The 70,750-nt window shown below is 37.3% G+C and overlaps 6 protein-coding genes and 2 long non-coding RNA genes across 11 annotated transcripts; 3 read left to right on the top strand and 5 right to left on the bottom strand.

The window, feature by feature from the left end:
• Positions 1 to 1,809: 1,809 nt before the first annotated feature.
• Positions 1,810 to 3,558, bottom strand: LOC100267717 (UDP-glycosyltransferase 85A2-like). Its single transcript, NM_001290241.1, has 2 exons — positions 3,045 to 3,558; positions 1,810 to 2,750 (listed from the first exon to the last, which is right to left on the bottom strand). Exons 1-2 carry the CDS (start codon positions 3,556 to 3,558, stop codon positions 1,810 to 1,812), a joined length of 1,455 nt encoding a protein of 484 aa, NP_001277170.1.
• A 10,127-nt stretch (positions 3,559 to 13,685) lies between these two features.
• LOC132253255 (uncharacterized) lies at positions 13,686 to 14,314 on the bottom strand. The gene is made up of 2 exons (XR_009465108.1): positions 14,202 to 14,314; positions 13,686 to 14,033 (listed from the first exon to the last, which is right to left on the bottom strand). It is a non-coding gene; the product is annotated as an uncharacterized LOC132253255 (long non-coding RNA).
• Positions 14,315 to 21,800: 7,486 nt separating this feature from the next.
• On the bottom strand, positions 21,801 to 22,912 carry LOC100264302 (protein TRANSPARENT TESTA 1-like). Its single transcript, XM_002284095.4, has 2 exons — positions 22,461 to 22,912; positions 21,801 to 22,349 (listed from the first exon to the last, which is right to left on the bottom strand). Exons 1-2 carry the CDS (start codon positions 22,854 to 22,856, stop codon positions 21,924 to 21,926), a joined length of 822 nt encoding a protein of 273 aa, XP_002284131.1. The 5' UTR covers positions 22,857 to 22,912; the 3' UTR covers positions 21,801 to 21,923.
• Positions 22,913 to 24,053: 1,141 nt separating this feature from the next.
• On the bottom strand, positions 24,054 to 33,577 carry LOC100253997 (uncharacterized). Of its 2 annotated transcripts, none has more exons than XM_003634366.4 (6): positions 32,865 to 33,577; positions 32,633 to 32,756; positions 32,325 to 32,469; positions 30,783 to 30,819; positions 30,431 to 30,698; positions 24,054 to 24,494 (listed from the first exon to the last, which is right to left on the bottom strand). In XM_003634366.4, exons 1-6 carry the CDS (start codon positions 33,045 to 33,047, stop codon positions 24,421 to 24,423), a joined length of 831 nt encoding a protein of 276 aa, XP_003634414.1. In that variant the 5' UTR covers positions 33,048 to 33,577; the 3' UTR covers positions 24,054 to 24,420. The 2 variants fall into 2 exon arrangements, with proteins under 2 accessions (XP_003634414.1, XP_010664338.1); XM_010666036.3 differs by having other exon boundaries at positions 30,431 to 30,695.
• A 6,761-nt stretch (positions 33,578 to 40,338) lies between these two features.
• On the top strand, positions 40,339 to 41,729 carry LOC104882487 (uncharacterized). Its single transcript, XR_788170.3, has 2 exons — positions 40,339 to 41,186; positions 41,292 to 41,729. It is a non-coding gene; the product is annotated as an uncharacterized LOC104882487 (long non-coding RNA).
• Positions 41,730 to 48,947: 7,218 nt separating this feature from the next.
• On the top strand, positions 48,948 to 60,016 carry LOC100262559 (probable pectin methyltransferase QUA2). Of its 2 annotated transcripts, XM_010666035.3 has the most exons (10): positions 48,948 to 50,182; positions 50,423 to 50,452; positions 50,776 to 51,496; positions 51,598 to 51,730; positions 52,487 to 52,727; positions 53,270 to 53,495; positions 53,660 to 53,835; positions 54,076 to 54,379; positions 55,291 to 55,429; positions 59,334 to 60,016. In XM_010666035.3, the coding sequence occupies exons 3-10, from the start codon at positions 50,784 to 50,786 to the stop codon at positions 59,490 to 59,492; spliced, it is 2,091 nt and encodes a 696-aa protein (XP_010664337.1). In that variant the 5' UTR covers positions 48,948 to 50,182; positions 50,423 to 50,452; positions 50,776 to 50,783; the 3' UTR covers positions 59,493 to 60,016. The 2 variants fall into 2 exon arrangements, with proteins under 2 accessions (XP_010664337.1, XP_002285784.1); XM_002285748.5 differs by lacking the exon at positions 50,423 to 50,452.
• A 633-nt stretch (positions 60,017 to 60,649) lies between these two features.
• Positions 60,650 to 66,846, top strand: LOC100257435 (protein WHAT'S THIS FACTOR 1 homolog, chloroplastic). The gene is made up of 2 exons (XM_003634427.4): positions 60,650 to 62,553; positions 63,686 to 66,846. The coding sequence occupies exon 1, from the start codon at positions 61,197 to 61,199 to the stop codon at positions 62,412 to 62,414; it is 1,218 nt and encodes a 405-aa protein (XP_003634475.1). The 5' UTR covers positions 60,650 to 61,196; the 3' UTR covers positions 62,415 to 62,553; positions 63,686 to 66,846.
• Positions 66,503 to 70,324, bottom strand: LOC100252301 (uncharacterized). Of its 2 annotated transcripts, XM_002285750.4 has the most exons (5): positions 69,939 to 70,324; positions 69,209 to 69,674; positions 67,792 to 69,121; positions 67,527 to 67,673; positions 66,503 to 67,374 (listed from the first exon to the last, which is right to left on the bottom strand). In XM_002285750.4, exons 2-5 carry the CDS (start codon positions 69,263 to 69,265, stop codon positions 66,851 to 66,853), a joined length of 2,058 nt encoding a protein of 685 aa, XP_002285786.1. In that variant the 5' UTR covers positions 69,266 to 69,674; positions 69,939 to 70,324; the 3' UTR covers positions 66,503 to 66,850. The 2 variants fall into 2 exon arrangements, with proteins under 2 accessions (XP_002285786.1, XP_059590833.1); XM_059734850.1 differs by having other exon boundaries at positions 69,209 to 69,943.
• Positions 70,325 to 70,750: the final 426 nt, after the last annotated feature.

Raw genomic sequence — 70,750 nt, 5'->3', positions numbered from 1 at the left:
TGCAAAATGAAAAAGTTACAGGTATATTTTTCACACACATACACAAAATGAAAAATGAGCTGAAGGAAATCTTTAGTAATTCATTAACTGTAGAAGATTCTCTATAAAACTCTTGATTATTACTCTAGCAGAACTTTTAGAGTTGACAAAATATTAGTAAGAGGAATTGACAAACAGAGATAACATACCTGATGCTGACTCTCCCAATTGCTGTTCTGTCTTGTCTTGTTTAAGCCTGCTTCCAATACTTTATATAATTTTATGAAGGTCACAAAAAAGTTTGCTTAGTGGTTACTGGTTACTATAGTGTAATAGTAACATCAATCTATGCACACACACTTTTTCCCTTACGGAGAATTTTATTTCTTTAAACAGTAGTATTGAAAAGTGAGGCCACCTCCTACACCACAATCACCAAAATTCCTAGAAGTCGACCACCACCAACTCGATGCGTCATCATTGGAACCATTTCTGATGCCTTTTGCCTTTTCTTTTTTGCCTGCATCCTGTGGACACATGGGAAACTAATCGGTTCATATTTTTTTAATCAATTTTAACTTAAGGGCCTTCACATCAAAAGGGTCGTGAAAGCATCCCTATCAGGATGTATTTCACAAGTCAAAACTCCGTGAATTCCTTGCAGGCCATTTCACACTACTAAAGTGTTGGCAGAAGCATAAACCTCGGGTTCATTTCTAAAACCATCCATATTGCTGGAGGCACGCGAGGAGCCCGAAGAGCCACCATTCAATAAAAAGGGAAAAAAAATATACATTGAGATTATGAAAATAAAACTTTAAACTACTCAATGAGAAATTTGATAATTTTATTAAACATATGGTATAATGATTGAAAATAGATTGTGTAGAATTTAAAGAATTCTAATGAAAAATAAAAAAAATTATAAAAATTCAAATAACATTTATAATAATTATGAAAAAATGGAACTCTTTGTTTATAAGTTATTATTATATTATAATCCTTCATTTTTTTTTCTTCAAAAAGAATAAATAGTAAGATCCATGATATATTTTAAAATCCTTTCACCTAAACTCATTGAAGTGATAGTAGTAGTTGTTAAATAAAGTCTAGTTAAATGACAAAAAATTCAATCTTTTCACCTTGGATCTCATCATCCCAAATTTTTCAGGGGCGCCCCCCTTGCCACGCTGGCGGTGCTGTCATTCTTTATGATTCCATTCTGGGTTTCTGACTTATTAATAATTCCAGTTTGTTGAGTATATAAAAGGAAATGAGGCCATTGGACCCGACTTGTATTAATATAGACAACAGGCATTAAGTTATCATCAATTCGTGAGCGAGAATCATGCATGAACGTTACATCCTAAGTTATGTAGGAGGAGCACCTCCTCAATGACACCGACGGCCACTGGGATAGTGGTTTCCATCAATCTACTCATTGAACTGTCCAACCCTAAATTCAATCCCGAACCTAGATTAGATCAGGGTTGGTTGGATTTGTTGGAAAATAGTCATTAAAACTTGTCCTTAAACCAGGACTACGCCATTCATGGACAAGAATATAAATATAGGAAACTAACTGATAAGGAAACCAAAATTAAAATACGAAAGAGAAAATTTATTGAAATATTCAAAGTCTTCGTACAGTTATTTATTTATTTATTATTATTATTTTAAAATCCACTTCCTGCCTCTTTAACTTCAGGATTGTCCAAATTGCAGTAACAAGACTTGCTCATAGGGTTCTAAGGAGAAAATAGAGCATTTGAAGAAATAAACAACACTTAAATAAGAACGAATTGTTTTGGAATTGGTCCTTAGTGCTAATTAACATGGTGATTTGGAGAGAAGCACTTGGTTAATCATTTTGTCCAGATTTGAGTAAGATGAACCAGCCGGAGTGGTAGTGGCTGCTTCTGCCATCCTTTTCCATTCCATTGCTTTCTTCTTCATCTCTTTACCTTTCTCTCCTTCCATCAAACCTCTCACAAGGCTCTCAACTTCATCTCTCGTAACATCATTGCCTATCTCCATGCCTACGCCCCACTCTGTGCAACAATATCTGCAGTTGGTCATCTGCTCTGCAAAGAAGGGCCAACAGATCATGGGTACCCCGCCGCACAAGCCTTCAATTGTGGAATTCCAGCCGCTGTGTGTTAAAAACCCTCCAATTGCAGGGTGTGTGAGAACTCGTTCTTGAGGGCACCAACTTGCTAACAAACTCCTTTCTTTTGTCTGTGCCACGAAATCTGCTGGAAGAATGGCAGCATCTCCGGCAACAAGATCTGGCCTGATTATCCACAAAAATTTCAGATTGGCATTAGCAAGACCCCAAGCAAATTCAACCAGTTGTTGGGGTGTCATGACTGTGACACTGCCAAAATTCACGTACACAACAGACTCAGGTTCTTTAGCGTCGAGCCACTCAAGACACCCTGGTTCTTCTTTCCATAAGTTCGATTCTATAGACTTTAAATCATTGTCTGGCATCTGATTCAGCAATAGCTGTAGGGGACCGATGGTGTAAATAGGAGGAAACATGGTTGAAAGTGCCTGCAGAACCTCATGCTCTAATTCATCAAACGTATTTAAGAGGATAGCAGAAGCATCATTGGCTCTCTCAACTTCTCCCATGGCAAAATTCACCACAATATCATCTGGGTTTGTTGTTCTAATAAAGCTTGGTAAATCCCTCAAACGCACGCCTTTCATAGCTGGTATCCAGTCTACGACAGTGTCCAAGTGCCCATTTGTTAGACAACTCTCATCTGCATGTCATAATATAAACAATAAAATCAGAACTATATGGAAAGCAGTTTTTTAGTTTTTAAACCAAGAATTTGAAACATGATGAGCATATATTGGATATGCCTTTTCTTTTTCTAGATCTAGAAACATTGCTTCTTGAGATCCTGGCTTAGACGAACAAAATTATGGAAAATGACACCATTAAAATTAATGTTGGGCTTTTATTTTTAAAGCGGTATTTGGTTCAAACGACACTGCTGGCAATAAATTTGCTTCGCACACAGATATATGAAACTGGGTTTTGATGGATCTACCTTTTAGTGGGAAAAAACCTCTATCAATGAGATGGCGATACTGCACGTAACCCATGAAGCCACAAGCACTGGTTGTCCAGAAAAATACTTCAGGAATGCCTAGTTCTTCAGCAGCCTTGAGAGTGAAGCTCATGATACCATCTGAAACTATGCAAGTTACTGGAGGGACTTTGGATGAAGAAGTGTCGTTAAGTTTGGCGAGGAGGTCTCGGAAGGGAGCTAGGCAGTCGTTGTGGGTGGAGGCGCAGAGGGACGGGACATCTTGGGTGGCATCGATATCTGATGGAGGGAGGCCGTCTGCAATGGTTTCGAATTGGAAGGAGGGTAGACCACGAAGGGAGTTGGGACCTCTGGATTTCAGCAGGCGTTGATGATTGAACTCTGTGTTAACGAAGGTGATGTGAAAACCTTTATGGTGGAGGAGCTTTGCTAATTTCATCATGGGGTTTATGTGGCCTTGAGCTGGGAACGGAACACATACCGCATGAGGGCGAGGCTTCTCGGCCATTGCCATGGAACTCTCACCCTCTTCTTCTCCCTCTCTCATGTGCGCTCATGGGAAGACCAAACCTCTACTGTTATAGGCCAGCAATAATGCACCTGACAGTATGCCATCAATCCTGCACAGCATTTATCACGTACTATTCTCAATAAATAGATGTCTGCTGACTAATTTTTTTTTAGTTTGTATATGATACGATGATTGTATGTTTACAATACTTTTTTCAAAACATAGATCTGGCAATCTCTGCTTTTGTATAAAATTGCATTCTTTATTCCTTAATGCGTGTCTAGTGAGCAAATTTAAAAACTATTGGCATTACTTAGTATTTTTAAGGATAAAAAATTTATCACATAAATTTAAACCTATGTTATTCCAAAGTTCAATATGGATCATTGAGGTACGTGGCATATAAAAATATACATGGATGATGCTCAGACTGTTGACTAAAAGATTATGCTGGCATCTCCTTACCTTTCCCTAAAGAGCCACTAAACACGTTCACAGGCATCAAATTCCCCTGTATTGACTCCACATGCCTTAAAATTTACTATATGCCAATGAGATTCTTTTGTAAATGAATAGTCATGTTTTGTCACTATGATCAGGAAAATATGAACATGTTTGAAAAAGTTCATTAGAAGTAATATGGAACATTTATGTTGTGGTATTATAATGTTTATCCACTAACTTAGGGTTTGGTAAATCAATTAGGCACTCACTCTCTATTGTAAAATGATAGAAAAAAAAAAGGTTTTTTGGTATCGCAATCATCAACATAGAATTTGATGCCCTGAGAGGCACCACAACCTCCTCTCTTTTAAAGGACTTCAATATTCCGGCCCACTATTTTTATGCGGAACAAACAGGGGAATTCCAAACAAGTCGCACCCAAAAAGTTAACTAAGTGCAGGTTCTCCTCAGCACCTTGCCAATCGCTGCATCTTGTCATCATGTCCAACATGTACACATCTCCACAATTCGAGTCAGGCGTATGGGGAAATTTATGTGCTACAATTAAAGCATTTGACAACTGAACCATACTCTTTGGGTGTGGTGAGTACGATGCTAGGCTAAACTTGGCCATGTCTTAAGTCTGTATTGCTCTGTTTTGGACATGATAAATAGTAGTTCAAGGGCTGGGGTCGGCTGCTACATGTCAATCTCAGTTGGGACTTTTGAAAATTTAAGAAATCTCAAATCCAAATCTGTTCATTCCCATCCAAATTTCTACAGCTGAAAAAATTAGGGTAGGATTCAGTATGTCTACCAGCATGGACTCATAGATACACTCTTTTATTGGGCAGGACTCCATACCGTGTTTAATCATTCTCGAGTATTGGATGATTCCGTTATTTTTCATACAGCACATCAAAATTGAAGCAAATTTCTAAACTATGATGGGGAAGTGAAAGCAAGCTCTTCAGAATTTTCAAGGTAAGTAACACAGTGCAGAGTAAGTAGTTGCAAGTTGCAACAACAGTGAATAAAATCAATGGATCAATTTTTTATAGGTCAATGATCATCGTTGAAATTCGACATTGTTAAAGATGGCCTACCGATCCTCCATTCTATGGATCGATCATTCTATGATACGTCATGAATTTCAATTATTTTTTAATTTTATTTTTCCACTTGCTGAAATCATGTAAATTGTGCTATTCAATTCCCTTGTTAGGATTAGTTTTTGATACAAATAGTCTTTTCCAATTGAAAAACTTAAGCATATAATAATAGGTCCCAAAGGTGGGTGATCGAAATCTTTTGATTGTGATCAATGTTAACGTTTCATGATGGCTATATTTGGTTCCCGAAAAATGCGAGAGAAAGAAAATTTGGAGGAAAAATAGAAAGAAAGAAAAAGATAAGGAAATGAATATAATTTTTTTCACTTGTTTGGTTATTCATAGAAAAATCAAGGGAAAAAAAATCATTTTCTTTTGTTTGGTTAACCAAACAAAAATCATATATTAAATGAGCAGAGGAAAAATAAAATCCAAAAACCAATACGCTGAAAACTCTAGTTTTTTTTTACTTTTTACCTTAAAAGGGTGGGGGTGACGCGTTAGCCCAACAACCCATTTAAGTTGAGGTGGGTCCCGCACACTGCCAATCATTACCGCAATCAACTTCCTTTGGTGGGGCCATTGCACGTCGTCTCCATATGGAATCCTGATCCAACGACTCTGATTTTGCCACTTCTACTTCCATAATGTCTATCCACGAATTGGATATTCGACTAGATGCGAATCGCGGCACCCTTCCCAGAGTGGGAGGCTCCGACTCCGGTTCACTTATATGCATCTCCTGTGCTCTCGTTGTGAAGCTGTTTCTTGGAGATGACTGTTTTGGCGGCTCCAGAACTCCTTTGATTGGATTTGCTCGACAACCGATCCAGAATATTGACTTAAGGTTATTCCAGAATCCACATTTTTTTTATGTTTTGTGGATTTTGATCTTACCATCTTTGCTTTCGCTACCGCCATCGCCATTTTCACTGACAATTTCATTGATCGTTGTCAGTTTCCTAATCGACGGCTTCGGTCCTTCTTCGATCTCACTCTTCCTATACAAGAAACCTTTGGCGACAACGGTTCTGCCATAAGAACCGTAGATTTCCTTGTAGGCTCGATCCGTTTAATGAACAGTCGTGTATTTGACGTTCGACTCGATGAAGACAATACCACGAGCCCGACAAAATTTTCCCCAACTTTTTCCTCCTCTTTTTCTCTTATTTTCCTCATTATTTTTTAAGGCTATGTTTGGTTCCCGGAAAGTGTTAAGGAAAGGAAAAAAAATACAAAGGAAAATTATTTTCTTTAGTTTGGATGACATGGAAAATATGATGGAAAAAAAATACGAAGGAAAATATTAAAGAAAATATTGTAATATTTTCTCTATTATTTTCCTTAAAAAATAATGAGGAAAATATAAGAGAAAAAGAACAGGGAAAATGAGAGGAAAATTTTGTCGGGCTCTTGTTCGAGGCTTCATCTCTAACTTCCTCATTAGTGGCTATGGCTTCTCACCGTCATCACCATTATCGCAAACAACAACCCAGAGAATCTCATGAACCACATCATCTTCAAGGGGTAAACCTCCTCCCCGAGCACCTTCTTCTCCGATTTAAACTCAAACAATGGGTTCGTAACCAAAGAAGCCAAAGAAGAGAAAAGAAATCCTAGGGTGCCTCTACGGTTGACTAGGGTCTTTAGGGAAAGAAAATGAAAAATCGATTGAATCAAGCGTCCCTTTTCTCTGTATTTAAGGCCAGATGTCGTGGGAACGAGCTACATTTGAGGAAAGAGGAATGAGAGAGAGCATAATCCATGTAAGAAAAACCCTCCAAAATGACGTCCCGGCCGTCGTGGGGGTCGACGAGCGTTAATCTGTGCCAACGGTGCAATCTAATCCTCTCTCTTTCTCTTGTCTTTCTATTTCTATCACTTTCTAGGAGAAGGTGAAAGAGTAGAGAGGCACAAGTAGAGAGAGGGGCTTTCCTTTCCAGCTTCTTCCACCATAGAAATCCACGGCCAAACATCATCATCATAATAATAAAAATAAATAAATGATGATGAATAATAATAGAAATAATAGTAATTTCCATTTAGGAATATGGATATTTTTTGGAATACGAATTTTTTATATGGCCATAGCATTGTAGAGGGAAACCACCAGTTGTGATTATCCTGTATTGAAATGACCTTTGCACTCCTGCCCTACCCCTTCACACAGTCCATCATCCATACTCCCGGGTACATCTTTCTCTCACTTGTACTCTTTCGCACGTCACCCCCTTCCTTCATTTTTGGGATATTGTATATTATTATCTAGCTTTTTAATGAAGGTGAGTGGTGTAGATTTTGCTTACCCATTTTGCCATTGGATTAGTGTAGTTTGTGATAAGGGCATAGTAGATGTATATTCCTTTAGCAAGGTGTATAGAGGTCTTATAGAAAGTGTATCAATACAGTGTTAATTTGCATTACAAGAGCATAAATGCAATGTTAATTTACTGGAAATTTAGTTGCTTGCTTGTGTTTTTTAGGATTATTGAATTTGGTTTATCAAAGCATTGATTTTCATATAAATTCATGTGAGTAAGGAGCAATGTTTTGAGTTAGGATGTAAGTTAGTTATACGTTTTTGCAATAGTTTTGTAAAACTGATTTTTAGAAAATAAGAGCACAAAATTTATTTTATTATTCAACAAATTGATAACCATTTAAGACAAATTATTGATTTTGTTTTCCTTCCATTTTTTCTTAACTTTTTTTCGTGGTTAACCAAATAAAAGAAAATGAATTCTTTTTTTTTTTTTCCCTTCAATTTTCCATGGATAACCAAACAAGTGAAAAAATTTATATTCCTTTCCTTAGCTTTTTCTTTCCTTTCATTTTTCCTCCCAATTTTCTTTCTTTCGCATTTTTCGGGAACCAAACATAGCCTAAGGAAAATTGTAGGAAAAATATTATGATATTTTCTTTAATATTTTCCTTTATATTTTTTTTCCATCATATTTTCCATGTCACCCAAAGTAAAGAAAATAATTTTTCACACGATTTTTTTTCCTTTCCTTAGCATTTTCCGGGAACCAAACATAGCCGAAATGCAACTTTCTTCCGTGATCTATCCCAAGTTGTTAGCATGTTATTAACTAAGCCAAACAAAGACTAGAATTGCAAAGAGAGGGTACTTTCAGCCTCAAAGGTGAAATACACCATGATAACTCACATGCCCAATAGGTGCATTATTCGGTGAGTTGAGAACAATGTATGATGCTCACTATGTTGAAGAAGATGATATGGGCCCAAGGACAAAACAAGATTTCAATTTGCAACACTGAACAGTATATTTTCTTGCAAAATAGGAAACCATTGCTTGTAAACTAACAAACTGCCTACATAATCGGGATCAGATTATGACACAACAACAATAATGGAAAAATGTACATGAGACACTTCTTGGAAGTTTTCTATTATATATATGTATGTATGTATGTATCAGTGATCACTCTATTGTAATAAGAACAACCTTGAGAAGTAGACTTAGCATTTTATTTTCTGCAATAGCAAAAAAAAAAAAAAAACGAATAAAATAATGGCAACGATCAAAGCCAAAAAGCCCTATGCTATATGCATTCTATTTCCAACACAGGGTCATTTAAATCCCATAATGCAATTAGCAAAGCTTCTTCATTCAAAAGACTATTATATTACCTTTGTCAACACTGAATTCGACCACTTCGGGTTTTTGGGGTCCATAGGTTCAAATGCCCTAACAAGATTGAAGGATTTCCTGTTCTAAACCACACCTGATGGATTATCTACCTCTGATCTTGATGCTACCAAGTATCTAATCGATCTGTGAGTCCACTCAGAAAAACTGCTTGAACTCCATTTCTAGGACTTGTATTTAAGATGAACCACTCACCTGAGGTTCCTCAAGTCACTTGCATTGTCGCTGATGAGGTCATGAGTTTTGGGATACAAGCAGTTTAAGAATTAGGCATTCTAAGAGTTATGTTTTGGTATGCCGCTGCTTGCAGTTCCATGGTCTTTCTCCTCTTTCTGGGGCTGGTTGAAAGAGACATTGTGTCATTTGAAGGTACTAGTTCTAATCAGTGTTTTGAAAGGCACTCTTAAGGCGCGTTCTAGGGCGAGACATCCAGAAAACGCCTTAAGGTGTTGGCACAACAACGTTGAACACAAACGGTGAACTCCTAAAGTGCTTCAGAGGCACGCCTTACGTACGCCTTTCACGCCTTGCTCACTAAAGTGTGAGCATTTGGTTTGCTGAGGTGGTTAATAAATAAAATAAAATAGAAACAACTTACCGTTGAAGACTGAAGAAGGAACAAAGAGAACGAGTTGGGAGAGAAACCTAACCTTAACCCTAGCTCTTCATGGTTCGTACCTTCGACAACCTGAAGATCAACTTCTTCTTTGGCAACCTGAAGATCGACTTCTTCCTGGGCAAAAACACTAAAGTGTCGCTCCTCTTTCTCACTCTGACGACTTCATCTCGATGGAAGTTCTCATTTGGCGGCAACACAATGTGAAGAACTGCATCTTCTTAATCTCAATTCTCAATAGGTAGGTCTTTTCTCTCTATTCCTCACCCTCTCTTAGTCTCACACAATCACACTTTTCTCATATTCTCTTCTCTTTCTCCGTTTTTCACTATTTTTAGTGTCCAACTTCTCATAGCTTCAATGACCCTATTTTTCTTCTCTAGTTTTTTACCTTTATTTTTTTTTCTTTTCCACACAACAATCTCAAATAAATCCCAACAGCAACCTTTATTGTACCCTGCAGCAGCCTTTATTGCATCCAACAACATTTATGTATGCACAGTGCGATAAAGCTAAATGGTGCATTGCACAATTTTTTAAACAATGCACAATACTAAAGTTTTAAAGAAGTACCTCACAATATCTTTTAAACAAGGCACCTAGCAGTGTTTTTCTAAACAGTGCACCCAACACTGTTTTTTCACTCTTTCATGCTTTATTTTTAATTGTTAATTATGTTTTATAATTATTTTTAAGGTCAATTATATAATGAAATTTAATTATTATTGTTATTATTATTTTTTAGAATGAGTTCCTTTGATTCGAAAGTTTCACGAAAAGATTTTGTGTGGAAATGTGTTATTGAAGTCTCTGATGAGAAGTACATACAATGTAAGTTTTGTAATCAAAGATGCGCAGAATGAGTGAATAGACTCAAACATCACTTAGTGGGAACTCATCATGGTATGAAACCATCTACCAAAGTCAATGAAAATGTTAGATTGGAATGCTAAGACGCATTGAGCAATTATAAGGAACAAAAAAAAAAAAAAACGAATTGCTCCAAGAAATTGGTGTGGGTCCAAATGAGAGTGTTTTCTCTAAAACAATGGGGACATTGCGGAGTGGAAGTGAGAGTGTAAATGAAAGTGGGGAACCTATGGATAAATTCGTTATTTCACAACCTAGATAAAGTACTTTGAATTCTAAGTGGAAGCTAAAAGAAAGGAATGAAGTGTGTATAAAAATTGGTTGGTTTATATACTTAAAAGGTCTCTCATTTAATACAGTGAATGATCTTTATTAGGTTCCTATGATTGATGCAATTGCAAATTTTGGGTTCGGGTTTAAGCCTCCATTTATGCATGAATTGAGGACATGAATTTTGAAAGAAGAGGTGAATGATATAAATATCATGATGGAAGAGCACAAAAAAGTTTGGAAGCAATATGGATGTTCAATTATGTCATACAGTTGGACAGATGGAAAAAATAGATGTCTTATAAATTTTTTGGTGAATAGTCCTATTGACACATGGTTTTTAAAATCAATTGATGCATTTGATACGATAAAAAATGGAGAATTAATGTTCAAACATCTTGATGAGGTGGTTGAAGAAATTGGAGATGAGAATGCACCTAATTATGTGAATGCCGATATGAGGCTTATGGAAAAGAGAAGAAGATTGTGGTAGACTCCTTATGCTGCTCATTACATAGATTTGATGTTGGAGGATGTTGGGAAGCTAAGTGTTCATGCTAATACACTTTTGTGAGCTAGATAAGTGGTGAAGTTCATATATGGGCATACTTGGGTTCTTAGCTTGATGAGAACATTTACAAAAAATCATGAACTTATTTGTCCAGCAATTACACGATTTGCTACTACATTTCTTACTCTTCAAAGTCTTTATAAGCAAAAACAAGCTTTTATAGCAATGTTCTCCTCTGAAAAATGGTGTTCTAGTACATGGGCCAAAAATGTAGAAGGTGTAAAAGCTTGAAGTGCAGTATTATTTGATCCAAATTTTTGGCCTCATGTTGCTTTTTGTATTAAGACCACTATTGCATTAGTAAGTGTCTTAAGAGAGGCTGATTCAGAGAAAAGACCAACCATGGGTTATATTTATGAGTTGATGGACTCAGCCAAAGAGAAAATTGCATTTAATTGTAGGGGCATGGAGAGGAAATATGACCCAATTTGGAGAAAAATAGATGCAAAATGGACTCCGCAACTTCATCGACTTTTACATGTAGCAGGTTATTATCTTAATCCACAATTACGCTATGAAGATGAGTTCTCTAATGTGGATGAGGTGAGGAAGGGATTATTTGAATGCATGGATAAAATGTTGGATTACCAAGAACGTTTAAAAACTGACATTAAGTTGGATTCATATGACCAAACAATGAGTGAATTTGGAAGCCGAATTGTAATTGATTCTCGAAGATTAAGGAGTCTTACAACTTGGTAGATGCGTTTTGGGAGTTCCACAGTGGAGTTGTAGAAGTTTGATGTTCGAGTCCTTAGCCTCACTTGTAGTGCTTCGGGATGTGAGAGAAATTGGAGCACTTTTGAATCAGTAATACTTCTATTTTTTTTAAAAAAAATTAGTATATGCATTTTTATTCTAATGTTAGATCACTTTAATTTAATTTTAATATATAAATTTGTTTCTATTATTATTTGTAGATTCATACCAGAAAGAAAAATAAACTTGAACATAAGAGGTTAAATGTTCTAGTGTATGGGAGGTACAACACTAGATTGAGAGAGCGAAGGAAACAAAATGTTGATCCGATTTTGGTAGATGAGATTGATTCGAATGATGAATGGATTGCAGAGAAAGAAAATCTCCTCCTTCCGCTTGATCTTTGTTGGCTTGAAGATAATGAACTATTTAATGTTGATGTCATTAAAATTGTGTCATCCCAAAACCAAGAGACTCAAGCGTCATGAGACAATAAGGTTTCTTCACACTCCAACAAAAGAAAACATGATGAATTTGCAAATACTCAAAATTTTAAGTTATAAATTTTGTTAAATTTATTAATGAACTTATAATATTTACACCTAATTTATACTTTATGTTAAGTAAAAGTGGAGGCAAAGGCGAAGGGAAGGAGTTGAATTTGACACCAATTCATGAAGATGAGGAGTTAGATGTGTTGGGAGGGTTTGATAGTAGGAACTTTCCAACTATTGATACATTGGACGAGGATGATTTAAGTTGAAACGTTCTAGTAATATATGTTGAACTCTATTTGATATTTTGCGATTTGGTTATGGTTGTTTGGAACAATTAGTATGATTACCTTTATTTTCTATTGTGAAAGTACGAAACTAGTAAGGTTTTTTTTATCATTTTAATGGATTGTTTTCATATTTTTAATTTGTGCTATTTTATTTTTATTTTTTATATATTATAAAATATTTATTACTTATAAAATAAGGGTCTCAAAAGGCTTATGCCTCAATGCTTCGAGGCTTACGTCTCGCCTCATTGGCACAAAAACGCCTCATTTTACACCTTCGCCTTTAAAAACTTTGGTTCTAATTTCTAATTTCTTCTATTGCTTAAAGAATTCTCTATTTTTCTTCTCTATTGTGACATTTCTATAGGCAAACATTTTGGCTCATAGAAAATTCACAGCTATTTTACCTTTTCTCTATATTTTATTATTTTTCATTTTCTCAGTCATCTGCACAAACTATATCTTATGATGCTTACTAGTTACTACAATATTCTGCCCGCCATTTATAGCATAACTATAGACATATTTATTCTAATTGACATCGATCTGTTTTAGTGAGATGTGAAAGCTCAAATGGGCGCCCATCAGAATTGCTGCAAAATTTAACATTGGAGTATATGATTTTAATACCAAAATTTCATTAAGATAGGTCGTCCCACTACAAGGAAAAAGATATATGGTGACATTTATAACGAGTCACCATATACATAGGGTGTCACTACAACATAGCGTCACCTTCTCCACTGACACCATAGAGGGTACCAATTGGTGACGTATTTGAAAGTGACACCAAAGTAGATAAATGGTGACCCATTCGAAAGTGACACCATATATTTCTAGTGATGATAGGGTGTCGCATTAAATGCATCATCTTTGAGTTATGATATCATATTAAATGCATCACCTTTGAGTAATGGTGTCACATCATTGTAAATTATTGTGGAAGATATGATTGCTTTCAGTTATAGATTTTTGTAATGCTTATGAATTAATAAGTAAGATTAACCTATTTATATTTTGTCCATAAATATAACAATCATATTATATTTAACTCATTTTTCTATAATGTTTCTGGAATAACTCATAATACATTGATCATCTAATAATATTTGTATATCAAATGTTCACAAAAAGATAGTACATCCAACATATCAAACCCATCAAAACTAAAAAAAAAAAAAAAGTGAATACATACCAAAACATGATTTAGAAATGTTAAAGATCCCAAGATTCATGTATACCTCCATTCCATAAGCATAAAACCGGCTAACTATAAAATGACATAAAAGTCTCATCTAAAAATCTAAATTTCTCAGTACTAATTAAAGTAACATTTATGTCCTACAACGTATGACATAAGAGTTGCATTTAAAAACCCAAAATCTTGTTGCCTTCTTCTTTCTTTTTATTCTCCATTCCACCATCCCAAAAGTGTATACCTGCATTTCATAGTTTAATGAGTTTTATAGATTTTTATTGAAGAAAATAAACATGGATCGATGTTATCATAAATGAACAAATCTAAGAACTATTTTTTTTTTTTTTTCAAATAGAAACATTATTCAAAGAACCTATGGAAAAATTCATGTAGTAGCTAAAGGACTCACCATGCATGGTGATCATGATGCATCAACATGATTCATGATTAGTTGTAGCACAAAAGTAGCCCATTCTCCTCTAATTTCATCGAATTCTACTTGAGAATATGTTTTTTTATCACCAAACTGGAATCAAATAAGAAAATAACATTAAAATGCATAACATTTGGAAGCCTAAAACTATGTACAATTCATTAAATTTGTAATACCTTTGAAGCAATAATTATAGGATAAAAAATTATCTCTTTTATGAATCTCATAACAAAGTAGCCACATTCGAACCCTCCTTCTTGTCTTGTACACTAATCGATCAATTATAAAATAACATTAGTACTCATATATATAAATGGTGCAAATGCATAAGCTAATGTGTAAAGAAAATTTTTTGGATGTCACCTGCACTAGTTGCCAAGATGGCTCCCTCTTAGATGTTTTCTTTGCAGATATTCGAAGAGCCCTATGTAAATAAGTTCAATGGGTACATTTTTAAATTAGGTAAATGTTATATGTTTTAACATATATATAAATAATAAAAAAAATGTTTGAGATGAATGTATTTTTTTTAAAAAAGAAAAATAATATTATGAAAAATAATGGGAAGAACTTACATGTTTACGATATCCTTTAAGTCCTCACATGGTTTGTGATGCATAGGGTCAAGATAGTGGACTATCATTTTCCTTGGCTCAATCACTACCAAGACCCAATGAAAGCTAAAACATTAAAAACAAAAGTAGCATCTAATTAGAAATATAAATCAATCATAAAACCTCAAATTAAAGTATAATATTTGTCACTTACTCAGGGTTGTAAGGTATGAAAACATATTTAGCATCTTGGCACTCCATTAAGCGTTTTGACAACAATTGTGCTCTTTTCTCTGTTTGAGGAGTACTAAGGCCTGCTCGTGATATTGTAAAAGAATTAACAAATATAAATTGTGACTCCTTTTTGGCAATATGTAGTTGATCATGCATGTGCCTATTATTGTATCAAAACACCAAAAGAAAATTATCATTAGTCATATCCAATTTCGTTCAACATGGGCAACTCATATTAAAAAAATAAAAACAAATGAAGATAAAAGGTGCACACCATAAATAGAAGGAGATGCAGTTTGATGACACCTCTAAAGATGAAATAATGTATTCACAATCCTCTCTAGATATATATGTTTGAAATTCGACACCAAATAGAGAAATGAGGAGTTGTATTGGGTATGTCTTGTCATTACCAAGACAACCATCCACAAATTTCTGAAAATTTTTAATGACCGAATGATTTTGAGGCTTAGATTTTCGAATAATTGGTGTCTTCACTATCTTCTTCTTTCCTTTATCCAACACCTATGAAAAATGAAGGAATGTTAGATATATATACTCCTAAACAATAAAATACCAAGTTACAATCAAATTTACTATAGGCATAAAATCAGATTTTCGAAACTTGTTAATATTAAGAACAAAAAAATTGAAGTACATCTTTTTTCAACATAATATTGGATATATTTAAATAACTAAATGTAACTTAAATAGGCAAGAACAAAACTTAATATGCATTAGTACACAAAATAGTTGTCAAAAGTTTGTGAAATAATATACATCAGTATTATGCTTCATCTGGTATTGTTAAATTAATTTATTGTTGGATGTGCACATCATCTGGTCTGAAAGTGCATGTATACCATGTAATGTATACAGTTGTTGGCCATTTGTGTCAAAAATACACGTGTGTAACTTTTCATTAGTAAAAACTTTTCTTTTGCTTTAGTATGTGCAACAAAGTACAATAACTTAAGCCTAAATATTGTAACTTTTCAACTAAATATTCATCTCCATTAAATAAAACTAATAATCCAAAAAAATGCAATATTTCAAATATGAACATGTGTATTTATATATATTACATGCTGAAAGTCATTCATATAATTAACAAATATTAAATTTAAGTACTAAAATTTTAATTTATAAATACTAAATGTCAGCTAGTTACGACCATAAATTTGATAAATATTAAAATTTATCAAAAGTACTAGTCTTTTTGTTTGCATTAATAGACCTATCCATGGGGTTCACAAATAGTCAATAGCTTAATATGAAATGAAGATCAAAAGGCCAAAAGTGGTAAGAGTTTATAGGATTTTTACAAGTAATCTCTTTCTTCAGGATCTTCACTGCTTCTGATACACTATCCTGAAAATTAAAGCATAAACAGTTAGCATTATAATGTAATTTTAGCAGTATCATCCAACAAATCAGTTTATTAACCATCTACACCAACACACTCATAATTCAACAGCCAAATAAAATTTGATTGTTAATTATTTGGCCAAGAATTTCATCAGAAGGGTTGAAAAGAAATTAATTGAAGATGGGGTTTGATCTTACAACAGCATAGGCAAGGTAGAAGATACAGTACAGTATTTGACCATCAACATTGGATTAAACTTACTGTACTCAAAATTTCAAACAATGAAAACTATAAGTACATATTATGAAACATAAGTTCCTATCACATCTGCTAAGCCAAGGCGCACTGCCTACTGGACTAGTTCGAAGCTGGACCGGTACCATACCTAATGAAGACTGTTGAGTTCCACTAATGAACATTTTAAGCTAAAGAGAAAAATCTCTTACTAGAGCAAATTCTAGAGAAGTCTTCCCAAAATCACGAAATTACAAAATTACAAAATCACGAAATCACAAAATTACAAAATCACGAAATCAAGATAGAGCAGATTCCAGGAAAACTCAAATCAATCGAAGTGGCACAACAAGCTTCTCACTATGGTAATTATGAGATCTGCCAGAATTCATCACATTGGCATAGTTTTTAATTTCTTCTATCTTCTTTATAATCTCCTCTAACATTCTATGGACATCCTTGATTTGTGGATGATTTGTGTCATCTACAGTAAAAACATGTACCCTATTATCAACCTCAATCCAGCTGCAACTAGGATTCTTTCGGACTCCTTTGTCTCTCATCAGTTTTCTCACATTTGTAACACTTTGTATCTTTCCAGACTCCGAATATATATTGGCTAGAAGGCAATAACTTCCAGGTCCTTCTGCATCCAACTCAAGCAAATTCTTCACTGCAAGTTCTGCTAATTTTGTATTGCCATGGATCCGGCAAGCAGCAAGCAGGGCTCCCCAAATGGCAGCATTCGGTTTAAAGGGCATTTGATTGATCAAATTTTTAGCCTACTCTAACTGGCCAGCCCGGCCAAGTAGATCTACCATGCATACAAAATGCTCGCTCATTGGAGAGACCTCCTTGAGGATTTGGATTCCTACTTGGAAGATATCAATGATCGATTGACCATTTCAAGGATGGTGAGTAATTCTGTCATCAAGGGCATGGTGAATGTTGTTGCTCAAGAGGCAAATGAGAAAATTGCTATGAAGAACTTGGAGGTGGCTGGATTGAAGGAAGCTTTGCATTTTTGTCATGTGGATGCAGATGAAACTGACCCATTTAGGTCCCTGCTAAATTTCCATGAGGCAAAAAATAAAAAATGCAGGTCAGCCTCGAGCCTCTTGGCTGCTTTAGCCGAACATGACAGGCTGAGGGAATCTTTGGGAAACCTAAAAAGTTCAGCTAGAGAGCAGTTTAAGAAACTCCAGAAAGAAATAAGTGGCATAAGAGGATCTAGTCCTATGAGGAGGATTAATTCAAGTTCTGAGGTGGGATTGTGTGGCATTCTACAAGAGAAGGCATCTGAAAAATGGACGGATGTGGATAAGACAATTGATACTCTAATGACTACCTTAGACACTGTGTATGAGCAAGTGAACAATATTGTATACTTATCTAAGGCATCAGTCTCTGAGTGGTTGCAGAACTGGGAGTTTTAAGGAGAAATTGAAGCTATGGCGATCGAACATTCTATTCGAAGTCTTCGGGAAGAGTTTGAAGAGAGATTGTGGAATCAGAATGCTCATTTTTGTGGTAATGGAAGTGTATACTGGCCAAAAAAGATGAAAGAGATTTCAAGGTTACGCCAAGAATTAGATGCCATTTTTAAGATGCTTTCCACATCTGAATTTAGGCAGTTAATATCTCATGGTTCCTGTGAGATTGGTGAGGAATGGAATAATACAAAAGGGACTAATCACTTTCACCGCAAGGTTTTGAGCAACCATGTTTCACCTGCAACTTCAGTTTGGGAGGGAAACGGCAAACATGAGGAGTCTAAAACCAGTATGCCGGAGAATTTGGAATCATCTTCACTACTGAAGCACATGTCAAAAGAAGATTTGTTCAACCATTTTAAGACTGAGATGACAAAGATGAGGAGAAACCATGAGTCTCAAGTGCAAGAGATGGTTGAACAATATATCAGTTTAAAGGGGAAATTCTTAAAAGAAAGAGGATCTTCTTTGCCACTGTGAAAGGATAAGGAATTTGATGCAATGCGGAAAAAGATCCCAGAGGTCATCTTGAAATTGGATGATATTCTTGTGGAAAATGAGAAGTTACCCGCATTTAGTAACAATGTCGAGAGTTTAGGAAGTTTGAAGGACAGATTAGACACCCTTCTTTCAGAAAACCACCAGCTGAGGGACTCACTTACAGATAGGAAAAAGGAAGTTAGATACCTCTCGACACAACTTTCTGTTGCTGCAGAGATAATGTCACAACATTCTTTGGCAGAGAAGATAGAGCATATTCCAGAGAAGTTTTCCCAAAATCACGAAATCACAAAATCAAGAAATCAAGATCCATTCAATTTTATACCCACTAATCCATTCCAATTTTCTCATCACATTTAGACCCATTCGGAACTTCCACCACTGGAAATCGAACTGCGGAGAAAATAACCTTAAGCACGGCGAGGTTGACCACGTCCTCGCCACTGTTGGCTGATTTCCATACCGCCTCTATCATCTCCTTCCCATCAATCACGCCGCGGATCAGCCCCAACGAATATAACTTGAACAACCACTCCAACGCTGGCTCCATAACCTTCATGAAGGCTGAATCAAGAGCCAATAGAAGAGGCTGCAAAACAAACCCTCTTCTTGGGGATTTCAAATTTCAGATTTCAGACAATGGGATGTGTTCATCGTATGGGGCATTCTATACCTATGATTCTCACAATTACTTATTAAAAATCATTCCTTTTTTCCTGTTTTTCACTTTTTTTTTAATGACTTGATCATGTGTTGGGTTTAGATTACAAAATCAATTAATCTACAGTTTTTTCTTCTATGCTAGAAGATTAAACTTAAGTTTTTCTTCCCTACAACTCAAGAAAACACAATTCACAAAAACCATAATACAAAGATGTTAAAACAATTAATATAATGACATTAATAAAAGAAAAAAAAAATTATACATCTAAGAGATTTTGGGTTACCTTGGAGTCCACAAAGTAAAGAATGTCGGTTGTGAACGTGTTGACTATGGGTGAGAGAAAAGGTTGAAGAAGATCATGATTTTATGTATAGGGTTTATATATTGATATTTTTTAGATTGTGGGTGAAATATGGAAACAATGGGATTTTTATATATTATCCATCATTATTACTTCTAATTGTGGGTGAAATATGGAAACAATTGGATTTTTATATATTATCCATCATTATTACTTCTAAAAGTGGGCTCATTAAGTTATAATACTTAAAAAAAATTATTTTATATGATGTCACTTCCCAAAAAATGACACTATAAATATAAAACTAATATCATCTAACTACCTCAATTGAAGATTTTTTATATGATGTGTCACCTTTATTAATTATAAACCCTATGGTGTCATTATTTTAAAAGTGACACCATAAATAGTGACACCATAAACTATTTTTGTAGTAGTGTCCATTCTAGCTTTCTTTAAAGCAAAATAACATGGAATGTAATTGAAATTTTCCATTTTAGTTTTATTTCTCCTCAGTTTTAAATGAAATGTCTACTCATGATGCGGATCTTTGTCTCAGATTTTAATCTTATACAAATTCATAAGGAATTTAAAAGATAGACAAAATTGAGTCCAATCTTCTATATCAATTGTAAGGGTTTGGACCTCACTCCATTCCTTCAAACGATTTGAGACATGCAAAGAAGAGAAATTTTGTAATCCATAAATAACGCATAGAACCCAACGCATCCCCATTTTAGGTGCTTCCAGCTTCTTTAACTCTCTTACCACCGACAGTCGAAACTACAAAGTTTTGCTTATTCCTTTCGTCAATTAGATGTTGTTCAGTCTGTCCGTTATCAAACACAAGATCGTTCCATTTTCTCCGTATTCCTATAAGGTGAACCGTCTCAAGCACCACACAGAATGCCTAATTCTATATTGGATTTTCATCACTTCACCGAGTAAGCCCACCCCGTCAATCGTCAATCTCTTATAGAATAAATTTTGATTCTGGACGAACCCCAGCAGAACCTCACCAGTAATCACTCACCACCAAATACTTGTGTGCGCCTGATAAATAAATTGCCACCTATCCGGGCAGTTAATAATGATGAAACTTTACTATAAGCCAAGATTTAACAAAGTTGAGACCTTGAAATGTCTGCAGATGAGAGCTGCATCAGCAATGGCTGTCTTGATATCACCATGCATAGATTGGATACCAGGTATGAAAAATATCTGGTACGGGGGATCTGCCAAGCTACGCTAGAGCAACTGACCCACATGACTTCATGTTACATTTCTCGGGAATGGAAGCACTGAATTGCTTCAAGTAATCTTCTTCAATCATCTTCAACACATTTGATGACTGAGAAGGTGAGGTATTATAAGCCATCACGTCCAAGTTCCCTCACATCTATACTTAAGGCCTTCTGTCTATGCTCAGCCAGAGAATTCCAGAAAGTGGGTTGCAACTAAGCCTATGGAAGCAAGATTCAATGTGTTGGATTGGTTGGTCTAAAGAAGACCAAAGTCACTAGTATTTGTTAATTTTAGAAGGATTGCATTGTTGACAGATCAACAGCTGATAGAGTTTGCATGGGGGCTTGCAAATAGTGGGTTCTTCGACCTGATATTGTGTTGGGAAACTCGGCTACATTACCTAAAGAATTCATTGAAGGGACTAAAGATCGCTGCTTGTTGATGAGCTGTTGCCCACAAGATCTAGTTTTCTCCCACCCTTCGCTAGGAGGGTTTTTAACACATTGTGGTTGGAATTCGATGATGGAAAGCATCTGTGGAGGTGTGCCAATGATTTGCTAGCCATTCGTTGGTGAACAACATACAAATTGTCGATATGCTTGCAGTGTTTGGGGAATTGGTACAGAGATCAATGAAGCAAAGCGCCAGGAGATCGAACGAGCTGTTATGGAACTAATGGAAGATGAGAAAGGGAAGGAAATTAGAAGGAAGGGCTCTGAGTGGAAGAAGAAAGCAGAGGACGCCACCAAACAAGGAGGTTCGTTCTATGATAATTTTGATAGATTCATCAAAGAGGTTCTCACCCCACAAGAATAGTCGATTCCCAGAAACATATGGTATTGTACCAAATAACATGTGGTCATCCTTACTCCTTTCCCAAGTTTGTTCACTTGGGCTTGAAATTACTCAATTGTTTTAATAAACTGTGCTTGAAGCCCAATACAAGATACTTGGCATCTGCATAGCCCAATACAAGAGAATGGCGTGGAAACTTTCAAAATCCATTCAATTCTTTTCTTTCTTTTTCTGATAAAACTTGCAACCCAAATGATGCATTTAAACTCAATTAACGAAAATCAACTAATCGTCTCAGGGCAATTATATTAAACAAACGGAAAAGGCACAGCATCCTCTCGGAGCTGGACTCCTTCAAATGGAGGAGGAAATGGGCCGTGACCAGATCCAAATGCTTTAATGTGGTCTTTGAGTGATCTCTTGTGTTTGAAGTCCGAACCACACGCGCAAAGCCAACGCTTGCCGCAATTCTTCTCGTGAGTTCGCCAGTCACCTTTCACAGCCAAGCACTTTCCACATTTCCGACACATGAAAGGCTTCATACCATGCTTCCTCTTGTAATGCGTCTGCAAGGTTCGGAAATCCTTCAGCGGCTTTGCCCTTGGGTGGTCTATGTTGTTTTTGCACCCTTGTGTGCAACAGTAGCATGGGATGCTTAGAACAGCTCGTGGTTGGGTTCCTTTCAATGATTCGGGTCCTTTACGATACTGTGATCCATGACCCCACATATGCATCTACCATAAAAATATATGTAAGATGCTATGTAAACACATATATAGTGAATGAAAAGGATATTAATCTTTTTAACCAGAAATAAAATAAATGAAAAGTTTGAGCAATTGCACCTGGAGATTGTTGTAGCGGTTGAAAGTTTTGTTGCAGATGTGGCACGAAAAGTGGGTGAAGCCAATGAGGATTTGTGCAGGTGTGGGTATCCAGTACTGGGTAGCCGCTATATCTGAATCTCTTTTATCAACTGCATTCTTGGAACCATCCTTATTATCAGGAAGACCAATGCATAAGGTCACGGTGACATCCCCAGTATCTTCATTGGATGCTTTTGTATTTCCTTCCAGTGGCACTGCTTTTGGTGAGCACAGCAAGCTGCTTGGCAGTGGTAGTGGCTCGAGGGAATTTGGGCGAGTGTCTGGAAATAGATTGAGGAGCTCGTTGTAGATATTATCATGGGAAGACGAACAAGCTGAGGGATTAGAACTAAACGGAATATCCGAGGGCTCCATGCTATAAGGGCAATGCTAGCGGGAAAGGTGCCAGTCTTTTGGATTCTAGAGGTTCTTATAGGGAAATGGGTAGCCAAAAGTTTAAGGGTGTCCTTGAGAATAAGAATGAGAGCAGAGTTAGCATATGGCTGGAGAATATTATGGTTGAAAGAAAGCAACCTTCGTTAAGGGGCTCATTAATCTATCCTGTTTGTTTTGTTTATCCGCTTTTGGGAGGGAAAGCAAATTCCTTAAATCCTGTGGCCCATGCCTTCTGAATTTAGCAACAATTGCACCACAGAGGGCTGAAAATCTACGGCAATGTATTATATAGTCTGGTTGACACTTAAAACCACCTCTGACGTCAGATCGAGTGCAATACGTAATGCGCTTGTATGTATATATGTGAGAGGGAGAGGGTTAGGACATATTGCAGGTTAGGATATCATTGATTTCTAAGCAGGGACACGCATGGGGGGACCTCCTATTTATACGTGTTTCCCAAGCTTTATCTTGTTAGTTTTGTATTACTTGCACTGCAAGAAGAATTCACCCCAACAGGTCCTAGACTCTAGGACCACCAGTTCTTCAGGGATAAATATATATTTACTCCACTATAACGCTACTCTAGCAAAAAAGTTTACCAAGCCCTTCAATGTAACGCCCATTTTTAACCCTGCTAATAATTAGTATATCCAATAAAATCATACAGTATGATCAGGATGATCAGTCAAATTAATATATTGGGGGAGCAGTGAAAGTACTGTAACTGAATCCAATCAATCAAGCTAGGAAAAAGAAGTTGACAATTGGCGTGTGTTTGTCCGACAGATTCATATGATCGCCATGGATGGTCCACCTTTCAGAATGTCGTAGCCAAAAACTGTACCCATTCCATGAAATTGACCAATCTTAATCAACAGATAATTTGGTGTTCAAAGGTGATAAAGATTGATTGGAATACAAGTACTACTATTTTCAGATAAGGAAAAATTGAAGTTTGTTAGAGAAGAAATGTTGGCATTCCTGAGCATCAATCATCCATGTCACGCACATGTCGATCTAAATTTTTTAATGACCTAAACTTACCACAACTTGATGAAAGGAAAAAACTCCACATGCTCATGCATTTGAGAAAACAGATTTCATGTTTTTTCCTTCTTTTTTTGGGGTTGGTTGCCATGAAGGAGAAAAATAAAAAATCATCAGAGATCTGCGTGATTAATCAAATTCCTTATTGAGGGATTGCACTTCCCTCCTGTTCATTACATTTGTGAAAGATGTTAAGCTCTTACACTGAAAAGAATAAATAAACTCGGATGAAAGTGAAAAATAAAGAAGAAGAAAGAGGGAAAAAATCTGCAGAAATCGGTTGATTAGGCCATCTTTGCCTGCCATAGCTGTTGAGATCAGAGCAGTCACCTGAAGCAGTACTCACCATATGCTACAGCTTTGGACCAAAAAATATATATATAAATGGTTGTGGAAAGGAAGAAATATAGAGAGAGATGATGAGGCATAAATTCAGTCAAGATTATACAATTGAAACTTTTCAGCAAACCACCAACGGTTTGATGGTGTTCTCTTAGGTGGTTGGGCTTTCTGAATGACTGACCCCAGCTTCTGTTTCTGTGGAGGATTGCTGTACTGTCTGTGAATCTGACACCATCACAGTTTATAGATAGGAATTAGCACAGATAAGTGACAAAAATACACAATACATGCAAGCACATTACAACCTATATTTTGAATCCCGGAAATAAGGAATAATGGATTATCATGTTACTATTTACAACTCTACCCTCCCACTCAAATTAGGCATCAAACTGCGGCGACAATTCTCAGGTAATCATGTTAATTTTGAAGAAAAAGGGGTATTGTTAGAGATAATTTAGCCTGTTCCCTGGATGTTGTCAAGTGAAAATTTCCGATACTATAACCATACTGAATTTTTTAGAAGAAGCCAAAAGTGATTTAGCAATGGCCGTTCTCTATTGTTATTTTGGTTGCCTTAGGACTGCAGTTTATGTATGTGTTTTAATTGTTGTTTTATTTTCAGTTATTTAGAAGTTTAAGTCCTAATCTTTAGGAAGTTGTTGGTTAGTTTGTTTCATGATATGAATCATGACTAAAATGTACGACCATGCTCTTTGTTTTCGTTTGTTTTTCAATTTCTATTTATTGTAATTTAGTTGAATTAATTAATGAATTCCTTCTACATCCTTTCTTGAGTTTAACCTTTTAATAGTTCTCCTACTACAAATTATTGTCAATCTTCTAGTTGTTTCTAGATTGAAAACTAACAATTGGTATCGGAGTAATCTTCTCGAGGGATATGTGCTAGAGTACGACACATCATGGAAGCAGAGGCCAATTTTTCATCAATTGCTCTATCTATCTTTAATAGAGATAATCACCAGATTTGGCAGTATGCATGGAAACTTAGTTGGAAGCTTTGGATCTTTAGGAGGCTATAAAAGAGGATTATGATATCCCAACCTTATCGAATAATCCCACCATGGCTCAAATCAAAGCTCATAAGGAGAAGAAAACGAAGAAATCAAAGGCTAAGGCATGTTTGTTCACTATGGTGTCACAAACGATTTTCACAAGAATCATGTCCCTTAAAATAGCAAAAGCAATATGGGATTATTTTAAAGAAGAATATGCAAGAGACGAAATGATAAAAGGTATGCATGTTTTGAATTTGATAAAAGAATTTGAGTTGCAAAAAGTAAAGGAATTTGAAACAATTAAAGACTATTCATATAGACTTCTAAGTATTGCAAACAAAGTAAGATTACTCGGCTCTAAATTAAATGATTCAAGGATTGTAGAGAAGATCCTTGTCAAGGTGCCTGAAAGGTATGAAGCAATTGTTACAATCTTAGAGAACACGAAGGATCTGTCAAAGATATCCTTAGCATAATTGCTTAATTCTTTGTAGACACAAGAGCAAAGGAGGTTTATGAGGCAAGATGTCATCATTAAAGGAGCTCTACAAGCAAAACATCACGGAACTTCAAAGGAAAATATCCACTCTGCCAACACTGTGGGAAGAAAGGTCATTCTCTATTTAGATGTTGGAGAAGACCTGATGCCAAATGTTTCAAATGCAATAAGCTCGGACATGAGGTTGTGATATGAAAGCATAAAAATCAAATGCAGGAAGCAGATGCTCAAGTTGCTAACCAATAAGAGGAAAATCAACTTTTTGTTTCCATTTTCTTATCAAGCAGGGAATCAAGTGTGAGTTGGCTTATAGATAGTGGTTGTACAAACCACATGACCCATGATTGGACCCTCTTCAAAGATTTAAAGCCCATAGCAATCACAAAGGTTTGGATAGGAAATGGTGATCACATTCTTGTGAAAGGAAATGAAACCATTGACATCTCAACAAACAAAGACACAAAGACACAAAGACAATCTTAAATGTTCTCTTTGTACTTGATATTGATCCAAATTTGTTGAATGTTAGTCAACTCATAGAAAAATGATTCAAAGTGTCATTTGAAGACAAGCATTGCCTTATTCACAATGCAAATGAACAAGAAATTTTCAGAGTAAAAATGAGATACAAAAGCTTCTCATTTGATCCAATCGATGAGAAGCAAGTTGCTTATTCCACTGAGGAGAACGTTACTAAAAAATGACACAAGAATGAATGTTGCTGATAAAGAAAAATGAGTTGTCAGAAAGATTTCTAGGCTTTGCAGATCACCTACCGAATTGTCATGCTTGTCAATACGGTAAACAAAAATGGAGACCATTCCCAAAGTCAACCTGGAGAGCCACTCACAAGTTGCATCTAATCCACATAGATGCATCCGGTCCTCAAAAAACTATATCATTAGCAGGTAGTTGGCATTACATTGCTTTCATTGATGATTTTATAAGATTGTGCTGGATTTTTTTCTTAAAATTCAAGTCAGAAGTGATTGGAGTGTTTTGGAAGTTTAAGAAAATGGTGGAAAACCAAAGTGGCTGCAAAATTCAAGTTCTAAGGTCAGATAATGGAAAAAAAATACACCTCAAAAGAATTTAATTTGTTTTGCAAGGAAATAGACATAGAACACCAACTTATTACTTCATATACTTCGCAACAAAACAGAGTTAGAGGAGAAATAGATGCATATGGAGATGACCAGATGTATGCTTCATGACAAGGAGTTGCCAAAGAAGTTTTGGGCTAAGGCGACAAATAGTACAGTTTTTTTGTATAACAGATTGCCTACTAAGGCATTGAATGATAAAACTTCATTTGAGGCATGGTATGGCTATAAACCTTCACTCAATTTCCTTAGAGTGTTCGATTGTGTGTGTTTCTCTCATGTTTCATAGGTCAAACGTGATAAACTTGACAAGAAGTTAACCCAGGCATCTTCGTAGGATACAATTCCTCCTTTAAAGCCTACAAGGTGTATCAACCTCAAACAGGGAAGTTAATTGTTAGTAAATATGTGTTCTTCAATGAAGATGAGAAGTAGAACTGGGAACAAACACAAGAGACATCCATAAGCAAGCAGAAATCAAGTTTCCCCTTCCAAACAACATAAGTGCAAGCTCTTGAACAATGACAAGAAGAATTGGAAGATGATCCACCAATTCATGGAACAAGACCGCTCTATGATATCTATCAAATATGCAATGTGTCCATTTGTGAACCTACGGGTTATGAAAAAGCCATTAAAGACCATAAATGGAAGAAGCCAATAGAGGAGGAGATGTTAATGATTAAAAAAAAACAAACAAGACTTGGGACCTTGTTGACCTACCAAAAGACAAGAAGATTATTAGAGTAAAATGGGTGTTTAGAACCAAGCTAAAAACAAATGGTTCCATCAACAAATACAAGGCTAGACTTGTAGTTAAAGGGTATGTACAGATTTTTGGGGTTAACTACTTAGACTCTTTTGCACTCGTGGCTAGATTGGACACTATACGACTCTTACTAGCAATTGCAACTCAAAAAGGCTAGAAGGTGTTTCAGCTAGATGTCAAATTTGCATTCTTAAACAATGTATTGCACGAGGAGATTTATGTGGAGTAGCTCATAGGATTCATGGAAAAAGGTGAAGAAGAGAAAGTTTACTTGCTTAAGAAGGCTCTATATGGCTTAAAATAGGCACCAAGAGCCTAGTATAGCAGGATAGATGAGTATTTATCGAGTTTAGGCTATGAAAAAAACAAGTATGAAGCTACTCTCTATGTAAAACATAAGGAAAATGAATTGTTCATAGTTTCCCTTTATGTTTATGATCTCTTAGTAATAGGAGACAATGTCGAACTGGTTGAGGAGTTCAAAAGAGAAATGAAGTAGGTCTTTGAAATAACTAACCTTGGATTAATGACATGCTTCTTGAGAATGGAAATTAAGTAAGCTGAAGATGAAGTATTTATATGTCATAGGAAATATGCCAAGGAAATACTTAAGAAATTTCATATGGGGGATTGCAAAGTAATAGTCACACCAATGAACTAAAATGATAGCTTAAGTAAGGAGAATGGGATTGACAAAGTTGAAAATTGTGATTTTAGAAGCTTGATTTGTTACTTAATGTATCTCACTACATCAATACCAGACATTTTGTTTGTTGTGAGTCTTTTATCTTGTTTCATGCATTGTGCCAATGAATTGCATCTAAAAGTGGCAAAAAGAGTGGTGAGATACATTAAAGGAACAATCGACTTTTGTGTAAAGTTTAAGAAGAATCAATGTTTCAAGTTGCAGGGATTTTTTGATAGTGATTAGGGAGGATCAGTTGATGACATGAAAAGCACTTCTGGATATTGTTTTAGTCTTGGTTTAGGGATTTTTTTCATGGTGCTCTAAGAAGCAGGAGACAATTGCACAATCCACTACAGAGGTAGAGTTTATTGCAGCTATCAATCAGGCATTATGGTTAAGAAATTTTTTATGTGATTTGCACTTGAAGCAATGGAACATGTAGGGACCACACCTAAATGAACACGTGGCAGCCTCACAAAGCACTCCTCCATTAGACGTGTGGCACGTCCAATCCCCTATTCGGATGTGCATAGGAACTGGCATGCGATACACACCTCCCCTATTCGGATGCCTAGTCCAGACCCAGTGGCTAGCGTCTCAAATAAGATTCTTGACCGTGTTTCATGGTCAATCATTAATTATCTTGCCAAAAGCATGCTTGACAGGACCTTCTGGGGTCACTTCAGGTGACCTACCACGACCTACCATGCGCCGCCTACAAAGTGAAAAAACAAGGATGACGACAAACCATCCCTCCAGCAATCTCTGACAGCCACCTGCAGGGTAATGATGACTCTACCACCCTCTAAACACCATAATGACAGCCAAAAAGTCTTCCCACCATTTCAAGGAACAATGCTCTTGGCACTATAAAAGGCTCTCACACAATAAAAAAATGTAAGCATTCCTAAGGAGAAGGGCCCCGTAAAAATATCAAGATGTTAAAAAGCAAAACTAACAAAACCATCGGAAGGTGTATCCGGACCTCCTATCTGGACATCTTTTGCAGGTCAAAGGAAGGAAGTATCATCTTCAGTTGAGGAAGTGCGTACGTTAGGCAATTGTAGTGGTCCCGATAGCTTCAGCCCTCAACAGAACAGTACAAAAGTTCTTATTGATAATCAAGCCGCAATTGCAATTTCTCACAATCTAGTCTTTCACGGGAAGACCAAGCACTTCAAAATCAAGCTTTTCTTTCTAAGGAAGGTATAAAAAGAAGGAGAAATTGCTCTCATTTACTACAAGTCTAAAAATCAGTTGGCAAACATTTTTACAAAACCACTATCTGTCAAGAAGTTTGAAGCTCTAAGGGAAAAGCTCGGGGTTACAACACCTAATGTAAAGAGGAGTGTTATTTTGGCTGCCTTAGGATTGCAGTTTATGCATGTGTTTTAATTGTTGTTTTATTTTTTAGTTATTTAAAAGTTTAAGTCCTAGCCTTTAGGAAGTTATTGGTTAATTTGTTTCATGTTGTTAATCATAGTCAAATGTAGGACCCTGATCATTGTTTCCATTTGTTTTTCAATTTCTATTTATTGTAATTCAGTTGAATGAATTAATAAATTCTCTGTACATCATTTTTTGAGTTTAACTTTTTAATAGATCTCTTACAGTAAATTATTGTCCGTCTTCTCATTGTTTCTAGATGAAAAACTAACATCCGTAGTCTATACTGAAGTTATAATACTTAAAAGCGCAACGGCAGAATCTAACGTGCACCGTGGGCCTCTCCATGTACGGCCACTTGACTGCATCCCCAGAAACAACCATCATCTTGATACTGAAACCACATGCCGTCACTGTTAGTTTACACTTTGCTTCTCTGGCATGTCTTTCTACAGACCCATGATGGGTCATTGCTTAAATCGGACAGCTCACCTCACATGGTTGGGCTACCCATGTGGCCCCCACCCCCACCCCCCAATGGTGCATCTTAGACTAAAGCCTATGTACATCATGTGTATTGCATATGAGCCGGTAGAAAACAATTTAAATATCAATTCTAATATCAACTCAAAGGCAATGGATGTTTATGCATATATATTTTTTGCGAAAAAAAAAAAGAATAGTCAAAGTAGGTTACCAGTAGAAGAGGGAAAAGGAGGCCTTGATGTTGGTTGTAGGGTTGGAGGAACAGGAGGAGGAGGATAGGTGGGGAAGGAGCCCTCCATTTGCGTAGGATAGTAGAGATAAGAGGGTCCTTGAACACGGTGCGCCTGGGGTCCTGAAAATGTTCCCCTGGAAGCTTGTAAAGAATATCCGTAATAATACGGAGAAGCCACAGTAGAAGATGACGCTCCGTAGAGTTGATGATAGTATGGTTGTTGAAGTTGTGGGTTATACAGGCTCTGCTGCTCAATCAATAATAATGTCACAACCGTTGCCTTAAATTATTTCTTATTCCTAAAAAGAAACATCTATGTAAAGAGACTCACTTGGTGGTACCCATAATCAGGTGTATAGGTTGCGTACCTGCGCAAGAGCGGCATTTAATGCTTGTTCAGTAAAGCAGTTCAGATTTATACACACAATAATGAAATTTAATGCCTGAATATTAGACTCTCAGACTATATACAGGCCTCGCCTCTGCATGTTACATCCTCTATTCCTCCCATTTACACCTATTCCCAATAAATTTCACCTTCCACCGGTAAAATGAAGCTAACAACACAACATATATTTTATTCTTTATAATTAATATTAAAGCCTCTGGGCAATGGGTACGCATTTAGAAGATAGCATTGTGCCCATTTTGAATGAAAGCGAGGCTCACACATGACAGGGGTCCCGTCCTTGGAGCCCTATCAAAGGTCAGCTTGGAATGCTGACGTATGGGACCAACATTTTCCTCGTAACAATGATAACATGTTTGCATAAGGGACATCTGATTTATAATATATGATAATAAAAAACAATATATGCATCCACGTCACCCCAGGGCAACAACCATGGAAACATTAAATAATTGAAACATAAATATAAGTTTGGACCATATACATATATTTAGAGCAACAACCATCCCCGAAATTTTTTTTTGAAAAAAAGTAAAGAAGAGAAGAAAATTCACATTGCCTCCATCCAATATGGGCAAGGAAATGAGCTTCATAACGAAAAAGAAATTAAAACAGATACAGGTCTACTGACTAATCATGATTCACGATATGATGACGTGGTTTCGTTAATGTGATCCCACTGAATTCAAATTTTTTATAATGTAAATTTAACTGTTCACTAATTGAATTTTAATTGGATAGACTAGAAAATTAACAATCATTCCCGCTTATTGGCTTTACTTTTTTATGTCAGCCCCATTTCTTACATCCTATATCTTGTTGACATGTCATATACTGTGATAGTAACAGGTCATATTTTAAAATATTATTTATGCAATGGATGAGAAGCTAGTCTAATCCACGTGTTATTTCAATGCAACTTAGAGTCTTAGTCAGCATAAATGGGCCGGCCATAACAGAGACGTGATGAGAATCATTTGGCCGTTTTGTACTCAACTGAGGTTTCAGACTGTATAATATAATTGCCTTTTCAGCCTTTTGAGTCATTAAAGTCAATGGTTATCCAAAATTCGGCTGTAAATTTGCCTAATTGGGGTTCAATAGTGACGTGCGCACAAGCTAAGGAACGCATCATAGAGGCATCCACCACAACACGTTGGATGGGTCCGCTGCCACGCATTGCCAGCTAGGCTTGTGCACGCCCTTTCCCCACGTAGAAGTCATTTACTCGGTGGATTTTGGATTTATTTTATCCACGTTTGGTTGCATGGGCTCCACCAGATAATTAAAAAATATAAGAATTAAATGAATGAAATAAACTCGCCCTCTTGTGTTTATGTCTTTTTATGCCAACTACATTGGGGAAAGTTTTTTAATAATGAAAAATATCTACCATGTGGACCATTTTCTATGGATATCATAATTTCGGGTAATGGTAGCATTATTAAAGGGCAAAGAACTCACCCGTAAGGTGGATAAATGACCGGAGGCGGAGGTGGTGGTGGCGGCGGCGGCGGTGGAGGTGGAGCCAGTGGTGCCGGAACTCCGCTGAAGGATGATGCACCCTGGGATGCGCCTGCGTGATAGGGATTGCCACCTTGATTTCTCCCTGTATTAACAACGAAAGAAATCATAAACGAATAATGGTTTTTTTCATCATTCTCGGTTGTTCAAATTAGAAAGAGAAAAATATATGTAGCCCAACCCATACATATTCCAGAAGACAAAAAAAAAATGGAGAATAATAATAAGCTAGCATAGGGTGTATGGACCTCGAGGTGGTGAAGGGCGTGGGCGCCCCAATGAAGCAATGTTGCAATTGGCTCTTCTCCCATCTATCACAGGGTTCGGATCAACACAAGCTCTCCTTGCCGATTCCGGATCACGAAAAGTAACCTATTCATTAGGAAACTTGATGAACACCCTCGCTGCCTCACGGATACATATAGCCTATAGGAAGCAAATCCAAAAGACGATTAAGTAATGGGGGAAGGAAAAACTTACGAATCCGTATCCTTTGGATTTTCCGGTATTCTTATCGGTGATGATAACAGCTTCAAGAATCTCTCCAAACTGCTCGAAATGTCTTCTCATTACATCGGTGGGCGTCTCCCAAGCTAGCCCCCCAACAAAGACTTTGGTAAACGTGGTGTCACCGAAGGGTGATCGATAATGCTGGTAAGCCATGGCGTCTAAATCATGAAAATGATAGATGGGTATTCTGGTTTACGCATGAAATCTTGATGTGTGGATCATATAGTTAAAAAGGAATGGGCTGCGCTGTGTCTTCTCCGCCACCTCCTTTTCACCCCTTGCCCCTCTAGTTGTGCCTCTACCTCCATCCCTCATCTACAGTAGAGGAATCATTGAGAGAGAGATAGACAGAGAGTCCAGAGACGTTGTTGTTGTTGTTGTTGTTGTTGTTGTTGTTATTTGATGGGCAGTTTGAAATGGAGGAGGTTGTTGTTTAATTGAAAGGAGGGGGAAAAAGGGTTGTGGGGGTAGGAGAGAGAGAGAAAGGCCGACAGCTGCAAACGCTTATTTGCTGTCTATGAGAAGGGGGTGGCTTTGTATATCGAATGACAGCTGCGTGACTCCGCACTTGAGTCTGTCCTCCCTGTCCCTGCATTAATATACCCTCCCACCCTCCAATCAATACTCCTCTCCCATCTCCCCTTTAGTTGTATTTATGTTCTCTTCTCCATGTTTTCTTTTGGCTTCAGCCTTGCTCCTTTTCGAGTTCTTCTTAGCTCTTAAAATTTACCACCCACCTTCTCAATTATATTACTGACTTGTATTTTACTTTTTATACAAAGTGGGTGAATGTCACTTGCAATTCTGACCCTTCTCCATCGTGGGGTCTCGTGATGGACCCTGGCAATCATAATCAGGTTGCCACTTTTCATTGACAATGGTAAGTAAATTATTAAATTGATTTGCTCCATGATCAAAATAACAACTGCCATAATAATGTTGTTGAGTATTAGCCGGTGAGATAAAGCAATAACTTCTAATCAATCGACGCCAATTCTTGATTTTATGCCAAGAGTGTATATACTTCATGGGAATTTAGGTTTCATAGCTGTCTATCATTAATTGAGAAGAAAAAAGAGAAGGGAAATTAAAAAACAGGACCTAAATTTTCTCTCCTTCCCTTGTTAGTTTGTTTGTATGTGTGAGGTGGGGAAGATATAGGAAATTATAGAACCTCAAGAGTAGTTAATTTGGCAAATACTTATCAAACATTCCCACATGACCCCATGTTCCTAACCATCTAATCAGAAGATGTTACAAGGCCAACTTCCAAACAACAAAAAGAAATGGATCACACAGTGCAGAACTAAAAACCAAATCCATTTTAATACTGCCAATATGGGGAGATGGAAATCCATGTGCAGACTAAAAAGAAATGGTGGGCGGCTTTGATGAAATCAAAGTTTGGAACTGCAGCTGGAATTATATGCGAGGGATCATTCTTTAGTCAATCATATTTAAAAAAATAAAAAAGGTTCATTTGAAGCGAACCTTGTGTCCTTTAACCGTTAATGGAGGACCATTACATTGTCCCAAACCCCATGGATCCCAAAAAATATTCTCTTTGGGCTTATGACTTTGAAGGATTCTCCCACACCCCTGCTTGGAAATTGGAACTACTTATTTGTCATTTCAGTGATACAAAGGGTGGTTTAAGAGACGATGAACTTTTTGGCAGTGACGCTGATGCCACACGCACACGAAGAGAGGAGTGAGGAGTGAGGGAGAAGCAGGTCATTATCTAGCTTGTTGCCAGCGTTAGGGACGAGGAGACAGCTATAAGAACCTCTAGTTTTATGAATACTGTACAAGTCCGTGAATTGGCAGTCCTCCCCACGTGGGGTCGTGTCATGCTTTGAGAAGAATGAGCTGGATTTCATCTACTTTCTTTTGCACCTCGGATACACCTCTTCCACCCTCATATATTGGATGACCCACCCACTAAGCTATACCTCCATCGGCCAACAACTCCCACCAATCAATGCCTTTTAAAGTCGCGCTTTCTCTGCAGGCAACTCCCCCCTCTCGACCCAATTCAAATTTGCTTTGAGCAAATAAAGCAACCTCTGAAATTCTTCCTCAAAGTCTACTCCTTATGGTAGTCATGCTCAGTTGTTCCAGTCCTTTCCACCTCAAAAGAACCCCCCATTTTGAGTGGTGATGTTCTCTCCCTGTAAGTTTGAATCAAAAGCTCAATCTGTTTCACTTTCCCAGGATTCTGCCTTGCTTTTCTCATCATTTCATCTCTTTGCACTCAATTCTAGCTATAGTTACTGGCAGATGGGGTTCCATCGGACCAGGTTTTCTTGTTCTTCGATGTCTTGGTGTGGTTTTTGACTCAGTCCTATTCCCAGATAGTCCCTTCCTCTCACCCGTTCTGACTTTAGCCCATTAGTTATTAAAACCTTTGAGTACTATTTTATAAAAATGTAATTATAGTACACAACTAAAGCTTATTACAGCTTTAAGCTTATGGAAATTGGTGAAAATTTTAGGCCCCCACCGGCCACCAGGCATGGATGTGGCTTTCAAATACGCTTTTGGATTATGGATTTTTGGGAAACCAGCACAGATGCTGGGGGACTGCCGTATCTAATTTCAAGATGTCATTGCTTTTTAATGGAAACCTATATTGATCCCTACAGCCCATAGGCCATCCTCACTATATTTCTTTGTTCCAAACGGTGCCCGACATGACTGCTGCATATTCGTTGCCCCCACTTGTCGGGAGGCTACAATTGAGTCAATAGGCATTCATTAGATAAAAGTTAACCATACATACGCATCACATAGATTAGAGGCTAAACAAAGATGACTCAGGTTACATTCACAGCCTGTCATTACCATTGATTAACATGGGCAGTCCGGATAAGGAATTATTGGGCAATGGCCATGACAGTTCCACCAAAGTTGGGGGTGCAACAGGGGATCCTTGGTTATGTTTTGAACAGCATCCGGGCTGCATTGGCTTATGGGCTGGCATGCCTCCCAATAAAAATTTGACATTTGGAAACAACTCAGACCATCGTTTGGATATATAGGGTGCTGTGTCTTGTCCAGTCCCTTTCTAAGCCCCCAATTATCTCAGGTACCCAAAACAATACTTTAATGACTTATTTCAATTATCCTAGCTGTCCATCCAACTCTACACGAATATTTATTGACATAGACTTCCAATTTCACTTATTATAATATCTTGAATTAAGTTTTTCTTTTTTTAAATGAAAAATATTAAGGATTGAAACTTTTGGGAAAGGTGGAAGCAGAAAGCTATATTTTTACAGGTCATTTGAGTTTTCTATGAATCAAGTTCTTTTAGTTTGTGGATTAACAAATGGGTATTGACTTCATATAGCATACAGCTATGTCTGACTATTATCAATATAGCCGCTAGGATAATCTTATGTCCTTAGTTATCTTATTGGATTTCTTATATGCTAAAAATTTATTAGGCTTGTATCCACAGATAATACTGTGGCATTGAAAGGATGAAAAGAGGCCCAAATATTCCTGGCTCAATATTGAAGGTTTTAGCATTGGATAACACTTTCTCCTTGTAATGGATATGAGAGATATTCCCTCCCTGAGATAACTGTTGTGCAAATCATGATAAAGAATAATAATGGAGAGAAAAGAATAAGAAAAAAACAAAACAAAACAAAACATACAACAATTTAAGTGGTTCTACACCCACGGGTGAAGACAAAAAAAACTTTCACTATTATTAAAAGAGGTTACAACTCTTAAAGCTCTCGAACCTCAAAGCTTCAATTTATATCTAAAAAGAGACTTACTATTTTGATCAAAATTTCTTTTTATGTTTTTTCCTAATTACAAAGAAAGTTTCTACATATGAAACTAAGAGTATAATTGTTAAATATACTTTTTCTTAAAATAAAAAATCTCATAATAGGATTTTCCTATAATAATAGGAAACCTAATTTCAAGAATACCTTTTATTATCAAATTATCAATAACTTTCTAAATTGACTCAAAATACAATTTGAGATACTTTCCAACAATCTCCACCTTGATTCAAATTCTCAATATTCAAAGAAAAACTCGAAAGTCTTCCAAGTTACTTTACTCCCATACCCCATAAGAGCCTTTAGAGACTACTAATACCAATTAAATCCACGTAATACTTGAACTTAGTCATCATATATGTGGGATTGTCCACCGTAGAGATTTTTTCACTACAATAGCACTTTGTGTAATCACATTCCCAATAAAATGCATTCTGACATCAATATGTTTGATCCTCTCATAGAACATCTTATTTTTAGTCAAATGTATAATACTTTGATTGTCACAATACACAACCATCAACTCCTGTTGCAAGCTTAAATTGTCAACCAAACCCTTAAGCCAAATAGCTTATTTCATTGTTTCTATAACCGTCATATATTATGCTTCAATGGTTAACAAAACAACTGTCGGTTAAGACCATTTTCACCCTCATTACATAAAGATTCAAGAAAGCAAGAGAGCATTTTCACACAGAGGAAGCATGATATGTTGGAAGTTTTTAGCATGGGCCTACATAATCATGTGGGCTAACATTGCATGAGGTCCATTTGCTTACACTTCTTCTCTTAACATTGGTGAGCCCATTGGGTCTAAGGTTTTCATATGCACTCTAAAAAGCTAAAGGTTGTTCCCCTTTTCAGTTGTCCTTTGTGTTGAGTTACCAATTTTCCTTTCATGTTTTTCAGGGAAATGCAAATTGCGAAAGGGGTTGAACCCGAGACCTCCCACTAAATCAAACTCTAATAAGACATTGAATTATTAACTTTCCTAAAAGTTTAAACTTACAACATTTGAATTCAACATGTATATCGTGTTCCATATCACTTCAATCTTTGATGGTATTGATATTACGACATCCTGTATCACTACTATTATAGGCATTGGAGGTAAAAAATTTTGTTTTCTATGACATACTCCAAATTTCAAATAAGGTATTTGTTAATATAATTGCAATTACTATTTGTTTTGCAAGTACATGAAAAAACTTATTTCTTGTGTAAGAATTAGAGTATGTTTAACAGTGATTTTACGAAACGTTTTTAACTTCTTCAATATTTAAAAAATAAAAAATTGTAAACATTAAAAAGATTAAAAACACTTCCTAAAATTACGATCAAACACACTTTTATTAACTTATATTTACCCTTCTTTTTCTACTCTCTCTAGTTCAACTGAAATTGTTCTATTACTAGAGAAAAGTGAAAATTACAATGGTCCAAATCTAAATTTATTTTCTCAGGCATTTTAGTGGAAAACGACAGGCTTTAAAAGGAAAAGTAAACCAGACACATTCCAATTAGGCCAACTGGCAGCAATTTAAAACTAAAACTTATGGTCAAATACACACTAATGGTTTTCTTTTTTTCTTGTTTATAAAAATCTAATATCTGAGGCATCAATTTTTGCTGGAGAAAATATCTAATATCTCGATGTGATACAATCATTCATCCATATTCTGTGACATCATTAAGAATTAATTGACTGTAAAAATAAATAAGCTTTAAGATAGAATAAAATGAATACATGACTGTAAGATACCAATGTATTAGGAAACTTATGGATGCCTTCTCTTTGTAACATATGCCCAATGGGCTTGTACTAGGATTGGATTCATGGGCTTATGGGAATCTGGGCTTGTACTAGGAAATATGATTGTATTGCCATTTGGTCAATCTTTTTTAAGGGGGCTTATGGGTTCAAAAATAAGACTTTTCTTACAAAGCTTAGATGGGTTTTTCGGTGGTGTGCCATTCGGCCATCATGGGCCTTGAAATCAAAGTAAGATGAGTTTTTTCTTTTTCTTATTTTTTTTCCAGAAAAATACTATGAAACAAAATATTTACAAATTTTCTTTAAAAAAAAAAAACCAATAGTCTTCAAATCAAAATTCTTACAGAAAAATGAAAATAGATAACAAGAAAAATAAAAACACACAAATTTAAGTGAAAACCCCTAAACATGAAAAACTATGGACAAAGAAGAACAAAATCTATTACGTCAAAAATTGGTATAAAATGGGAGAAAATTGAGCGGCTATTGCATAACCCCAAAATACATCAAATTAAATAATAAAAATGAATATAAATGTATTTTGAAAAAAATTTAGACCTATTTATACCAATTTTAGATAATCCAATTTTTAAACCCATTTATACCCATTTTTCAGACAATCCATTTGGACCCTCCATTTTCATACTTAATTTCTACCATTCATTTAAAAAACAAAACCCTAAAACCCTCTCTTCCTCCCCTTTCTCCCCATTTCTCTTCTTTTTCTTTTTCTTCTTCTTCTTCTCCATTTCTTATTTTCTTTATTTCCCTCTTTCTCTCACCATATCCACGCCTATCCTAACCAACAACCACCTTACTAGCAAGAGTAACTCACGCGTCACTGCTGATCGTCAACCAGCAGTCGTCCCATTTCGCCATCTCACTATTTCTCTCTCATGAAAAAAAAAAACCAAAAACATGTAGTGAACCATTCAATTCAATCGATTCATCGGTCCAAACTTTGGTTTTGATGGCTCAAAGGGGTGGACCAAATAAAAAAAGTCATCGACCGACGATCAAACCGACCAATCTGATATGGTTTTTAAAATATATATATATATATATATATATATATATATATATATATATATATATATATATATATATATATATATATAGTAATATATAGTAATAAATAAAACATGTATCGATCCCTCCATTATCAGGATTGACCTTCCAAAAAATCTCATAATTTTTTTCACCACATATATATAATAAAATAATCTACTATTCTATTTGTTTCCTTATAAATAAAATAATAATTATAAATATTTAAATATAACTTTTTAATATTCTTCATTAATAACATAATAAAACTAAAAATATTTTTGTTTTTATTATAACAATCTATTATCTAGTTTCTTTCAATTTCTAAATTCAATAATCCATTGTTGATAGCACACCATGCCTTCAAGCCATGTTGCAACTTCTTTCAATTTTCTCGAATCCAAAGCTTTTGGGCCCATATAAGATATTTCAATTTTAAATTGAATGCCACCTGTACATAAATAATAAACAGGTGACCTCAGTCAAACAGGCACCCTTAACAACTTCTTTAAAAGAAAAAACTATCAAACCAAAGGCCAACCGATATGACTAAAAATTTGTGAGAATAGTTTTGATATCTTCGAAGTGTACAAATATTAGCAGAAGTGGTTACAACACTTTCCAATATTTCCAATTTTGAGTCTTCAATTTTAATTTAGTCATCACCTTACTGAATGGTAAAAAGAATTTTATCCCCGTGAGAGAGAGAGAGAGAGAGAGAGAGAGCATCACGCTGACGCTTCCCTCTCTCTCTCTCTCACGGGGATAAAATTATTTTTACCATTCAGTAAGGTGACGACTAAATTAAAATTGAAGACTCAAAATTGGAAATATTGGAAAGTGTTGTAACCCCAGAGAGAGAGAGAGAGAGGGAAGCGTCAGCGTGATGCGTTGGTGTTAGCGACTAGGCGTTGATCATGCCATCATATCTGGAATGGGGTCTCCGAGCCACACAAGTCAATTGTTAAGAGAGATTTTTCATTTTTGTTGTCACCTTCTCAACCTCTTAGCATAATTGTGATGGTCCCAGAGATGGGCTTCATGCGCAGTTGTTTATCCAGAATACAAATACCCATCTTGCCACGAGTGGAATTCTGTCAGATGCAATGCACCGAAGTGCCTAATCAACTTACCCTTTTTGAACGCAATATGATGACAGTCCTCGCCACACTCGAAGAGCCACATAGTCCTTGCTTATGGAACCTTCTTCTAGCTTCATCTTTTCACCCGGCATGCGCATTTATTCAAATGGACCTTTTTAGCCAGGAATTATGGACGCCCTACCTGCTAGCGCAGTGGCAATCAAGATAGGTACAGTGGGGCTGAATACAGCTGATCCGGTACCAAGTTCAATGTACAGGAGCTCTTTGAATTGGGGCCTGATTCAATTGACTCTTAAGCCATTTGATTTGTTGTGATACTGCATATCACTGAACTATATATATGTAGGGATATTCTAGTTCAGGCTTGTTGAATTTGGTTAATTAATTTGAGGAGATGGAAATTTTGCTGCTGATATTCCATGTTTGGAGTGTTGTAGCTGCTATCTGTTTACGCCACAATTCTGCAGAAGGGGTGAAGCCCTGCAGACTATGAAGTATGAAGATGAAAAGACAAAGTGATCCATTGGGTGTGCCATGTTATTTCCTGAGATCGGATCATCAGGTGACTTGCCCTCTCCTTTAATATGTTGATATCATCTAGAGGTTTAATAGTAGAATATCATACTATGTAACTATCCCATTCCCATTCCCATTCCCTCTGCTCCAGGTACATGTTCAGCCCAGTGTGCAATGTGCATATTAAATGAATCCCTATGATACAGGGACCCGATTCTTCCTTCTTCAAGTTTACCTTCTCTTCTCATAGATAATGTTGCAAGTAGTAGGTGCAACATTTAATGATCCACTTGCTTTTATAATGATCATTCTGTCCGTATGCTGGTTGTATTCTCTAGCTGATTTAGAACTTACCTTCTGTGTAATATTTTCCTACAATGAGCTAAATGTCTAAAGGGGAATGATGTGACAGACCTTGACATCTAGCTTAGATTTGAGTTGAGCTACAATCCATACAAATATTTCATGCAAATTTATGAAATTATTCACGTCTAAGGAATAGCCTATCTTACCCAGGTTTCTGTTTGAAAATGGGTCTTTTCTGGGCAAGTGATGGGATATGATATATAATGGTCCAATTTCCTTGTGACTCGTGACATGGTTTTTAGTGAACACCAGTCATAGATCATGGTCCCGGGCAGATGAATCCTAATCTTTTGAGCAACCGCACATATCCATTCCATAATGAGATTGAGGCGAGCTGTGATATGACCTAAGATGAATAGACAGCCATTAACCATTGAGCTGCAGGACACATACATCACCATCAATCCAGGAAATTTTCTGGAATTTTCCCACGTCAATGCTCTGAATTTATTCTTGTCTTTAACCTAGATATGATTAGAAAATAAAGATGGGTGATATTTTCTAAATAGCGTTTCAGATTAGGTAATCGCCTAAACTGGTAAAGAACTTAATGCTTTTTTAAATAACGATTGAGTCGAGTCCACTTTTAATTTTGGCCCCACAAGATGATTGATTGTCACATTTGAACCCGAGTCTAATTATTTGACAAAGCACAATCAAAGGGACGGGTCTAAGAAGTTTGCAAAGTATGTAATTTGAGGAGTGACATGAAGAAAATACCATGATCTTCATTGTTTTTTCATCTTCCAAATTTCGAATATATAGGCAGACATCGAACTTGGAAGTAAATAAAAATGAAAGTTTTGGGTCACCTGTACATCCGATTGCATTTGTTTTGGCCTCATGATGGGATTGATTGCGTCAATGAAATATTTGCACGCTTTGCTTGTCCCATATTACACCTCAAACCGAAGTCAGAAGGGTGATAGCTAGGTGGGAACTGGGAACAAACTATTGAGAAAGACTCAAAAAGAGGCTTATGGTGCCCATGGGGCCTGCTGAATTATAACATTCTGCAATTCCCACTCTTTTACACATGATACCTCTACAAGCATTGCAGCCACCCTTCAATTACTAGATGTCAAACCGCCTAGGGTTTCTTCAAAGACAAAAGGTATTGGCAGTCCTGCCACTCGATTGTGATATGGCGACAATAGTCACAATACCCGTTAGCAGAAGTGATTGATATGGAATTATGGATGCATTGATTCACTTCTCCTTATCTCACTATGGGACAAGTAGCCATGGGTTCCACCCTAGCTACACGCCTACACCATGTGCATAGAGCTTCGATCCTCTCGGCCATGATTTTCCTTTTTTTTTGAAAAAAAAAAAATTCTTTTCACACATGAAGCATGTAGCAATCCCACGTGGTTAATTGGTGTATTAATTCTATAATTCGCTACATTGGCTTTGATCCAATTTTTCATCAAAACACATATATAATAACATTCTAGGGAAAATGGAGTATAACCACCTAAGTTAGAGCCTTTTGATTGCTATTCTTAGAAAAATATGATTCAAAATGAAATAGGTCGAATGGATTAAATAATGCATCTTGAAATTAAAGTTCTATGTTTTTATCAATGACACTCCAAAAAATTTTCAAAGCTTTAGAATTTGAAACAAAGAAGTCTTTTCTCTTCCTACCTTTTTGTTTTGGAAATAGAGCCGCTCAATAATATTTTGAAGAAAGTTATTGATGGTGATTTTTTTTTTTTTTTGTCGGTTTTTAAGGTGAGAGAGGGGTGAGGAGATGGATGCGAGGCCACACAAAGTCAAATGATATATTTAAACTAAGTGTTTATATGATTTAAAGTTATTTTACACTGAAAATTAATCTGGAGAAAAGTAAATTGATTCAACTTAGAAAAATATTTGAAATTGTGCCAATAAAAAGAGTGACTAATATGGAGGATTTGACTCCTGAGTTGAAATGCAAGGTTAAAAGCTTTCAATTACTTTTTCTTTAAGGGCTCTATTAAAAATAAAGTTCATTTGGGAAAGTATAAAGGAAAAATTTTGCTAAAGACTATGTTATGGAAAATATGATATATTTGGAAAGGGGGAAAACTTACTCTAATGGATGAGACTTAAATAACAATAGAGTATCATTTGAGGTGGGAAATAAGAGGTGGTGAAATTTTGAAAAAATGGGTAGTGTGGGGATAAACCACTTATGTATAGTTATATGCCTTAACATCATTAGAAGAAGCTAAAGTGACATATGTTTGGGATGCTCTTGAAAAGGGAAGAGTCATTGGCATCCTTGCTTTGCTAGACACTTAAATGACTCTAAATTAAATAATATAAAGACTCTTTTCTCAAAGTTTCAAGGAAGGTTTACAAAGGAGAAAAATGTGGAATAAGGTGATAAAGATGAATTATAGGAATGAAGTCTTATCTACTAAATCTTGATATTTCATTTTAAGGTTAGTTTATGCAATTCATTTCCCTATAGCCATTATTTAGAATTTATAGATCCATCAAAAGCGAGTTTTTTTTTTATTTTTTTATTTTAAAGCCAATTAAGGCAAAGTGTTATTTTTGGATCAACTTTAAAAGAGATGGTGATTGATGTTGAACAGATATATCATTTGCAAAAACAAAGTAGAATAAATTGATCATATTCTCCGTCGTTGCACTAAAGTAAAAATATTATATATGAGTTTATGACAACTTTATTTTTTTTGTTCACCATTTCATAAGTCTTTCAAAATTAGAAATACACTTTTAAATTAATATAACTTCTTTGTTTGAAGAAAACGTGAGAATGTTAGAAGAGTTGTTCCCTTATATATTTTTAAAAATAATTTAGAAATATATATATTGAAAAACAAGAAACAAGTGGACAAACACTAAAACACTCTTTCTTTGGCAATCTCGTGTTATGGGTCAACTTCTACATAAAAGAACATTTAATACCTTAAATTGATTTGTAGATTGGGTGAGACGTAACTAAGGAAGCAAATAGTTATTTTTTATATTTTCTTTCTCATAACACTTTATAGTCATTGTATACATCACGTACACATGGTATGACTTCTTTTATATAGGTCCGGTGAGATCTAGCTATAGTTGTTTTCTACATTTTCTCTTTCTAATAACACGCTTTCATACCCATTGTATACATTACATATGTCTAGTGTATATGTATATTACATTTGAAAATTGTCTAATACACCGATGATGAGGAATTTATGGCTTACAGTTGTCAAATTCCTTCTTCTTTCGTTGGCTTTTCTTCTCCAACCTTTCTTTGTACAAAAATATAATCATACGTCGACAACTTGATTGAAGCACTAACGTGGCTCTTCTTGACATATTGGCCTTCGGAGGGCCATTACAGCCTAGTGATGAAAAAGGCCACATGCTTGAATGTGGAGTGCAAGTAGAAAAGAAGAGGGATGGGGACTATGTCGTCTGCTAATTCCTCAAAGAGAGAATGGAAAATGCCCTCACTTAAACACATCACATGCATTTGGGGGACTTGAGGCTTTTTATGGGTGGGTGGACCTCACACTGCCATGCCAATCAATGGTTGCAATCCAATCCAGACACTAATAACAGCATCCGAAAAGAGACTGGTGCTACTTTTCTGGACTTTAGTAAATTTAATTTATAGTACTAAGTATTGCTTAATGGTCAATTCTAAGTTGATAAAGCTCACAAGCCCATCTTGGTCACAGTCATGAGCCTAATGCCCAACCACCCACTAATTTGTGAGGCCTGGGACGACTTCCTATTGTCAATATCGAGGGTGGATGTCGGGTCATCTCCATGCATGTAGACCAACTCCTCTATTGATATGTCCATCCAAATTCTATTTTTAATTTCCATTTTTTTTTCCATATCGATAGGCTTGTAATTATCTTCAGGACCTGATTAATAACTTCATAATGCTACAGATATGGTAATCTGAAAAGCTTGATGGAGGCTAGTGTTGATACAATACACAAATGCGGGAGTCTTCATTACAGACGAAACAATTGCTGATTGCCATTTATTCTAAATATTTGTCTTCTTTTTCATGAGAGATCCAGGGATAGAACCGTTTCACCAGTTTTCGAGGGAGGCATCAACATGTCATATGAGGTTGTTAAGCAGGAAAGATAAACCATGCGTGTTGATATCAAGCGGAAACCAGGCAAAAAGACAGAGAGGGTCATGACTGCATCGACTCCTTTTCCCTCAAAACCTCTCTGGTTTTACATTTTCTTTTTGGGTTAAATCTTGGCCGTTGCATGATTGGTATGAGGGAAAGCCCCTTGTCATAATCTGAAAAATCGAATCGCCTTTATAATTCTGGTTGCCTAGTCTCAAATCATCATAGTTGGACATGATGACAAGGACAGCCCCATTATCACGTAATCTAAATTTTACATAGGATTAAATATTTGATCCAGTTTGGTGGATTTGCAGTTACTCCAAATCTATTCATTTAAAAAACCAGCGGTTCGTCAACTAGTAATTTAAGTATTTAACAATAAAGCAACTTATTTTAAAAATAAAACTATGCTTTAATAATTAAAATTATTAGGAACAAAAACGTCTGAAAGTGAAAACCAAGGAAACCAAGTCTCATCGGGTGACTGCTGTCCCATCGATCACAAAAGGCATAGTGGATGCAGTGCCCTGCCTCACGGGTGCGCTGCAGACTGAAGGCCCGAAAAGTCATAGTGGAGAAAATTATTATATCAATCATAGTCATAATAAAAAAAACATTTACATTGTTGTATTTTTTATATAATATATTATGATTATCTACAAAACCGCGTCGAAACCACATTCGATGATTCTTATGTTATCAATCATGACCCTCTTGACATACACAGAGAAAATATTTCAAACAAAAAAGAAAAAGTAAGGAAAAAGAAAAAGATTAGAGCGATTCCCATTTGATTATCCGCGGCTTTGGCTTCTCCTTTGCCTGTAACTTACACCGACCTGGTGTAAAGGCATTGCAAATGTGCTAAAGCCACCTAGTATCAAGCCCAAAGGAAAATTGGAAATTTTCTTGAATTAATTTTTCAATCATGGTCCAAACTGCCATGATCCCGTTTCTAGATTATTCTATGGATTCATGTATTGGATTTGGTAACTTCTTTTATTAAATAACAAATGAAACCCACTATTCTCACGTGAAATGTTCTGTAACTTTTGACCCACACAGAGAAAAGCTGCTGCCCCAAAACTCTCCCTCTCGCTGATTGGTGTTCATCGTAATTCTACATGCACACATTTTTAAGTCAAAGGGACGATGAAGGGGTTTAGCATTAAAGGAAGTGTATTTTAATATGTATGTGAATAAATATATATAATGCTTACACTTGACTTTTAATGATCGCAGTTATGGTTAATTTTAAAATAAACTGCATGATCACATTAAATATTGAGCACCTCATATAGCTGACACGCTATGAGTAATTAAACATTACCGACCGTTGCAAAATTTTTTCACTTTAAAATGTTGGGTGCATCCTCGTAATGGGTGACACGAATTTACAAAAGTTGAAGCATGGAAGCAAGTGACACTCCCAACATTATGATTGGCCAGAATGAGATGGGATCGCGGATTATGAGCGTGAAAATTGTAAGCAATGTTAATACTCAGGAGGAACCCCACCGTCGAAGCTTTTGTGGTTTACTTTAGACCCCACAAAACCAACAAAATGGAGTTCAATAAATAGTGAAGCTTTGGTACGGAGGTGAAGTGCTGATGAAAAACATATTGGTTCTCTGGTTGGGACATTTAAGGATTGTACTGGAAAAATGTAGGCCACTCTGTATTTCAATAACCGTCAACGTGGTTGGTTTACTCGGTTACGTGAGTGGCCACTGGCCAGTGGGGTGGGTTGAGCTTGAGTCAAGTGCGGGGAGAGAGATGGGAGATCCATTCCACAAACGTACTGAAAATGTAGGCCATTCTTCCCATATGGATAATGTGATACCCTCGTCTTAGGTGGCCACACGCAAGCAATGCGTCTGCTTACGAAGATTAGTAATTTTGAAAGAAAATTTTTAAATTTGTAATTTTCTTTAGTGAGTTAGACAAATTGGCAACAAGATTAGCAATTTCTTTCAAAATTCTTACTCAAATGGAAAATAAACCATCAAGTAAACTGACTCTTCCAAAAGTCGTTCCATTCTGGGTCAGACACTTAAATGGGAGCATGATGAGTGCTGATAATTCATAAATTAAATGTTGTTTAATTAATGGTACGATATTTTAGGATGCTAAATGATATATACTTGTATTTATTATATTGTTTGCTTGATTTCAACGGAAATAATAATAATAATAATTTCATTCCAAATAACCCAAATATAAAAGCTGTAAGCGACAGCTGCGACAGAATTGTTACTGTGGAAGGATATAATAAGCCAGGGTGTCTGAACTCCTTTCTGATTTCAGCAGTCAAATTTTCAAATTGAATAGTAGCCTAAGAGGCTAGGTAGTCAAAGAAGTGAACACATCCTAATCTTTTTCTGATACCTTTGTGTATAAATTATTTGGATACAGTGCTTTTTAACTTTTTTATTTTTTTTATTTCTGTAATATTTTTTTTTTATTTTACTTATTGTCTCTTGAAAAGTGATAACAAAAATAAATATATAATTATTATTTTAAAACAAAAATTGACTTGTATTTAATATTTTCCTGTCTGGTTTTAAAACACAAAACAGTTCGTACAAATAAATAAATTTATTAAGTTTCAATAATGACTAATATTTCGAATGAGTTTTAGGCTTATGACAAGGACAATATGAATTCTATCATCTGCACATGTCATTATTAGTTTTATTAGTGGACAGCAGCAATCGATGTCGCATCCAGCTCTCTCAGGGGTCAGGGGTCAAATATTTTAATAATCTATCCTTTTAGAATTAGTATTAGTATTAGTATTACCTTTGGAATGGAAAAGAAAAAAATGAAAAGATTTTATTATATGGTTTCGTCATAAAAAATGGTAACGTATAGAAAATAGGAAAATGAGACTAGAAACGTGGGATGATCCATCCATCCATCAGGGGCAAGTGGCGGTACAAAATTTCAGGCGTGGATTTTGTCTGTTGTCTGTATAGGTGGTGGGCGGAGAAAAGATTGAATCCCGTGAAGACTTGGAATTCTAAGCCGCGTTCACCGCGCCAGAAGAAACAAAAAAAATAACAGAACCAACAAGTCACGAGTCAAGAAACAACTCATCCAGTAAGCAGTGTACAGATACTCTCTCCCCACCCCCACCGCACCTCTCATTTCATTATTTCACACACATGAGAGTTGACACTTGAGCCCTTCACGCACCCATGCTCATCCCTCCTAAAACCGACATTAGGGCGTTCCCCCCACCCCCCCGGCTTCACCGACACACTGACGCGGAGGCACGCTGGGCCCCACGCTTTAAATTTATACATCTAATTCTTGGAAGCCTTCCAAATTGACTCTCCTTGCCTTTGCATGTGACCCTCTCCTCACCCTCCCTATTCACATTTAAAAACATCTGGAATCATTCCAAGCCCCCTGTTTTTTTTAATGATTTTGTGTTCATCCATGGCGCCTTCACATGATAATACTCACTTCCCTCGTCAATTTTATGGAACGTAAAAAAGACTCCGAATTCCCATCTTGCCCCTGTGTTTTTTTGCTGACGTGGGTGCCGGTGATTAGGAGGAATCTGACATATCAGAACCCTCTTGAATTCTTTCTCCAAATGCACCGCGAATCTCAGGGGCTCGTGAAGGGCTATTTTCAATAGGAGTGTCCTTTTCCGCTTTGGATTGGAATGATTACTGCCAGTAATTACAGTTGAAAATCTGTCTTTAAATTAGGGTTTGAATCTCCATTTCACCCATAAAAAGGACACCCATGTCACCGACTCAATCAAATTGGAAAGGAAATGAGTAAAAGCGGCGATGCTATGGTACAGTTCAAAGGGAGTGGGTGGGTGTACCAGAAGAGTAGATGAGATAGGATTTTGGGGTTTTACCTGTGAATTAATTTGGGATTTTGTCGTCTCCAATGGTAGGGGTGTGTAAAGTGTGATATTAATAGAAAAGGGTTTATTCATTTCATATTATTATATAATGGTCTGAGTCCGAAAAATCCGGCGTAGTATAGCATCTCATATTCGAAGGGGTGTGTGTAACAATGTCATGAATTTTGGTGTCAGCTGTCTCTTTCTCCTCCCCTTCGCAGATCTACACGCTCTGGCCGCTGTAAAATTCCTCCACTTGTAGAGAGACGGGCAGGGGAAGAGAGGGACTGCGACGACAGAGTGTATTTCGTGGGAATTATATACTTATACTGCATTTTCTCTTTCTAGATTTGGACTGAATTGTTAATTTGGATTGGGTCTGGTTTGGACGTAAAATATTTGAGAATTACAGTTTGGGATAGAAACTAGAAAGGTTTAGTTAAAGAGATAAAATCACTACATTTATTGTATTGGCAAACAAACGATAGTTTTCACCAGTTCCGTCGTGACTGGATCGAAACATACAAACTCTTCTTCGCTTCCTATATCTTTAAACTATCAGAGGCAAAGCTAGCGATAGAGATGAGATGCTATCGATGCTGAACAAGACAAGGATGTTTGTGGCGTAGTCATTCACGAATTCCGCACCTGAGTTCGCTGATTTTCTGGGCTTCGTTCTCTCTTTCTACCTGAAATTCAGGTACTCTTTTTTTTCTTCCGCGACAACTTTCCCTTTTCGTTTCATGATTCGATTTTCAATACATCCGGCTATTTAATTTTTTATATTTTTTATTTTTTATTTTCTTTCTGGTTAGCTGATGGACGGATCTAAAATGGGTTTTCAGTAAAGTTTTTGTAGGTCTGATTTTTATTTTCAGTTTAAGCTACTTGACTGAAGTGAATATTTATTGAGTCGAACTTGCCCTTTCGATACTTTCAGGTTACGGAACTCGTTGAAAGTCACTTAATGGTTAGTTACTTGGGATTTTTTTTTCCTTGTTTTTCATCTGAATTTGTTCCTTTTTTTCTCTTTCACGCTTACTAAAAAATAAGATTTTGATAGGCTATGGATCCAGTAAGACAAATTGGGAGTCTGCTGTACCATTTCTTCATGTCTTCACTGGTTTGAAAGAGGAACTCTTCTGGGTTTCTCTATTTTTTAACATTTAACCTTTTTTTTTTCGTGGGTTTTTCCTAGGTTTTATTTGTTTGAGTGAACTGCTTTTCTGGACTTCTCTGTTTCGCCATAAATTTTCATTTCCTTTTTGACAATTTGTCCCTGTGGGCTTTCAGGTCAGAAAATGTCCAGGGCTATGCACAGAGGTGTATCTGGGTTACGGATCTCTGGGAACAGTCATGATTCCCGGGACTCTCAAATGAAAGTTAAAACAGAGAAGGAGGATTCTGAAAAAAATCGGTCTTCTGATCACACCTGTTTATCTTTCAAATTCCCTAGTGTACCCTTCCCAGATAATTCTTCATCGAAGCATGGTATTAGTGAGAATGGTTTTGCATCTGATACCTTCAGTGCTGGAAGTCCAAGAAGCCGCCACAAATTAACTATGCTCGTCCTCAAGTTGAGCTTAGTTCTGATTGTAGTTCTGGCCCTTACTGGATCTTTCTTGTGGACAATCTCCATTACAACCTCATCAAGAGGTCAAATATTTCATTCTCATGGTTATAGGCGACTCTATGAGCAACTTGTTTCAGACCTATGGGATATTGGAGAGCTCTCTCTTGGCCCTGCAAGGTTGAAAGAAGTAGAATTCTGTCCTTTGGAATATGAAAATCATGTTCCTTGCTTCAATGTCTCTGAGAGTCTTGCTCTGGGTTATTCTGATGGAGAAGAGTTAAATCGTCGCTGTGGGCATGGGATAAGGCAAAATTGCTTATTTCCTCCCCCTGTGAATTATAGGATTCCTCTTAGGTGGCCCACTGGAAGAGATATCATTTGGGTTGCAAATGTTAAAATTACTGCACAAGAGGTACTATCCTCTGGTAGCTTGACCAAGAGGTGAATGGAGATTTCTCTTATGAACCCTAAATGTATTATATCTTGCATTTTGTGTTTTTCACCCTGATTTCCTTTGGTTTCTCCATTGAATGGTGTTTCAGGATGATGATGTTGGAGGAAGAGCAGATTTCCTTCCGTTCAGCCTCTCTTATGTTTGATGGAGTTGAAGACTACTCACATCAAATTGCAGAAATGATTGGGCTGAGAAATGAATCCAACTTCATTCAAGCTGGGGTAAGTTGATATTTATTTCTCATGTGAAACCAAGATGTTAAAAATGTTCCAACCTGCAACACAAAGGATAAGAGTTTCAATTTCTGACTCAATAGGTATAGCAAGTTACTAATGAATATGTAAAATTTTCACCTCTAGCCCGCAACTCTGGCAATCTGCACAGATCATTATTTACATTTATATATTCTCTAGTAGCAAAATCTAACATGAATGGAAATTCCATATGACAATTGCATGACCGCATAGAATGCTTTGATAAGTTTCTTTCATGTTATTGAGCTTATTATGCTCACTGCACATTGTCATTACATCTAGTGCAAATCAAGTTACTGTGGATGTCGTATCTGGGATCATGTTATTAGTTACTCATCTTGCAAGATATTCATAATTGTTTATTTAGAAGTAACCTTATGAATCGAATGATCTCACATTGTCATAGTGTCTATCTGATGCATACTCGTGCTCATGTTCTATTTGCATGGTTTTGAAAAATTGGACTTGGACATCTCCTTACAATGATTTGTGCTTGAAAGGACATTTGACCTTATTAAACTGATCAAAAGCTTTCTGAAATAGATGGTGTTTGACTATCATGTGTCAACTGTTGGTTCCTAAACCTTATGACATTTCTCCAATGGATGATGTTTAATTATCATGCATGATCAGGGGGTTTGAGAACTGAAGTTAATTGATGCTTCTTGGGTGAATCAGTGTGATGGACCAAAAGAAACTAACTAGATTGCAATTCTTTTTCAGGTTCGGACCATCTTGGATATAGGATGTGGTTATGGTAGCTTTGGAGCACATCTCTTTTCAAAAGAGATCTTAACTATGTGCATTGCAAGCTATGAGGCTTCAGGCAGTCAAGTTCAACTAACTCTTGAGAGAGGTCTTCCTGCAATGATTGGTTCATTTACTTCAAAGCAGATGCCATATCCATATCTTTCCTTTGATATGGTGCATTGTGCTCGATGTGGCATTGACTGGGACCAAAAAGGTACCAACTAAAATTGATTTAGTAATACCTTTTTAGGAGATGGGGATAGAATTGGTATTCATATTGGCATACATATCTGAATGCTAGCACCAAAACAAGCAAGCATGTTTCTTATGTATTTTTTACTTCTTCTTCTTTTGTTAATTTATAATTTGCTTATAAGCATATACTAGTTTTTTAAGTTACAGGCAAAATAAATTTCAGGGGAAATAAAGGACTCTTGTATTAGTATAGTATTGTATTTTGGACAGGGTATATCCTTTTGGACTGCTTTCTACATTACAAATAATTGTTGTAGAGAGTTATATATACTACACAGAGATCCATCATATATGCATATGATAGTAGAATAATGTTGAGGATAGTAGTTGAGGTCTGCAAGGGGAAAAAAATCCATAGACTGCTTTGTGGGTTTCAAGAATTTTAAACCCATCTCTTTTTTAACTTTTACCACAAAAAACAAGACCATGTGATGCACAAGTATGTAAATTGTTGGATTTGACATACTGTATTTTATAATATACATTTTTTCTCTGGTGTAGATGGCATTCTCTTGATTGAAGTTGATAGAGTTTTGAGGCCAGGAGGATACTTTGTTTGGACTTCACCTCTTACCAATGCTCAGAGGTTCCTTCGTAACAAAGAGATGCAGAAGAGGTGGAACTTCGTACGTAACTTTGCAGAAAATCTCTGCTGGGAAATGTTATCACAGCAAGATGAAACTGCTGTATGGAAAAAGACCAGTAAAAAGAGTTGTTATGCTTCTCGGTGAGGCAGCTGGATATTTAGCTGTTTTCCTATTTCATTTTTTATTTCAGTTAATAAATGAATGCATTATTAATTGAAGTAATATATAATACAAAATGGTGGCCTTAATTCCATGATAATAATCGGTGGTTCTGATAAGTAGTGCAAATTGCTTGTATTTCTAGGAAACCTGGTTCAGGCCCTTCAATTTGCAGTAAACGCCATGATGGTGAATCTCCATATTATCGGCCACTGGAAGCCTGCATAGGGGGGACTCAGAGCAGCCGATGGATTCCTATAAAAGCAAGGACAACCTGGCCTTCTAGAGCTAAATTGAACTCGAGTGAACTTCAAATTTATGGTATTTTTTATCTTCTTTTACATGGATTTGGATGCAAAATCTCATTGAATCAGCATCTTGGTAGAAAATAGTGTCATCTTATTAGTACTTAGAATGAAAATTTGGTCCATTATTTCTTATCAGTATGCCCTTTTTGATTGGCAAAATACAAATATAAATTAACAGCATACTGATACGACCATTTGCTATCTGTATGCTGATAAACCGCCTTTTGATGTAATGATTCCTTTGTTTTATCAGATCTACATTCGGAAGAGTTTGCTGAAGATACCCAACATTGGAACTTAGCCATTCGCAATTATTGGTCACTTCTGTCACCACTAATATTCTCAGATCATCCAAAGAGACCTGGTGATGAGGATCCTTCTCCACCTTTTAACATGCTCAGGAATGTGCTAGACATGAATGCACATCTAGGCGGTTTCAATTCTGCTTTATTGGAAGCCGGGAAATCTGTGTGGGTTATGAACGTGGTCCCTACAATTGGGCACAATTACCTTCCCTTGATCCTGGATAGAGGATTTGTTGGCGTATTGCATGACTGGTAAGTTCTACCTTGTACCTCTGGTTGGGAATGTGCTCTGTTTATGTCCTCTCTAAATACCAATCCTAATATTGAAATTCTTGCTTGACCTGGAATCTTAATCACTATTCACTATCATGAACAAATTTTAATTCATTTTTTCCTCCTGTTCATGAAGATTTACAGTGACTATAATGATATCAGCTTTTGTATTTAACTGGTGAACATTGAGAGTCACTGACTTGCTTTTCCCCTGTAGGTCAGTAAGAGTGATCAATTAGATGTATGTTTGTCCAGAATGATTTGTTAGCCTGTTGTCTTTGACCGCACGACCAAACACTATTATCACCAAAGAGGCTTTGACATTCTTGATCTAGGATTCAAATGCCTAGTTTTATAATTCATGGAAGCTTTTCATCAGAAAAGAAATTCATACTTAATTGGATTTCCATGATTTTAATCAATGAGTTCATGGGCACAACTACTGTATAGCACAATAGCCTAATTGGTTATTGGAAGTAATAGATTAATTTGGAACCCTGAAGTTGGTTTTGATTATCTCTGAATTTTTTCAGAGTGAAAGCATAAAGCTCTAAAAGGCAATATATGTTTAGAGAAAAAAGACAGCTGCATTTCCAGGCTTTCAGAATATTATGGGAATTGTTCAGATGATTCATTTCTGCATGTGAATTTTGAGCTATTTTTAGTGGGAATTATTGAATTATATGGGATGATCTCTGGAGTTGTTTGCAACACTAAAAGCTGTATAGTTCTTGATTTTATTCATGAAAATGATAAAACGCTCTGGTTTATCTCATGTTTTGATTTCTATTTCACATATTTATCTATCTTGGGAGATCATTGTAACATTTCTACTTGTATATTTCTTTCTAATTTTTGTGTTACTTATCATCTATTTTTTCCCTTTATAGGTGCGAAGCATTTCCAACATACCCTAGAACTTATGATATGGTGCATGCTGCTGGACTTCTATCTCTTGAAACTAGTCAGCAGCGCAGGTGCACCATGCTCGATCTATTCACAGAGATAGACCGGTTACTTCGTCCAGAGGTACCTGAACCATTCTTTCTTTTTAATTCTGTGTTCAGTTGCTACACTTTGATTTCCTTGTTCTTAATACTAAAGTTAAGTTGGAGCAGGATCATTGAATAGGCATATGCCAACATGGTAGTTTGAATAATAAATTTGTAAGATGAGGGTATTATAATTCTCTTTCTTTTATAATGGGTTATGATACATAATTTTAAAATTCTATCATTCTTGTGTGACTTTGGTGTGCATAAAGAAGATGGTTACAATGTACATTAATACAATATTGATAAATCTCATAATTCAATAAATTGTAGAAATTAAAGGAAAGATGGGACTAAAAATCTTTTACAAGATTATCAGCTCAGGTTGAGCCATTTGGCATTTTTAATGAAATTTTATTACCCATGAAAAATATAATTGAAGAAGCAGCTTCTATAGGTCTTATGCAATAGGGGCTTTGGGAAATAGGTGTTCTTGTTAATGTCATTTATTTATATATGTGTGTGTGTATTGTTAACGTCCTATATTCTGAGCAAGCACCTTCTAAAACACCTTTTCTTAATCCTGTTCTGGGGGAATTCTTGTTAGTCTCATCAATTCACAGAAGAAGCCATTTTTAAGCTTCCTGACATTGTCATGCAACAGACGTGCTTTCTTTTTTTTCCTCTTTTTGTCCAATATATATTCATGATTCAAATTCTTTTTGTTTAGATGTGTTTTAGCACATATATTAACACTTCACTTTCAGATGCCGCAGAATTGTTGGATTCAATTACTCATGAACCATCACCTTATTTTAAACAGTACTTGGTTAGGTAGCTTAGTGTCACGGACTTAGTCGTTCACTAAGCTCGTGCGGCACTTAGACAAGCCAAGACGCTTGATCTTGCTAAGTCAGCCTTGCTCCCCAATGCTTAGCTTGCTAGGCTAAGACACTTGCAACTCAAAAGCTTAAGAAGCTTGGTAGGCAACTCCTTAAAGAATGGAAGCTTTATTATCTCAAGAAAGCCTTTACAAGTGCTTGGATGCTCACTTGCTTGGTTAGGAAGTGATTTGGGTGGTGCCTTGGCCAAATGAGGCCCTCACCTATTTATAGGCACCAAGGGAACTCTCTAGAACCTTGGAGGGTTCCCTTACAAATCAAGAATATTCTAGAACATCCTACCCTATTCTATGTACAACCCTATGTACAAGAATATACAAGAGATTCCTAGAAGTCTCTAGAAAGCCTTGGACTCCTCCCATGCCTTCCACCATAGTGTAGAGATGTGTGGACATCTCTAGGCATTTCTAGAACCTTCCACACTCTTCCCACCAATGACTTAGTGTAGATGGCTCCAGGAGTTTCCAGAAGCTTCCTTCCTCCTATATAAGCCCATGGGGAGGGTCATTTGAAGCATCCTGTGACACTCTCCCCCACCGATGCCGTCGACGTCCTCGTCGTTGCCTCATTCTGAAACTTCTCGATGTGTTTCCAGAATTTTCTCAAGGCATCCGCATGTTCCCAACTTACCTGCCTCTTGGGTAGTCCTTCCCATCGGACTAGATACTCTATCACAGGAGGGACCCCTTGTCTCCTAGTGACCCGTTCAGCCAGGATATTCTTCACCTCCTTCTCCCGTGAGGCTTCAGATGGATGCAGACCCGTGCGCTTCCAATGCTTAGAGTGCTGCTTCCTCTTACCTATTGAGTTCACCTTTCCCTTGGTGACCTCTTCCATGTGTGTGCGGGCTACCTCAGCTCGCTCCCCTTTTTCCTCCTTTACTTGCACCCCTGCTAGTAAGGAGGTCTCAGGCGTACTAGGCTTCGGGTTGAATTGGAGGGCACCTAGTAGCTGCATTGAGCCCATATGTGCTTCGTCCTCCTGCTCCCTCTCCTCGATCATGGCACTGAGCGCCTTCCTCTTTGGACAATCCCGTGCCCAATGTGGTCCGTCACATAGGAAGCATTTGATTTTTGGCGTAAACTCCTTCCTTTCCGCCTTATCCCTTCCTTCCCGGACGTTAGACGTCTTGCCTGATCCCTTTTTAGGAGCATTGTGGTCCCTTGGAACCTCGTTTCCCCCACCCATGGCGTGGCTATCCTCCAAAGACTCGACCTTGGAGGAGTCTCCCCTCTTATAATCCGTTAAAGATTCTGCTACTGACATAGCAGTGGCTAAGTCTTGAACACATCGGCGCCTTAATTCCTGCTCGGCCCACCCTTGCAGGTTATCCATGAAGTTGAATAGCAGCTCCTCCTGAGTCATGTTAGGAATCTCAAGCATGAGCGAAGAGAATTCCTTGACGTAGTCGCGTATTGAGCCTGTGTGCTTAAGACGCCGCATGTTTTTCCTAGCCAGGTAAGCCACGTCCTCGGGGTAGAACTGCTTTTTGATCTCCCTCTTGAAATCCTCCCATGTCTCTATGGTGCAAATGCCTTTCTCCATATCGGCAAACCTTCGACGCCACCATAGAGTAGCTGTGTCAGTAAGGTAGAGAGTTGCAGTTCTTACCTTAGCCGCCTCATCCGTCAATGCGATAGCCTCAAAGTATCGCTCCATATGCCATAAGAAGTTATCCAACTCCTTGGCATCCCGATTGCCACTAAACCTATGTGGCTTCGGCACCTCCACCCTAGATGCCTCCTGTGTGGCCATGACCCGTGCCGACACAGCAGCCTTGTAGATGGCCAACTCCTGCCTCACCTCCTGGTCTCGGGCCTCCATGCGCGCAGCCAAGGCCTCCATCCTTGACTCCATGCTAGCAAGCATGCTTAAGACCTTTCCTTGGAAGGACACAAACTCCTCGTGCGACACTGGTTGAACCTGTGAGATTAGCACCCCCTCGCGAAGGTCTTGGATCTGCTCCCTTAGATCCTCTAAGCCCTTCTCCATGCCTTGCTCGATCAAGTCCAACCCCTCCCGAGTGTCTGCCATGGCTAGCTCCACCTTGGCTAACCTTGCCTCCATGTTGGCTAAGGCGTCACGAGACTTATCCTTCCTGCCCCTGCCCCGTGCAGTAGGCTCGGTCTCCCTCCCACGGGTTTGCTCACTAGTCTCCTCCACGTTGGAACCCGACATGCTTCCCTTGCTATGCCCACCTCGTAACCGCGCTCTGATACCACTTGTCACGGACTTAGTCGTTCACTAAGCTCGTGCGGCACTTAGACAAGCCAAGACGCTTGATCTTGCTAAGTCAGCCTTGCTCCCCAATGCTTAGCTTGCTAGGCTAAGACACTTGCAACTCAAAAGCTTAAGAAGCTTGGTAGGCAACTCCTTAAAGAATGGAAGCTTTATTATCTCAAGAAAGCCTTTACAAGTGCTTGGATGCTCACTTGCTTGGTTAGGAAGTGATTTGGGTGGTGCCTTGGCCAAATGAGGCCCTCACCTATTTATAGGCACCAAGGGAACTCTCTAGAACCTTGGAGGGTTCCCTTACAAATCAAGAATATTCTAGAACATCCTACCCTATTCTATGTACAACCCTATGTACAAGAATATACAAGAGATTCCTAGAAGTCTCTAGAAAGCCTTGGACTCCTCCCATGCCTTCCACCATAGTGTAGAGATGTGTGGACATCTCTAGGCATTTCTAGAACCTTCCACACTCTTCCCACCAATGACTTAGTGTAGATGGCTCCAGGAGTTTCCAGAAGCTTCCTTCCTCCTATATAAGCCCATGGGGAGGGTCATTTGAAGCATCCTGTGACATTAGGTTGACTTTGCAGCTGGATTGATTTATGTAGGTTGAGCAGGTGGTGGCCCTGAACTTAAAAACTTGTCTTTTATACTGTCTTCTAGTTACAAAACTGTCATTCATGCTGTATATATTGCTTTAGCCGTTTGGTAGGTGGGGAATTAAGGGGAAGCGTTTGATTTCTTTTCTGGTTGCTCCTTTGATGCTCTGTTCTCAAAATTACTGATGTAGATGGCTTCATGCAGGGGTGGGTGATACTTCGGGATACCGTTTCTCTTATTGATTCAGCAAGAATGCTCATAACAAGGCTGAAATGGGATGCACGAGTTGTGGAGATTGAGAGTAACAGTAATGAGAGATTGCTGGTCTGCCAGAAACCTTTCTTTAAGCGACAAACAAACTGATGATGAATTTTGGGAGGGAGCCCAAGAAGTAAGAATATGATACTCAATTCATTTTCAAGATGTTAAATAGTGGTCATAAAGCTCCACCATGAAAAGGGGGGAAATCAAAAATTTTGAAGAGAAGAAAAAACCAGAAAACAAAGAGACGTGAGTGGAACCAACCACAAATCCTATGGGGTCGTAAGGCGTACATAGGGACATGTAATTATGCAATTGAGGCACAGGGCGAGAAGTATAGGATTAGTCATTTAATTTTCCATGTGATGTCTCACTACAACTATACAACCACATAATGATTTAGATTGTGAAGATAATTACAGAATAAGAAGCAAGTAAGGCTTGCTTTGTTGTCAGTTATATAGAACCCTTGGCAGTGCATTTATGTGGGGGAATTTTTTTTTTTTTTTTTCATATTATGTGCCCTATACCTTTACCTTTAAGCAACACAATGATTTCCATTGTAAAACTCATTATTCGCCTCTTTCAAAGGGTTGATTATTGAAGGGTGATTAGAGTTTTTTTTAGCTCTTATTAACGACCAAATCACTGGCATGCATGTGGTCCATGTAAAGGAGGAACAAAAAGACTTTTAAAGATAGAGAAAGTACAGAGACGTTGGTGGAAGCCCAGTTGCGCCCACTCCAAATTCCAATGATTGAACATTGAGCTGGAGCACCCAGTACAATTAATATGAGGTGATAGAAACAGTTTTGGGGGGAGAGCAAATGAGCAATAATACAATCAGTGCTGCAAAACTACTGTTTTGATCCCCAGTGTTGTACTAGGTTTTGGGCGGAGTTCTTAGATGGGCCCTTTAAAATTTCTGTGCTCCAATCAAATGGATCTGACCAGGGTTCTGCTTTTACATGATGATGCGCGCATCCCACGACCCCGTTTTACTACGTGATAGTGTGATACAGATATCTACAAGAAGGAAGAGTATAATCTTATTTCACTACATTACACTCGATCTCAATTTGTTACAAATTACATGATCAATCTACTCGAGAATTAATCAAAAGAGTTTTAGTTCTAATTTTTTTAATCAAAGCACACCACTTAAGTTAATAGCCAATAAGATTATTACTTTCCTTCAAACCCCATCTGATCTTAGCCAAGTAGGGAGAGTGGAGGTCAGACCTAAAATACATTTTTTTTTTTTTTTTTGTTATAAGGTAATTTATCTGAGTCATACTTTTATTGAAAGTCAAATATGCCGTCATCGTACAAGACGCAATCTTTGTATGTATGTTTGATCAATTCAACTTATTTATATTTGTATATTATATATAATTACACTGAATGCACAGTGCACATAAAAAATAATTACTTCTTGCTCTCCAAACTAATGTTTTTATAAACATAATTAAAATAGATATGGAAATCAGATTCATTTACGTGAAAAATGAGGTTTTTTGGGACAACAATTCCTTTTTAAAATGTACGGTTGGTATAGGGATGAGCCATGACCGACGAGTGACTACAGCGCGTATCTATATATATATATATATATATATATATATATATGTACATATTTCCTCCTTCAATGGCTGTGTAACTAGGGATAAGTTTGGGCATCTGGACCTGAGTGGGGCCTACGCTGCCCACATGTACGGCCCAAAGATTGCCGGCCGGCCGGCCTGAGGCATCGGGAACCTAGATGGAAGCAGCGGAAAGTGAAAAGAAATCAGAAATCCAAATCCAATGGCGTGGTGGTGGCGCCGGCTCATCCTAAGCTCCAAACTCTCCCAGTACAAAACCCTACTCCCTCCCATCTCTTCAAACCCTAAACCCTTAATCTCCTTCTTCTCCACCTCCTTCCTTCGCACCAAAACCCCAAAAAAGCACAAGAAAAGGAGAAAACCCAAGGAAAGTCCCAGAACCAAACTCGTTCAGTCGGAGCCTAATCGCCTCTCCCACTTTGAACTACTTGTCCAACGCGACTCCTTCTTCAGATTCTTCACCAAATCAAAAGATTTTCTCTCCAAACAGCCCGACCACGTCCTCCGCTTCGATGACGCCGGCAAACTCCACCGCGAGCTAGGCTTTCCCCGTGGCCGCAAAGTCATCCGCTCCATCCAGCGCCACCCCTTGATTTTCGAGACGTATCGACACACCGATGGAAAAATGTGGTTCGGCTTTACGGATTTTATGGAGGACCTATTGGAGGAAGAGAAATCCATTATGGAGTCTATGGAGACGGAAAGAGTTACTACGGTGCGGAAACTGCTAATGATGTCTGCCAAGAAGCGGATTCCGTTGAGTAAAATTTATCACTGTAGGGCATTGTTTGGGATTCCGGAGGATTTTAGGGACCGGGTTTCCAAGTATCCGAATTATTTCAAAATTGTGGTTGAAGATGATGGGAAGAGAGTGCTTGAACTAGTGAATTGGGATCCATTGTTAGCCGTGAGTGCGCTGGAGAGGGACTTTATGATTGATGAGGATCGGGTTAAGAAGGCATTTAAGTTTCCAGTGAAACATGGGAAGGACTTGGACTTGGATGAGGGTGATGTGAGGAAGTTGAATTTGTTGAACACTCTCCCGCTCGTCTCGCCATACTCGGATGGATCAGGATTAAATATTTGGACTTTGGAGGCAGAGAAGTATAGGGTTGGGGTGTTGCATGAGTACTTGAGCATGACATTGGAGAAGAGGGCTTCTATACATCATATAGTGGAGTTCAAAGAAGAGTTCAGTTTGACTAAGCATACCTATCAGATGCTTCTGAAGCAGCCCAGGACATTTTATTTGGCAGGGACGGAGATGAATTGGGTTGTTTTCTTGAGAGATGCTTATGATGAAAATGGAGTCTTGATGAATAAGGATCCACAGGTGGTCTTCAATGAGAAGCTTTTTGAATATGCAGAAATGCAAGATATGGAGTCTGATTCTGGTATAAGAAACAAACGTAGAGGTTAACAGTCTGCATGTCTTGTTATTTGTCAAGCTGTACTTGGGACTTAAGTTCCTGATGACAGTTCATAGGGAGAAAAAAAATTTAGGGCAATGAGGGAAGTTAAAGGTAGATTGACAGCAAATTTTGTGGTACATGTACAAGGTAAGCTTTGGCAGATCCCTGTCAATGTTATTATTGTTATTGTCTCCTTTTTCTTTATAATGTGACTTGGAAATTATATTTTTGCTGCTTGGAGCAAGTTTAAATATCCATTTGTTCAGTTGATTGATTTTCTTGGTTCTGATTCCTTATAGATATTATTTCCTGTTGTTGAATTGCATCTTTTGCTAAATTATGTACAATGTTCAGTTGTTTAGATTGTTTACTGCAGTCCGCCTTAAAAGGGTTGCTATATCCCCCTGATGACAATTCTGATTGTGTAGAGCTGAAATGCTCTTCACTTGGTGTTTTGCTCACTAAAAAGATGAAAAAGTATGAAAGTATTAAGTGACTATAAAATTAATGTCTCTCATTGGTTCAGATCTATCGAGCAATTAAGTGTTTGTTATAAGAATATGCTGTCAAGTTCTTTTATTAAGAACCATACAGTATGGACCTTATGGAGCCATATGGGATAATAGTTGGCTGTTATTTTACTGGTGATGCATAGTGCAGCTTGTGCCATCTCCGTTGGTTCCAACAAGCAGCAATCCTTAGTGCTTAGATTGCTTTCTAGAATCATAACAGAGTTCCTGATAATTGTGTGTTCTGAACACTTCTACTATACTCATGGCCAGCTTGATTTTGTACTGAATGCTGTGACCATAAGCTCTAGATTCATTAGTTATTGCTAAATACAGACAAGATGTGATGTAGAAAGTAAAGCAGATGCATGCTGTAAGCTTACTTTGCTACTTAAGAAATGGTCCTGAAGGCATAAATTTGTATTGATCTTGTGCCTTTTCCTGTGGACTCTCTGTCCATTCTCAATGTATAATACACTCATTGATGGGAGAATGTTGCAAAAAAATTCCTTGTTTATTTTGTACTTGGTGTGTCTCCTTTTAGGCACTTATAATATATTTACTCATTTGCCTATCCAAAAAAAGAAAATCCTTGTTTATTTCAAGTTTTCACCATAGTATTTAACATTCATTCTAATTATGTCTGCCATATAGAAGTTCTGTACTTTCTGTCTGTGAAATTAAAAAACATTGACAAGAAGAGAAGGATATCAAGACCTTGGAGAAAAATCCAATCTTGAGGACAGCTAAAATGATTATATCTTTTGCAGGCTTCTGATCAAAAGCCAACGGGCTAATTATGTCTGTTCTTATTGCAACTCTGAGGAATTCTGAAGGTTAGTGAAAGATTTCTGCCATCAGATATCAGTGTGTCTATTTCCAGGTTAGTTGCTATTCTTTGGAAAAACTAGATTAGTTATGTAGATAGTGTCATCCCCTAGCATGATAGGTTCTGTCTTCATGAGTTGCTTCCACAACCCAAAGGGCGTAATATTTTACATTGATCAAAGTTGATATGTCATTTTCCTCTTTAAAGGGAAGTGCATCAAGCATGTGATAGTTGATATTGTAGAAATTAAACATAAACATGAGGAAGCATGCCTGGATGACAAGGAAACTAATTTGGGAGTACTCATAAAAGTGCTTTTTGGCTATATCTTCTCTACTAGTAGCACTTCTATTAGAAATGCTTTTATAGATAATCAATTAGTATTTGGATATAAACTAAAAAAGTTTGGTAGTGTTTGTACTAATAAGATACATAACAAAAATTGATTTTTGGAAAAGTACCTACCAAGTGCTAAATCCAAATTTTAGAGCGATTTTTTGAAATTTTCCAAACATCTAACTTAGAAAGTGCATCTAGTGCTCCTAGAAAACTCCCAAAGACACTCTAAGTTGGATTAAGATCAACCCTCCATTCTACATATGTAACATATCCTGGATTAGTGCTTAACATTTCATATCCTATTTTGTATAAAGATTTTTTAAATTTTATGTCATTGCTGCATTAAGTCCACAATGCATCTCTTGTTAAGTGCTCTTAATCTTAGCATCTATTTGCCTATCAGGAGGAAAAGAATGTCCAAATTGATCTCAAATCTTATTTTTTGTGGCTTGAGACTCTGTTTAAAGATTTATTCATAGTGCATAAACCTTAGGGTGTATTCATAGTGCATAAGCCCTAGGGTGCATTCTTCCAAATTATTGTGCCAATTTTCATCAAGTCGTAAAAAAGTGATTTTATGCATTAGCTTGATCAGCTCTCCTTTTGGATGAGAACTCTATATGTGGATCTGCAGATTTATGCTGTCCCTTTTCTTGGCACCCAGGCTTTCCTAGAATAGTGGCTGTTTCTATATGCTTTATGGTTTAGTCTCCAATTTAATTTTATTATTTTATAGCCTAGTTTTCATTTATTTAATTTGATTATTTTGTTTTCCCTGTTATATTGCACCCAACTTTGGTATAAATCTCTCTCTAAGGTAGACTATAGAACATGGCAGGTCCCACTAAAGATGGGAGGGAATCATTTATTCATGAAATCTTTTAAACTAGATGATATATCTATGGTGATTATCCAATTTTATTTGCTTGTCCCATTGGGGTCACAGGTCTGTACCTTTATATTCCATATGCCAATATGATTACAATCATTTAACTTACATATGATTACAATTATTTAACTTACATGGGATGTTTAACCTATCAAAAAAAACTTACATGGGATGTCTAATGCCTGTCTGGCCACAATTAAGTGATGCATAAATGCATACTTTCCTTGTTTGACAAAAAAATTTAAAAACCTGTGCTCGTCTATTTTTGTAGCCATGTTTCCAGATATCTGTCTGATGGATTTGTATAAAAGTAATTTGAAAAGCTTTTCCACACCAGTACTTTCTTGTGCATGTCAAGGACAGAAAAAGAATGATCCACTCCATGGGCCATCTGATGAGTGTCGGGGACCCTCTTAAGAAATAAGACATTTAGGATTTAGTGACAAATCATTCAAATTGGCCGCTCCCAATCCAGTGTTCGACCAGGTGAAAACATTTATATTGTTAAATTGTCGATTTGGACGTCTATCCCTTGGCTCTCTTTCATGGGTCTCTTTCAAATCCCCCTTGTCTTAGCATCCAATGACAGAATGTTTTTTTTTTGGTCTCCTCCATAAACAAATAGGACTAGATTTTACTTGAGGGGTTGCACTTGAAAAGGAGAAGAGGCAGCAGATAGCCTTATAACTTGTTGGTCTTTAGTTCAGACCAATCTTCAATATATGCCTTTGCACGCCAACCAAAATAACACTGGATCTTATAAAAAAAAAATGGGGCAGTTAGTGGAATGCCAACCTAAAATTTTCTTTTTCAATTCTTAACAGCCTTTTGCCTTGCACTCTAGGGATGAAAGTCTTGCTTGGTCATATTGAGATATGGTTTCTAGGTACGAGATGCCAAAGGCGTGTTCCGTGCTTTCCTCCCTTTCCCAATCGCTTTTAAGCTTTGTTTTCCAATAGGAAAGCGAGAACATAACTCTGTTGACCTAGAAGTCACCAGAGGGGCAGTTTCGCTCCGTTGGAAGCTCTGATGCCAGCTATTTCTTCATTCCCCTGCCTTCATTGCGGGGTGGACCAACATTCTCTCTTGAATGCAACACATGTGGGACAGGTGTGCGGAGCAGGAGGATCACTTAATGTTAGACGTCTATGAATCCATGATTTAGCTGGCAGGATGAGTTCCAACTGCTCCCCTTCACTATTTCTAAGGAAATCTTCTTTTTTGGCAGGAGAAACTATCCTACGGTTTATTATATAACCTATTACAAGCTCATGCTTTCCAATATGATTTGTCTTCATCTTGTTTAGTTTTTTTCTTCTTTTTCAATTGGGGAAATGAAAAAAGAAAAAAGAACCCCATTTCCTATGGATTCAAATATTGTGAAAGAAGTAAATCTCACATAAATTCCAAACTGTTAAGAGTGTTGGGGGGGTTTTGAGGGGGGGGGGGGGGGGGGGTGGGGGGATTAACCATTATGATGATCCACGCTTGAACCAAACCTTTGAAGGAGACTGATAGGGGGCAACAGACTTAAATTGAGTCACCATATTATTTTTTTTCAAAAAAAGAAACAACCACTACATGGAAATCATAGCGGGCCATGAGACATCCACCATGGTATGACACTGCAGATACCGTTTCCACTAGACAAAATCAAGCCAGAATTGCAGACATTCTTGGTATTCAATGAAAAACTCAAACTGAGCTACCTACTGAAGCTAGAAAGTGGGTAGCTTCAGCAAACTAGCTTACTGGATGATGAACATAAGACAAAACCAAAAAAAAAAAAAAATACAGATTCAACAACATGCCTTAAGATTAAAGGGATGCATATTCCAGAAACTTGGCCTTGAGATTTTCACCTGCAACCATAACAGACTAGCGAGATGATGATGCAAGTGCAGATGAACTAGTCTTGAGGGGCGACTGGTGGTGGGTTCTGCTCTTTGACCTGGTCCTGCTCTTATGCCCAACACTCGCACTGCTCCTATGCCCACTGGAGACAAGTGAACCACCTTGGCTCACCCTCTTCACTGCCCTCCGGCGAGAGCTCTGGCCACTGTACCCAAGTGCCGCTTTGGCAACACTATCTGTGGCCACCTCTCGTGCTCTTTGTGGTTTGATGGGCTGCTTGTTGAGGTAAGCTAACTTTGGGAGGAGACTGCCAACTGCCTTGCGGATTTGGTCGTCACTGATGTTGCTTTGGATTGGATTTCCCAGCAGGTTCAGAGCCAGCAAGGAGTTGTAATTAGCCACAAGTTGGCCCAGCGATTTTGTGGTGGTTATCTTGTTGAAGCTAAGGTCCAAGACTGTCAGCTTCAAGAGCCGATGTAAGGCTTCAACATCACTAATCTTGTTTCCCGCAAGATAGAGCTCCTTGATAAGCGTACAATTTGACAACCCTGACACCATTGCAGTCCACAGTCACCTTTAGAATTCTACATGTCTTTTAAGTTTAAAATAGAGTTTGCTCTTGGAAATATTTCATCTTGAAAATAAATAACATGTCTATAAAGTCCAAGTTCATAAACAAGTGTTTGGTGAAGATAATTACCATGCCCAATTCGGGAGATCCGATTGTAACTGAGATCAAGCACCCGCAATCGGGTTAATTCTCTGAGTCCTTCAATGGTGCTGATCTTGTTTCTGGACAAATTGAGGATGTGAAGGCCCTTTGGCAGTGATCCAGGTGTGATATGGACTGCAAATTGATGATGATGAAGAAGAGGAACAAAGCAAAGCTGTTAAGTCGGGACCATCTATACTTTCTAACTGCTGAAAATTCTTTTCAGCTAAGAGCTTCGGACTAAAGCACATACCTATGTAGTTGCTTGATAAGTTGACTGATCGTAGACTGGAGAAGTGTGATATGGTGGGAATAACTTTTAAACCAATACCAGAGATGTGAGCCACAGTTGAAGAAGAATTCAGAGACTGGATCACACTATTGGCATGTAATATTTCCTCTGAAAGATTGGTATTTGGATGCCGAGTCAGGTGTGCTGTACTTCTAGCCGGTGATCTACCTGTCTCAGGAGACGGTGGGAAGATGATATCTTCAACATTGTTGTCATCATTGTCAACTGGCAACGGGGGTTGGGTTTCCAGATCTTTCACCCATTCATCAACTCTTGCAAAGGGTGATGATTCTGCCGAGAAAGCAACCCAGTGATTCTGGGGCCATAAACCAGAAGTTCTACCATGAAAGCCATCCCAGCTCTGGTTGTCATTTGGGTGGTTGTTGCCGGTGAATGATCCAGGTGATTCCAGCTCACTCAACTGCAGAGCTCGATTTGGTTCAAGGGTATCCGAACAGTACCCCCCTTGCTGGTTGAAAGCAGCAGCGATGGGAAGTGGGCGTGGCTTTGTAGTCCATGGTTTGTGGAGGTTCCTGTGGCTCCAAAGGAATAATTTCCACCACAATCTTCTACTCCTTGAAGGCAAAACTTGGCTTGAAGAGCGCTTCTTCAACATCACTCTGTCTGCACTGCGACGACTCAATACAGACCCTGGGCTGCCAGGATTCCTCGGAAAAACATCCTCCCTTGCCCCATCGGCTAAACCCTGCAATTCTTCAAAAGAATGAGACTTGGAAGGGGGCAACTGTCCAGCTATTTTCTTTAGCACATCCCTCGACTCTAAATTAGAACAGGAGCGCTTAAGCTTGGGTGAAGCCCAGAAATCTGCCTTGGGTATGCCCGGATCACTTACATGTCCATTCTGGATCATATCAACACCCTTTTCAGCATCCTTCTCGGCTCTGTCCTCAAATTGTCCATTAACTTCAATATCAAATGAATCAGAATAATTCATGTTTCTGTGTCTCAATTGAAATTCTTCTTCTCCTGCATTAGCTACATGGGTTTGGAGATCAAAATCCGAGAGTTCCCTCTTGATGGAGGAGTTATCTTCGTGCTCGTCTTCTCCTTCATAAGCTACCTCCACTGCTTCACCTTCAATGGGACTCTCATGGCTCATTACCTTGACCTTGCATGTAGAACTCCCCTTGATATCAAAAGGTACTGAGACACTAAAAGAAGTTGTATTTAACTCCTCTGGTTTGGAAGATTTCAAAGGGTGTTCCAGCTTCACTTCCATAGTTCTAACTCCCTTTTTGTGATCAACGGTTTTTGAAGATTCCTCGTCTTCCTGAAATCATAGGCAGCAGAGACAAGAAATTAGCAAAATCACTGGTTGAAACCCAAGCATAATTGAAAACCCACCTGATATTCTCACCTTGTCTTTCTTCTTCTTCTTCCCAACCAGTGCGGAGAAGCAATTGAAAATTGTCATTGCAGACAATGGATGACTCAAAATCTACAAATTCAAGCAGATCCACTCTTTATTCTCAATTTTCTTTCCCTTTTTTTTTCCTCTTTCTTTTCTTACCCTGTTTTTGTTCAATCCAGTGGTACTAATGCTCACATCTCTAATGGCAGAAAAAAGAACCCTCTTTAAGTCAACAAAGATTCTTGAAAGGCAGAGAGATCACATTTTTATTGATGCCTCAATCAAAAAGTTAGCCTTAGCCATAGTCAATAGGAAGTCGCCAAACCAGTAAGCGAGGCCAACCGGAAGACGGCGGAACACCCGGCTTCCAAGAATGGAGGCGTGGTCCGGCCGCAGAAGATAACGCTAGAGTGTCGGCCAGAGTGATATACCCTGCAACTTCTCACCAGTACCTCCACAATAATTCTCCAACCTGCATATGTGTGCATAATCAATCAATAACAAAAAAAAACCCAATCTCAAGAAAATTCCAAAAACCCGTTTAATCTTTATCAACTTTTCCCTGAACAAAAGGTCATAGCGCACAGATCCCCATTGCCAGTCACGGCGATTTCCATAGACCCAGACTCAAAAGACCTCAGTTTTAGATATTTTTCAGACGAAATTCATGAAGGAAAAAAAAAAACCCAATTTGAGGAAATGAAAAGGGTGTTTCATAATGCATAAGATGATATACCTAATGAAGTTGATGTCTGCCAGGTTGAGAGATTGTACAGGAGAGGAGAGAGAATATATGATAGAGACAATTTGTAGGCGGAGGTGGTTTGATTTGGGAGTTATTGAGTGAGTTTTGATCTGGGGTTGGAATAGAACTGCCCAGAAGAGAGTAGAAATAGAGAGTTTGTGGACGGAGGTGGTTTGGTTGGATGTAGCGAGCGAGTTTTGATCTGGGGTTATAATAGAACTGCCCAGAAGAGGGTAGAAATAGATATGGAAAGCAGGATACGACATACGCGCATACAACACGGTTTGGCCCTAACCTTATTTTAATCATCTTTCCTACTTTATATTAAACCCTCCCTATCATTCGTATTTTTTGCACTTGTTCTGTGCTGCAGCGCCGCGCTCGTCCTCCTCTTAGCCTAATTTATTAATTGCTTCACTCTCCTCCTCTTAACTCACCATATGTTTATGGTCTCCATTTTTCTTTCCTTATTAAACCCTCTCACTCTCTTATTTACTTAGATATTACAAAGGTCAGAATTCATTTGAAATCATCTTCCTTTTATAAATTCTATTGAGATTATAAAAACCATATTATTATTTACATTAATATCCTTAGACTTTTTTATTTTTATTTTTATAAAGATGGATTATGTTCAATATTCAACTATCGTATGCCATATATTTTTAATGTTATTTATTTAAAGCAAACCGAGGAATAAGAAGGCTTAACTAAGGGTGTAGTCATTCAGCCACCGTTGGCATGTCAGCGGATGTTGGCAGATAATTCTCACACAATCGTGAGGAGGGATTCAATGATTAACT

The sequence above is a fragment of the Vitis vinifera genome, chromosome 18 (genome assembly GCF_030704535.1).
Source record: "Vitis vinifera cultivar Pinot Noir 40024 chromosome 18, ASM3070453v1".
NCBI classification, from domain to species: Eukaryota; Viridiplantae; Streptophyta; class Magnoliopsida; order Vitales; family Vitaceae; genus Vitis; species Vitis vinifera.
This window is presented reverse-complemented; position numbering and strand designations above follow the sequence as displayed.

Bases quoted from the DNA above. Each gene is read 5' to 3' on its own strand.
- LOC100252301 (XM_002285750.4), bottom strand. From the start codon at position 69,265: ATGACAATTTTCAATTGCTTCTCCGCACTGGTTGGGAAGAAGAAGAAG. The intron at 69,122-69,208 runs GTGAGAATATCA...CTATGATTTCAG, and splicing joins AGAAGAAGAAGAAAGACAAG to GAAGACGAGGAATCTTCAAA. The intron at 67,375-67,526 runs GTAATTATCTTC...CAATGGTGTCAG, and splicing joins GATCTCCCGAATTGGGCATG to GGTTGTCAAATTGTACGCTT.
- LOC100262559 (XM_002285748.5), top strand. From the start codon at position 50,784: ATGTCCAGGGCTATGCACAGAGGTGTATCTGGGTTACGGATCTCTGGG. The intron at 53,836-54,075 runs GTATTTTTTATC...TTGTTTTATCAG, and splicing joins GAGTGAACTTCAAATTTATG to ATCTACATTCGGAAGAGTTT. The intron at 55,430-59,333 runs GTACCTGAACCA...GGCTTCATGCAG, and splicing joins ACCGGTTACTTCGTCCAGAG to GGGTGGGTGATACTTCGGGA.
- LOC100257435 (XM_003634427.4), top strand. From the start codon at position 61,197: ATGGCGTGGTGGTGGCGCCGGCTCATCCTAAGCTCCAAACTCTCCCAG.
- LOC100264302 (XM_002284095.4), bottom strand. From the start codon at position 22,856: ATGGAGCCCTCGGATATTCCGTTTAGTTCTAATCCCTCAGCTTGTTCG. The intron at 22,350-22,460 runs GTGCAATTGCTC...TTTTTATGGTAG, and splicing joins ACCGCTACAACAATCTCCAG to ATGCATATGTGGGGTCATGG.
- LOC100253997 (XM_003634366.4), bottom strand. From the start codon at position 33,047: ATGGCTTACCAGCATTATCGATCACCCTTCGGTGACACCACGTTTACC. The intron at 32,470-32,632 runs GTCCATACACCC...TTGTTAATACAG, and splicing joins ACGCCCTTCACCACCTCGAG to GGAGAAATCAAGGTGGCAAT. The intron at 24,495-30,430 runs GTAACCTACTTT...TGATGGTGTCAG, and splicing joins TCCTTTTCCCTCTTCTACTG to ATTCACAGACAGTACAGCAA.
- LOC100267717 (NM_001290241.1), bottom strand. From the start codon at position 3,558: ATGGCAATGGCCGAGAAGCCTCGCCCTCATGCGGTATGTGTTCCGTTC. The intron at 2,751-3,044 runs GTAGATCCATCA...TATGACATGCAG, and splicing joins AGGTTTTTTCCCACTAAAAG to ATGAGAGTTGTCTAACAAAT.